The 66923-nt window shown below is 39.0% G+C and overlaps 4 protein-coding genes across 5 annotated transcripts in view; 2 read left to right on the top strand and 2 right to left on the bottom strand.

Annotated features, from left to right (window-relative positions):
- LOC102297368 (cilia- and flagella-associated protein 100) overlaps positions 1-6152 on the top strand; it is a 10460-nt gene extending 4308 nt beyond the window's left edge. For both annotated transcript variants that reach the window (XM_042220881.1, XM_042220880.1), the window contains exons 11-14: positions 115-244; positions 362-564; positions 782-875; positions 1181-6152. In XM_042220881.1, coding sequence (XP_042076815.1) covers positions 115-244; positions 362-564; positions 782-875; positions 1181-1300 — 547 coding nt within the window. In that variant the 3' untranslated portion in view covers positions 1301-6152. The remainder of the gene's footprint in view (positions 1-114; positions 245-361; positions 565-781; positions 876-1180) is intronic.
- Positions 6153-35869: 29717 nt separating this feature from the next.
- gsx1 (GS homeobox 1) lies at positions 35870-37520 on the top strand. Its single transcript, XM_005922223.2, has 2 exons — positions 35870-36517; positions 36624-37520. Exons 1-2 carry the CDS (start codon positions 36139-36141, stop codon positions 36974-36976), a joined length of 732 nt encoding a protein of 243 aa, XP_005922285.1. The 5' UTR covers positions 35870-36138; the 3' UTR covers positions 36977-37520.
- Positions 37521-41412: 3892 nt separating this feature from the next.
- arhgap31 (Rho GTPase activating protein 31) lies at positions 41413-56788 on the bottom strand. Its single transcript, XM_005922222.3, has 12 exons — positions 55946-56788; positions 52520-52622; positions 51999-52143; positions 50705-50787; positions 50472-50579; positions 50248-50384; positions 49951-50158; positions 49731-49852; positions 49462-49509; positions 48621-49253; positions 48373-48521; positions 41413-48064 (listed from the first exon to the last, which is right to left on the bottom strand). The coding sequence occupies exons 1-12, from the start codon at positions 56043-56045 to the stop codon at positions 46064-46066; spliced, it is 3837 nt and encodes a 1278-aa protein (XP_005922284.1). The 5' UTR covers positions 56046-56788; the 3' UTR covers positions 41413-46063.
- Positions 56789-63112: 6324 nt separating this feature from the next.
- b4galt4 (UDP-Gal:betaGlcNAc beta 1,4- galactosyltransferase, polypeptide 4) overlaps positions 63113-66923 on the bottom strand; it is a gene marked incomplete in the record, with an annotated part of 7175 nt that continues 3364 nt past the window's right edge. Inside the window, 4 exon segments of the mRNA XM_014333554.2 lie at positions 63113-64960; positions 65039-65143; positions 65234-65356; positions 65512-65699. Coding sequence (XP_014189040.1) covers positions 64825-64960; positions 65039-65143; positions 65234-65356; positions 65512-65699 — 552 coding nt within the window.

Below are 66923 nucleotides of genomic sequence, written 5' to 3'. Positions count from 1 at the left end.
ATAGATAGATAGATAGATAGATAGATAGATAGATAGATAGATAGATAGATAGATAGATAGATAGATAGATAGATAGATAGATAGATAGATAGATAAACTCTTCTTTGTGTCAAGGAAAGAGGAAGAAGAGCAGCTAAACATGCATGTAGAAGATATGAAGGAGAGAGTTGACATCAAAAAGAAGAGAGTGGCCATGCTTAAAAAGAGTGTTCATCTCCATGAATCAATAAAGACAGAGGACCAGGTAATGATGCAGAGTGTACTTTATGCTCGACTTTTTTAATATATCATCCTATTTGAAATCAAAGCAGCTTTGGGGAACCTTTTTTTCTCTCATCTTCTACAACTGTCTTACTTACAGGATATTATGTTGAATGATTTGGCGATTAAGGTGGCAAAGGTGTATTCCTCATGCGTCGATGAACGGCCGACCCAACTCACCACTTTGGAGATGCTGACTGGTTTTGAGCACCATATATCTCTGCTGTTCCAGCAAGTTGAGAGCATCCCAGAGGACGTGCTGAAAACACTGAGGAACATCAAGGACAGCGAGAAGAGGAGCAGGTTTGTCTCACTGAACGCAGATGTTTAGTAAACAGGGCTAACTTGTGAATAGTAAATTTTATCCACCTCCTTAATCTCCAGTTTTTATTTAACAGTCCAGAAAGATAAAAATGGGTTTTGTTTCTGTTTATATTTTAATTCCTGTCTTTGGTGCATTGACAAAAATCCAGTATACTGTATAACTACCTCTCTTATTACATGTTGTTACACACTCCAGACAGCGAGAGGAAAAACTTAAACTGGAGATGGAGCAACACAGAGAAAGGATGAAGGAGTGCATTCAGAGATCGCTGGATGAAGCCAAGAAAACAGTGAGTCATTTAACATAGATTCATACAACATTAAATACATTCTGTACTTGCATTAAGTCAGTGTGCCACATATATAAGTGATTGTTGTGTGATGTTAGGGGGAACATCTGTAAAAATGCAGCTCAACACAAACACACAGAATGCTCTTCTTACAATTGAGAAATGTTACCTCTAGCTTTGAGAAATAAAGACACTTAGCCTCTCAATGCTCTACCAACAAATCAATTTTAGTTAGCTTAGAAAAAAAATCTCATAGCAAGTTATATCCTACTGATGGTTAAGGCTCCACCTTTAAAATCTTATAGTATGGACGAAAGCTCATGCCCAGATGTTTCCCGGTCAAGAAGAAGATTGAAGTTGTTGATGAGGTCATCACCTTGATGGAGGACTTCCGTTCCCACCTCTTCGCCGAGGACTCAGATTAAAAATAAGTACAAATGCTCTACTTGTTACACCTGTCTGAGTCCATGTTTTCACAGGGATTGTGTGATAATCACAACTTCAGGTCTAAAAAACTGGGGAGGATGTGTAAAATGTAAATAAAAACAGAATGGAATGATTTGCAAGTCTCACAGACCAACATTTTATTTATGGTAAAACATAGAAAACATATTATATTTTAGTATTTAATGAAATTTTCAATTTGATGGCAACAAAACGTCTCGGAAAAGTTGGGATGATAATGACACGTAAGTGGTAATAAAAAGCAGCTGGAATCCTAAATCAGACAACGGGGCAACACTCCCGCCCTAAAAGTCCAACAACTGGTCTCCTCAGTTTGCAGACGATTGTTCTTAGAAGAAGAGGGGATTCTCCTCAGTGGTAAACGTGCCCCTTCCCAACTTTTTTGAGATATGTCACTACCATCAAATAAAAAAAATAGCCATTTCTTTTTTAAAATGGTACATTTTAACAGTTTGATGTTTTCTATATTCTACTGTAAATAAAATATGGGTGTATGACATTTCAAAATCCCTGCGTTCAGTTTTTATTTACACAGCCTTCCCAACATTTTTGGAATTAGGGTTGTAATAAAGCAGCAGTTACAGCTGATGTTCTAATTACAGCAGGGGTCATACTGACTCCTCAATAACCTGAATGTTGCCATCTAAAATCATTATTACTTAATGATCAGCCATTTGTGTCTGAATGTCAGCTCACTTACAGCTTGGTCATGGCTACAGTTTTTCATATTAATGTGTAGTTTGAAAACTGTCTTCTCTCTTTCTGACTTTCTTAGCGGTGTAAAATCGGTGAGGTCTTAAATATTTTTCACAATGGCATAATCTCTTAGCCAGCTCAGAAGTATTAACCTCAATAGAGTGCTTACCCTCCCCATTATCATCATCATTGACCCTACTGGTGTCCCCCAATGTAGCCAACCACCAGCTTACCCACTTATTGCACACTGCCCTAAACACTCACACCTCCATCATCCATTACACACAGACTGCCTCTCCTCTGATATTTGTCGCCCTATTATGGCTTTCTAGTCCTACTCTCTGCTGGTCACTGCCAATGCCTTGGCAGTTATTTCTCAGTAAATGAGTAACAGACACACACACAGACACATATACAAGCACACACAGACACAAACACAAACTGCATCAGAAGTATTGATATATAATTTACCACAATTAAATGATTTTTTTTGTAGTAATCCTTAATGTGTGAGTTTTCTTAAAGGAAAGCGAAGTTTCTTTCATATTCTGAATAAGATAAAAAGACATTGGTCAGTATGTGCTTTTTCCCATGTAGTTTGTACCTCTCAAACAGATATATTCAGTGCTCTGCACCATGTGAGTTTGGAGAATGAATTTGAAGAGGTAATACATGAAAAGTAATAGACAAGGCACTCACAGGTGAAGAAATAATTTCCTGGTGTGGCATAATATTGGAACATTTAAATGCATCATTTTTAGACGGAAAATGTAGTTTTTAGTCTTTACATAGTGGTGGGCTCAATGTCTTAATAAATATGACAGATAAAGATTAAGATACTTGTAAACAGTTTTGAGCTGCACTCATCAACTACTGTATTAGGTACACCTGGCTAGTACTGGGTTGGACCCCCTTTTGCCTTATCTGACTATAAAAAAAATATTTGCAATATTAATGTATTTTTCTTATGCTTTGCAATGGCGATGCTGAAGTTTAACAGCACTGCTTCTTTTGTGCTTAAAGAAATCATTACAATTTACCATACCTTATCATTATAAAGCTATCATTAAATTATCCAACTGTTTTCTTCTTATCCTGTTTACAATGGGCCTTCACAAAACACAAAAACTTCAATTTTCCCATAGCAGAGCACAGCACATCACACCGCAGTGGGAAAAATAATCAGCCAGAGCTTAAAGCTGTATCAAAAGCCTCACAGTTCCTGAACAGCCGCCTTCAGAGGGGGTGACTCTTAGAATGCCTCAGCTTGTTTGTCTCATGGTTTAAGTGGTGCACATAGCCATGGAAAGATCATTAAATCACTGTTTTACCACTTGGCTTAATCCCCACAACAAAGGGAGAAGATACAAAAAAAAAAAGGAGAAACTGGAGAGAAAAAAAAATGGTGGGTGAGATTAAGTAGAAACTTGATGGATCTAAACTGACGGCTCTGTTTCCCAGCGTTGCCAAGGGGAGTTAAGAATCTTGATTCCACATCTCCCAGTCTGAAGAGTGGCTGCTGAACGGACGTTCCCCGTTTACCCCTGCAGTGGCTACACCCTCCCTTGTAGTGTCCGCTGCTGTGGCCATCTGCCGGATTACCCAGCAGGATATATTTTTATAGAGAGCATCCTATTCATATCCTGCCTGCAAAGGTTTACATTAAGGTTGAACTCGGGTGCACTTACAATGGCAGATGAAATAGGCTCTATCCTTCTTACAGCACCCCTCCCCATCTTCTCACTGTTTGGCAGACAGATAGCAGTGGGTTGAAAGGGGGGGCTTCACTGTGGCATGAAAGAGGATCTCATGCGATGCCACTGTCTGCTGCTGATTTTTTTTCAGGCACTGACAATAAAGTGGTGCCCAGCATGAAAAAAAACATTTGTATGTGCCAAGTGCGATTGTTTCTTCTAATAGGCATCAACAGGCCAACTTCGCCGTGTTACCATACAGGTGAACTCATTCCTGGGAAAATGTTTTTCTCTTTCTCAGCCTCGTAGGCGCGATGGCGTCCCCCTTTTTCCTCGGCCTAACGGGATTAGTCGTGCCAGTGCTACCCCGGCTGTCACGGTACTGTCTACTTCCCATCTCTCTTCTGGGCCTCTAATGTGATTAACCCATTCCCTGTGGTCCAAATGGTTCTGGAGGGTGAGTAGAGGGAAGGGGGTGGAGTGGAGCGCCCCCTTGGCATGTTCCACCCCATGGCTAACGCACCATCATTGGTACTTTTGTCGGGCAGGAAGGACTGAGGTCGGAGGTCTGTTAGGGCGTGCAGATGACTACAAGTGTGTAAAGAAAGAACTCATAGTCGCTGACACCTACATGTTACAATGTAAGGATGTCGCTGAAATCATTTTAGCGGTCGTTTTATATCAATTTCTTTAAAATCACCATTATGGACCCTCGGGCTTTTAAGGCTTTCAAAATCTGGTTCTTGCCTGTTTAAGCCTGATCATATTCCATTCAGGCACCTCAATTAGTAATGAAAATCTGTTCAAGCTGATTTGTATTATGACTTTTGCTTTCAAAGACTGCAGCCCTGAATATTGACTGCTTTTTAAGCGGAGACAATAATAATTGCCTACGCCCATCATCTTGTCAAACGTCAGCGTTGCGGGGCTTCGCCTGTTTAACACATGTCACGCTCATTTTCAACTCATCTGCTGCAAGTCTTCTTCAGGGCATCTGCTGCACGCCGAGGATCACATGCCCTTTGCCACTGCTCAGAGGGAGAAGCCTCAGACCCAAGAGCGACATACAAAACCCAGAGCTGAAATCACCTTTACAGTGGCAAGCACTTGTCACTACACATTATATATCTGTGCGGTGACATACGGCATACTGTAGCCTCTCAGTATAATGAGGAAAATTCATTAACATGTGCGTGTTAACTGTTATGTTAACAAATTAGATTCCTGATGAAAAGGCCAGACTCTAGACAAGTTTGTTGTTTACAGGAAAAACGACACTATTAAAAAACATGAAAACTTTTCTTTTATTATAATCATGTTTATTCAATTTACACCTTACCTCAAAAATGAAAAACTACTTGCTATTAGGTCTTTTGAATTTTTTTTGCTACATAGTAGTGTTTTTATATTGAAAGTTTGCAACAAGCTACACAATTATATTATTATGAGAACTTTATTAAATTGATTTTAATAAGTATCTGTTAATCCTGGTTGAAGTTTGAAGAGTACAGATGATAGAACAAAACTGCCAACCTGGTCCAACGACGTCTATCCTCACGCTGCGCGCAGAAGGGTTCACGTGAGTCCACAGCCGTGGTCGGGCGACAGCACGGAGAATTAGGAGTCTTAATTAAGATTTTCTTACACCTCTACATGTGCTGTTCGAAAGCGAGACAACAGGCTTGAACAGGGTGGGGGCACGGTGGATTTTTAAACAGCTGCCTGCACTGAAACAAACCCCAAAGTTGATGTGAGGATCCACACAATGCAAGAATGTGTGTCAGTTTAGCCACTCCTTCAAAGAGCATCCATGAGATGGTGTGTGTGTCGGAGAAAGGTGTCAGTATGTGCACTTATCTACATTAAGTGTATATGTTTACACTTAAGACACTGGTTAAAGAGAAAAGAGACAACAATCTGACATTGTGGTTGAAAGACAATGCCATGCTTGAGGGGGTAGCACCGCTTGTGTGGAGATTTGGTGGGTTTCCAATCCTGATATCCAGCCGAGCACCATGTAATGGAAGGTGACGCTTATTGTATTAGTAAGAGCTAATGAGTGTCTAAAAGCCTGTGTGACTGTGTGCGCCAAGGAATCTCATCGTGTGTGGGGGGGTGGTAGGAAGAACAATATATCTGCTAAGTAGAGGAGGCCATGAAGTGCAGCATGGAGAAAAAAACAGGTCCACCATCAATGCAGAACTCACGAGGCACGCGAGGCCTCAGAGTTCTGTGCATTTAGGTTGTAATAAAGATATAAAGAGGAGAAAGTGACGAAGAAGTTTTAATTGATGATAAGTTTAGACAGGTAAACTTTAGTTACAGTTGGGTGCGTTTGCAGTGAAGCTTGAAGTGAAGTGTCAAGTAGACACGTAAAACACCCACTTCTCTTTCAGACTGAGTGAAAAAAATATTGAGGTATGTTGGCATGTTTAGATGATTTCATTTGATTTATTTTTGAATGCATCTTTAGATTTAAAGACCAAAATATGTTGCAAGGTGACAGTCTTGCATCATATCACACAATGGTTAGGTAACAGTTCCAACTCTATGGCTTTTTGTGGCTATAAAGTTGAGCAAAATACGCGCGACCTGTAAAATGGTGCAGTACCACCTATTTACCACAAGGTGGATACCTAACTAAATGAATTGAGCTTCATTAGGTGGAGTGGTATCCTTATGCTTCAGCCAATTTTTAGGTTTCTTTTTAAACTCTGGTGTTCTGTTGTTTTTTGGAAACATGCATAATTTGAAGTAAGAGTCTTTTTCTTATTTCATCACATCAAAATGATTTTACATAATCCATTACAGTAAGTCTCTTAATTCTTTGTCCACACTTTTTTTATGTAAACTTCTGATACTGGTAATATAGGTGTACAATGTATGTGCACTAAACAGCTACAGTGTATCGCTTTTGGTTTCAGTACATAGGTCCAAAAGCTGTTTGGTTTTCATATTGGCACAACTTATAGAAAGATTATGGGCATTGAAAGTACCCACATAGGCCCTTTACACATGATTTATTTTCTAATGTTGCATTTACTGGGTTACTGAACCCATAATGCAAAAACCCGAATATGAGCCGTGAGTTTAAACTACACACAAAGGAAAGATGCTGAAGTCCCCTGTGGGGGCTTTTCGTTTCACACTGTGTGCCTTTTCATACTTAAAATATATGCTAAATTTTTTCATTCACCATGATTATGTATCATGCATTATTGCTGTGGCATTTCTAAATCCCTTTTTTATGTCCAGTATTATCTGCTGTTTTAGAAAGCTACAATAACACAGCACCAGTACTGTTTAATTTATAAGGCCCAGGTTTGTTAGCTCCTGACTTGATTAGCTATTGTTGAAGTCATGAAGTTGAAGTAGACTCAGTTCATTTCAGTGCCATTTATATAGCGCCACATCACAACAGTAGTAACCTTAAGACAGTGGTTAGCATACAGTACTTGCTGTAACCTACAGCATATTGGTTTGAATTATGTAGTCAAGATAAAAAAACACCTCACATTTACACATAAATGCAAATAATTACAGAAGTCACTTATACATGTACATTCCTTGCAGCCCCCCACCCCGGTTTTTAGTCTTTGCCCAGGCTAATTTTCAGGCTAGCTTAGCAATGCAGCCGGCAAATTGGGAGCTGCACTCCTACTAAATTTGTGCTCAGTTAGAGCTGTGCTTTATTGTCACTGAAACTCCTGCCAGGCATTTAAGCAAACAGCCCTCACCTAGGCCAAGATGGCAGTGAAGCAGCTGAAAGTGGACCCTTTGTTAATAACCATCACATTAATCAGGTATGGGCAGTTAAATTGTTACAATCCCTGAGTGAAAATTGTTTCGACATTCTGCATATGTTTCCTTATTTATATTACAACTGAATATACTTTCTGGCAGACATCCTATTGTAGCAACACACCAACGCCTTGTTGAATAACATTGTGATGAGCTGCAAGATTCACTGCTTCAGTAATCTGTTAACTGAGCGAACAGACCGGAGGTTTGCAGTTAACTATGTACCATAACTGAAAATAAATGAGGATTTAAATGATGATGATTTATTGCATATGAAACCAACAGTGGTTATTATTTTTATGTTAAAAGTAACCAGCATTCCAGCATTTCATTTAATCATATTATCTGCTGTTTTTCATTCCCTGCTGATTGGGATGGTTTACACTGCCAGGAAATAACTCTGAGCTAGAGCTTTACTTGCAATACTCATTTCAGCGGTGAAAAAACATATAACACTTTAAAATAATATATATAAGAAAGGCTAATTTTTACATAACATGAACAACTTTTACAGAAACATTATTCTAAAAGCTATCTCCTTCAGTGTGCTACCTATAGCACTGTTCTTCACCATCACAGACCAGTGTGAATACTGGAATTCTTGTCATTGTTCAGGATTTATGAATGCCCTAATTTGTTGCCAGATCACAAATTTGCCATTGCACATTGCTGCAAATGCTTTCACCGATGGGCGGCTGTGAAAAATAATGTCGTCAAACCAGGAGGCTGTCAAGTGAAGGCACATGGCCCACTGGAGATATACTGACATCAAGGAGCTGAAATGCAAGCGGGCTTTTTCAACCGGCCGGTGGAGTCTAATACTTGGCACACAGGTCAGCTTCAGTGCAGTCATCTGAACGTAACTCAGGTTGACACAATTTGACCTCAGCCGATACCCCCTCTGCCTGCCTTTGTTTTCACATTCTCCCCAGGGAATTGCATTTAATACTATCCTTAGACATTCTATAAAAAATTCAAGTCTTCTAAGCTCTCATTTCTCAACATTTGCTTTTCTATTATTTCCCAGAACTCCTCGTCCTTTCAGAAACGGCCTTTTATAGACCTTCTGACAGAATTGTTTCTCTTGGCTTGCCCTTCAAAGAAACGGCTCCTTTAGTGGATTGAATGAAGAGGCTATTGTTGCTAGCTTAACTCCAATGTTTTTAATACTTAACATTTTAAAACTATATGTTTTTTACTCATTTAAAAATATCTCCAAATCACTGAGTTGTACTTTTATCTTATGAGTAGAAGTCTAAATGTTGCTAAACTTTCCGTAAGGCATGTTAAACAATTTGGAACCAGTGATTCCGAAGGTTTCGCAGTCAAACGAAGGGCAAAAGAGCAATATGTTTAAAGAAGCTCAACCCAAAAAGAAGTTGATGTTTCTTCTTTGGCTTTGAGCTTAGCATCAGGCTATGCAGCGACTAAACATTTGGTTTTTTAAAGCAGTGATCACCTGTTCACACAGGTCTGCACATTTAGTTTTGGGGGAAGTGTTTGGTTTGATGTTGAAACTGACTTCTGATGTTGTCTTTTTGCACAGTAAAGCTGTAAACGTTAAGATGCCATATGTAGCATCCTTTCATTCAGTTTATTTTCATTTTAAAAATGCTCTTTATTCAGTAACAGGGGAAGCAAAGATGAGTTTCTTAGTGTAAGTCTTAAAGCAAAATGTACATTTTCTTTCTTTTCAGTTAGTGAAATGACTTTTATTTATGAAAGAACACATTGCCAAACACAATTCCCCTCCCTAGCGGCTTAGTGGTGTTTTCCATGTTGTTGGGAACACAGTGCAAATATTTGAAAGCTCATTTAAATTCTTTTAGGGTGAATCCAAACAAAAATAATAAAAAAAAGGACCCATCATTTAGAAGTAGCAGGTGGATGATTGTGCATGGTTGACCGATCAGAAATAAAAAGATCCCAGAAAGAGCATTCAAGAAGGGAAGGACGATGTTCCTCATTTCCTAATTAGTGTTTGGATTCTCCTTCCTTATCCCACGTCATTGCAACAAACCAACAAAAAAGTTGAGTTAAGCCACAAAACCCTGTGTGTCTTTTCAGAGGAAATGGCTCCCTTGCGGGGCCCGGTGCAGCCGTGTTTATTTTCTAACTCTGAATGGTTGTGAGGTGTGAGGTCAACCCACCGTGATGCTGTAAATACTAACAGGGCCTGCTGGTAATGAGCGAGGCCACGGGTGAGCTCTCTATTCAACCCTTTAACCAAAAGAAACTGAACAGGGATGTGTACCTTTGTTTTCTTGAACAAAGGTACACATAAAAAGAGATACATTTAAAACAGACAAAAAAGAGAAACTAATTGCCATTGATCTCACATTAATCTTGTCTGTAACTTCAGCTGCTGGCATTTTGTTGAATGTAATGCTTTAATATAGACCGGCAAAAGTAAATTCCCTCATAGAAATAAATGTTTAAAAGGCCCATAGCTAGCAATGATACACTGATCCTCGTCAAGAGATTTTGTGATGTGAAAAATGTGCTGGTCTATGCTCAAAAAGTTAACAAAAAAGAAAAGAAAATGTGATTTTTGAGGTTGTTTTTTTTTTTTTTTTTTTTTTTTTAATATTTTGACTAAATAAAAACCTCTCTAATTTTCTTCTTAGCAGAATTAACCTTACTATGATGGCAACTGGAGATTAAAAGCTAAGGGAAAGGAGAATAACACAGTTGTGCTTTATTTCAATAGTAAAGCACTAACCTGGGGATTTATGGACCTTTGTCTTGAGTTTATTTTTATGTCATTTTCTTGTCTACAGTATTTCATAGATAGCTATTGTGGGATATGACTGTGCAGTTTGCCTAGAGTTGGAGCTCCTATGGCAGCCTGTGGAGATCTGCCAAGCTGATGTTAAATGAAGCATGAGGATCATTATATACAACTACCTTCATATGATAATGAAGGAGACTTGATTTTTATCTGGATTTAAATAAACTTGCTTTATATATTTGGCCACGGGCATGGTTCATTACTGGGTTTTTAAAGAAAATTTATCTTAAATTAATCCCCATGTCCCAGCTGAACCTGGCAGAGAGCATACATGTCAATGCAGACAACCCGAGGACATGCAGCTTGGTCTTTTCAAGACAATTGTAGAACCTAGTACTCTATTAGAAGACTTGTCCCGCATCCTTTTCTGTAAAACCGGACTCATGGCCGACCAGCAGATTTATCTGTCTATATAGTACTATATTTATCTGTATAGTAGATTGGTCAGAACTTGTTGTGACGTTTTCTCCCCTGACAATCAGTCAGTGAGGAGTTAGTAGGTTAATACTAAAACATGCTGGCTGCACCTTTTTGTCAGATTTCTCACTGACTAACTGCAGTTGCACTGTTTCCCCATAGGATGTCACTATATATATGATTATCTTAAATCATCTGTTGGCATAGAGTACTTGTGCCTGGCAACTTATTGTAGTGCTAATGAAACTTGCTTGTTTCTCACTACTGTGAAGTTATTCATTTACATTATTGGGAAATATTTGGGATGAAAATAATTGTAAAGAAAGGACGGTACACCGATGCAATGCTACAGAATTTCCAGGATGCTATTAATCATTTGACTCAACTCAGAGTAAATGTAAATAGAGTAGCACTAAAGTAAAATAATTAATAAGAAAAGCACCATGGTTCTGCGTAATGTAACAGGCCATTTAGCTGTGGTGCAGATATTAAACTGAACACACAAAGAAGTTACTCCAACAGCAGCAGTCTCACAGCCTATGATAATGTGCATCGCTGTCAAAATAAAGAACGAAATAAAAGGGGCCGATATCACTTGTTGCACTTATTATTGCTAAATAATTCAATAAAATATCTGGAGTTTCTGAGATTTAATCTCCAGTATACTGAGCCTTGTTATAGTTTTTGCTGATGTAAGTGAATGTCAAACTAGGTCAGCAATTTGGCAGTGATGGTCTGTAAAAGGTACTATCTCAACAGTAACAACATATGAGGTGTTGTGCTGCATGTCAGGTCTAAGTAAAAAACACTCTGTTAATGGAATGCACAAAACCATGGAGTCCCAGAGGATGTTTTTATTGTTTTTATCTTATGTGAATAAAACTGATTGTTTATTATGTTCCTGCATGGGACATAATACATTAACTGTAGTAATGAGGACTGTATTGCACATGAACTATGTCGCAGTATGGTGGCAGTGTGGATTGTAGAAATGTTAAGGAGCGAAAAAGTAATACAGATCCAACAAAACAAAATTCATAAAGTTAATCAAAATATTATTCAAGAAATCAGGGAACGACAGGAAGCAAAACCAATGCAAGACATGAAAACTTTAAATTAAAATAAGAAAAAACCAAAGGAGACTAATAGCAGAAGGAAACACAGAGGGATGAGGTATACACAGAATGAGACAGAGGGAGTACGGTGACAACAGCTACAAGTACTAAACACAAATTCAGACACCAGAAAACACCCAAAAGGCTGAACTCATCCCAAGCATAAACATAAAGTAAACAGAAACCAGAGAGATGATTATATAACAAGGAAACAAAGTCACAATAGAATAACAAAAAATCCCTAACTGAATTCCCAAAACTTCACACAGAAGAACGGAAAGCCTAAACAGAAAGTCAAACTTGAATATGTGAACTAAGAATTCAAAACAGGAAACAGGGATCAAAGCAGGAAACCGAGTCAGTCTGCCCAGCGCAAGATTCCTGCTGGTAACAATCTAAACTTGTATGTATCATGCATGTATCATAACAATGAGAGGTATAACTAAAACTGTCTTTGCTGTGCTCTTTTTATTTGGGGTGCAAGATAAATACATTGTGTGCAAAAGATAACTTTTGAGCTAAAGATTAAGGGAAAAAAAAGCCTACATCTGCACGTGTTCCTCATGTACTACCCCTGACTGCTGCTGCTGCTGTTTATCCTCCCAAGAAGGAGTTAGGAGGTCATATCTAACAGAGATAGGACTAATTTCATGTTTTTATGCAGGGTGCAGTTAAATGGCATGTCCTCCACGTGTCAGCGGACATAAACAAGATTTTTGCATTGAATCGCACCAGCATGTTAGAGTTGAGTTTGGGGACTTTTAATATTTGTGCTAAAACCTCAGGTTGTCTATTTCTTTGTTAAAGAGAGATTTGATTTAAAAAAAGACAACTTTCTCCTCTGATATTGTTTTAGCAGACACTGTAACCTTTAAATACCTATAGCTGTTTTTAATCCAAATAAAATCAAGGCTAATGCTTCATTACTGGGTATTTTTACATAATGATCCTCATGCTGCTGCTGTTAATTTTTTTATTAACGCAATTACCGGGCTCTTAGTGGACTGGGTCAGAGAGGTCTAATTACCCTGCGTCATGCTGGTAAATAGTTGGAGGTGTCTCTGAGCAGGTGGCCCTGGAGGTAAGAGGGAGACATGGGGCATACCGAGGCGGGCAATTACTGGATGAATTTCACTTTAATAAATGTTGAGCTACATTTGGAAATTCAGATAACAGAGCTTTCTGCCTAATGGGTGCTGCACTGAGGCCACTTGAGCAAGAAAATGATCTGAAAGAGGGTTTAATTAACACAAGCTACATGATCCAGGGAGCGCATGACAGAATGTTAAAGTGAGGGGGAGAGCACGCAGCACAGGGATAGTATGAAAATTAGTGAGGGGGAGAGTGAGGTGGGGAGGAGTGGTCGGTATGCCAACTTTTATTTCACAGGTTTAAAGGCTGAAATGTGCTCCTGGTTTCTCACATTACTACAGGAATGAGAGTGAGTCACAAAATAACACATGTATACACTAATATAAAAGACACGAGTGCAGAGCCTTTGGGCAAACACCTCAAAATATAGCTCGGTTTGATCAACTCATGCTGCATATTCATGCTACGTAAAATATTTGGCATTATAAGGAAATCAGATCAAGCTACCATCGCTGGCTAAAGATTTTTCATAACTTGATAATGATGATATTTAGTCAGACTTTTTGTTCATGTTGGAACTAGTAATATTTGCTATCAGGGAAATGAACATCAAAGAGTATGCACATTCTTTGATGTTGGCTGTAGTTCAGGTGGTAGAGAAGGTCACCTACTAACTGGAAGGTTGGTAGTTCAATCCTAGTCTGCTCCAGTCTGCATGCCAAGTATCCTTGGGCAAGATATTAACCCCATGTTGCGCTCCGGTGCATCCATCGGAATATGAATGTGTGTGGATGTTAGTTAGAAAGCACTTGCTGGTGTGAATGGGTGAATGCACAAGTTGTGTAAAGCGCCTTGAGTGCTCAAGATAGAGTAGAAAAGCGCTATATAAGATACAGTCTATTTACCATTGTATTTGCTCACTATGGTAAATGTTTACACTATATGCGGTATAGTGTAAGCAACCACGATTGTAACATAGTGAAATTTCTATCCCTCCTAGATCTTGAACAATGAACGATAAGTAGTATTATTACAAGTTTGAACCATTTAAGAACCACAGCAAATTTACTGCAGCAACATCAGCACAAAAACTGTGTGCCGAGAGCTTCATGGTATGGGTTTCTATGGCCAACTAGCTCCTTTAGGTCTAATGCGTAGGTGGCCCAATACTTTAGTCTGCATACTTTATTTTAAAATGGCAAAATTGACGTCAGCATATGTGCAAAAAGATGAGACTTTAGAGAGCTCTAAACACTCTGTTTCAGACAGTGTTCTGTACTCTTGGCTCTCTATGATGTAGACGAGAGCAGGTGTCTCTAACATGCTAATCTTAGGCCCACAGCTCTGGCTATGAGCAGAGATGACTCGCTACCCACCCACCAACTTATACAGACCTTCTGTTTACAAGGGGCAACCAGTCAGAAGCCAGTCAGAAGAAAGCTAAGAATTGTGGAACTTGAAATGATCGTAATAATTAATAATATTTATTACAGACTGAAGATATGAATGGTTGTCCATCTCGCTGTGTTAGCCCTGCAACAGACAACAGGGTAGACAACTTTTTTGCCCTGCGACAGGGCAAAAAAGTTGTCTACCCCGCTTTTTTGTCTAACCCACTTTTCGCCCTATGGCATTTGGGATAGGCTCCGGTCCCCAGACGACCCTATATTTTATAAGCTGAAGAATTTGGATGGATGGCTGTGTTGATAGTGTTACACATGTTACAGATTGCTTAAATATTCCATAGGTGTTCAAATATAATTCAGCAAACCATTAAGTGACCCGCTTATACTCACTCATTTAATAAAGTTTTTCTTCAAGGCTGTCGCTCCTCTGTACTTTATTTTCCTGCCATGTTGAACAAATACAGTGACCGAGGAATCCATTGCAAACTTTCTTGACTTTTTACCTCTACCTGAAATGACTGCAAATAGCAAAAGTATTGCTGCAACCTGATTGTGCAGCATCGAAATGAATCTCCTAGTTTCCAGCTTTTTGATGATGCACAACACTTCTAAGTGGTACCTACTGTTGACCCTGGAGTTACTATACAACAGCCCTGCTACCTCAACCCCCTCCCCCCCAACTCAGCAATGTTATACAATGAGTGCTCTCAGCTATTTATAGTTGGTGGTTACTTAGAGGAAATGTTCTTTAAAGGGAAATCGGGAAGAATGCATATCTACATGACATAGCTTAGCATGCGGTGACATAATCATATGTTTGAAAAGTTTTTGTACATGTAATTCAGTGTTGCACCTGCATTACGTGTTACAGAGAGGACTGTATTTTGGCCTGTAGCTCATGTCACTTTTGATGTTTTTAGTGTTTGTTGCACTAAAGCCTCACCGTATAGGTCTGTGCTGTGTGTATAGAAAGAGGACGCAGGGTTTTGTTTTTGTTTAAACAGTGTATATGTGTGGTTTTGTGCATGTAAGGTCCTCATGGTTTTACACACCGCGGTCTCCCTCCACTCTCCACAGGAGCTAAAAGCCCCGAAACAGAACGGTAATTGCCCAATTAGGGCCCTCGCTCTGTGGGCTGCAGAGCACTATGCGCCTCCACATGCTCACAGAGTCAGATAATTGAGCTGAAAGCAAATGAACGGATGGCAGACAAACAAGCTACTAGAAAATAATTACTTGGAGTGTTTCTTTTCAGTACCTGTACAGCGAATTTCATTATTGTCAATAGCCTCTAAAGCTGCTCGAAACTGTGGTATTTGTCATTTTCATAGAGACTTGATAATGACATTAATTTGTCTTAATGGGTTGGTTCTATTGTTAAAAATAGTAAAATGAGCAGAAATTGTCTTTCCTCAGCAGGTAGAGAGGACTTCACCACACTCCTGTCAGGCATGAGGAGATAATTTGGTGTGCTTGTCAAATTTCCAATAATTTGTTATATGGAACATGAGTAATGCTAATACCATTAATGTCCATTTTCCTCTAAATTCATTACTGCCCTTTTTCCCTTTTATGTTTTTAATGCCTCTGCCATTTTTCTGTGCTTCAAGAGGTTATACCAGGACTGATTAAAAACATGCACATTTATACTTTCGCCTCATACACACACGTGCATACAGACATAAACACGTCATTTGAAATCTGTAAGATATGCCTCACATCAGCACTCCTTCTAAACAAGTAAAGTGTCTCTTAAGCCTGAAATATCATTTCTGTTTGCTAGAGTGATGTTAGACCACAAACAAAAACAATAATAGTATCAGCTATAAATTATAAAATGGTAAATAATCTAAATTGGCCACTTGTTTTCATTTAACATTGCTACGACTGCTACTAGAAGATGAATTTTATAGCGCTATTTATTGTAATTTGCACATTTTAATTTTGTTTAATATTGTACTGTATTTTTCTACACACCTGTATCATCCGTATTTCACAGCCATCATGTGAAAATACTTTTTAAATTTAGCTTTGAAAGACTAAAGTATAATTTTTCACATACATTTTTTAAAAAAGATTTCATGTATGTGTAGAAATAATACAAAAAATGTAAAATCAATTATTATAAATTGAAATTTTAATAAATAAAAAATGAATTTCCAAAAGTGATATTTTTTTAGTATATGCAAACTAAAAGATTACATTTTCCTTAAATACAAAAGAGCAGTGCATGAATTAATTATCCACAAAATAATGACTGTACTTTGAAATAAAAACCTAGTCTTTCTAGTAATAATTTTCATCCAAACCAGTCAATTATTTTTTCATTTTTATCTATATGATTTTTTAAAATTAGAATTTAAAAAGTCATTTTACAGTAAAGTCTATTTGTTTAAAAAGTGTGCTTAAAGTCATTACTGGAACGTCATCAGAGAGTACTATAAAACAAATGTAAGAACTTAACATTTTTTTATTTGAATGTATGTATCCAGTTTTATTTCTAAAACCAGAAGCAACATACAAATATATATAAAAGCATAATGTACTAATTTATTTTCCAGCTATTTCACAGAATTAATAAAATCTTGCTAAAGATCACTAAAAATTGCCAGAAATAATAAAATTAAAGGTAAAAAAAAAGTGTTTACATTTTGAGCAATGGGGCTCTGTTACAGTCGGATATAAACGAGGCAGCGGCTTGGAGTTGATTCTAAATTTACCTCAGTTGATGGCTCATTGTCCGCATGTTGACAAAACATCTCAGTTCTATTCACAATTAGTCTTTATGGCCAAAATCGAGATGTCAAGTTGAGCAATTTCTCGTTTCATTCCTTCACTGTGCTGTCAATAATGAGTGAAGTACAAGGAAGAAGAAAAGGGCAGCAATATTAAATACAAAATCTAATCTGCTGGGGTTTTTTGTTTTTAAAGCAGACACTCTAACAAGCAGTTATTTGATAATTAAATTACTGAAAAGGGACTGTTCTAGCAATTTTTGATCTAATCCTTAATTTATTGTCTCCCAAATGATCTTACACACTTTTACAATACTAGATTATAGAAAAATGTTTTATAATATTTTAAACTTATAGCATATTGCATTTTCAATAGAAATGAAATTTATACAGCTGTTGCTCATTGTGTTCTACTGTGTTTTAGTTGAAAGGGCTCTCCTCATTGACTGTTGCCTCAGTGAATATAACAGCCTGCAGAGGGCGCTAGTAAATAAAATGAGGTGTCTATGGCAGTTGCATACAGTAACAAATATTGTTTTAAAATGGGTTGCATCAAACATATGTGACTTTATTATTCATTTACACTTGATGTTGTAGTCTAGGAACTTTGCAGTTTCCATTTTGTACACGTTGTAATATTCCCCACACCTCCTTTTTTATTTTAATAAACTCAAGACATAATTCAGTATAGGACTTTTATAGTGCTCAGTAATAAAAATGAAATATAAATCACATTTTTATGTTGTTAAACTCAAAATCTTGTCAATTATCATCAAGCTTTTATAGTAAGTAGATAAATAAGATGACTAAAAGCATTTAAGAGCACTTTTAATAAATTGAAGAATTCAACAACGACCACAGGTGTGCAGGAAAAATGCTTCACATAAGATTGTTAATATGATAAAAGAAATGTATGCTGTGTGTCTAGGATTCATTTGCTCTTTGCTCTGCATTTTTGTGCAGTATACAAATGTCACATCGCTGTTTTCATTGCTGTCTAAATCTAATAACAGTAACATCAATTATGGTTAATCCTCTGTCATTTTTTATCTCCCGTTTATATTATGGGTGTCTTTTGATGACAACAATACAGGAAATCGGGACTGTTTTTGTAGATTGTACTGAAATAAAATGAAGATCATAATTTAACCCATTTCATCTGGCAACAAATATGATTTTATAACACGCACATTTTAGTCAGTCTTCTGACTTGAGACAGTTTGCAGTGTTTAGTCAGAGGGTGCTTCCATTCACATTTACCAATTATTCAAATATTTTTAGTTGTGTGTGACTCAGATTTAATGACACTCTTTTCACAATCTCAGCTGAACTTCATGTCTTCATCATTTTATAATTTTAATTTGCGCCCGCAGTGTTCTGTCATTGTCATGTGTAGAAATGATTGTGCATACAACTTTACAAGCTTGTTTTAAAACCAGTGGTAAATAAGTTCATTCAAAACTGTAGAAACATTTAAACAAACACTGAAAAATGTGTCTTTATCAAAGGCAGGATTTTTTTCACTCCTATGTTGAATTGCACAATAATTCAATGGAACTGCAAAACCCATTTTGCCGAACCTTGTTTTCAGAGGGGAAAAACAATCAAAATGTAGCTTTGCTAGTACAATGAATGCAAGTCTGTTGTTTGAAAATAAGATCAGCATATATTGAAATTTGGTTTTATCTGTAAATAAGACTTATGCAAGAGTAATCCGTAAATCTCTTTTTAAAACTTGCCGGTGAGTCATTTTGAAACCATCGTATTATTACAGAAGCATTAATGTAAGCCCAAGTGATACTTCTGTCTGTATTTAGTTGTCTGTGAGTCTTTTTATATAGCTTGAAACGTCACAAAGTGGTTTAAGTGCCAGTGGATCACTGTTTGACATGATGACTGAGCTCGTGATTCATTTGCGAGGCCTGTTTGGAGATTCTTATGTAACACTCGGTTGAATAATACTTTTTAAATAGAGACACTCTTACTTTCCACAACCACTGATAGGATGTTATGTCTGAATGTGAGATTTTACAGTGAAAAAAAAAAAACAGCATAAAGAGCAAAAAACAAAATGGGATGCAAAATACATACAGTTAGGTCCATATATATTTGGACGGGGACAACTAATTTTGCTTCTGTACGTTACCACAATGAATTTTAAATGAAACAACTCAGATGCAGTTAAAGAGCAGACTTTCAGCTTTAATTCAGTGGGTTGAACAAAAAGACTGCATAAAAATGTGAGGAATTCAAGCATTTTCTTTTAACACAAACCCTTTGTTTCAGGAGCTCAAAAGAAATTAGTTAAAATATAATAACTGAAAATAAAATGTTCATTTCTAGTACATAGTTGAAAACCCTTTGCTGAAGTCTGGAACTCATGAATATCAACAGATGCTGGGTTTCCTCCTTTTTAATGCTCTGTCAGGCCTTTACTGCAGCAGCTTTCAGTTGCTGTTTGTTTGTGGACCTTTCTGTCCAAAGTTTAGTCTTCAACAAGTAAAATGCATGCTCAACTGGCCATTCAAGAATATTCCACTTCTTTGCTTTAGTAAACTGCCAGGTTGCTTTGCCTACAGATGGACAATGTTTTGTGCCATTGTCCATCTGTATTATGAAATGCCGTCCAATCAATTTGACTGCATTTAGCTGGATTTGAGCAGACAGTATGTCTCTGAATGGCTTAGAATTCAGAAGCCATGCACGCCCAAACCATCACACTGCCTCTGCCGTGTTTTACAGATGATGTGGTACGCTTTGGATCATGAGCCGTTCCACACCTTCTGTATACTTTTTTCTTGCTGGTGGAGGTTGGTAGAGGTTGATCTTGGTTTCATTTGTCCAGTGAATATTTTTCCAGAACTGTGCTGGGTTTTTTTTAGGGTGGCTGTAGCTCAGGTGGTAGAGCAGGTAGAGCACCTACTGATCGGAAGGTCAGTGGTTCGATCCCTGGCTCCTCCAGTCTGCATGCCAAGTATCCTTGGGCAACATGCTAACCCCAACTTGCTCTCCGATGCATCCATCGGAGTATGAATGTCGTTAGAAAGCACTAAGTGTAGTTAAGGTGCTTGTGACAATGGGTGTGATTGGGTGAATGAGGCATGTTGTATAGAGCGCTTTGAGTTCTCCGTGAGAGTAGAAAAGCACTATATAAGAATAAGTGCATTTACCATTTAGATGTTTTTAGCAAAGTCCAATCTTGCCTTTCTATTCTTGAGGCTTATGAGTGGCTTGCACCTTGCAGTGAACCCTTATTTACTTTTATGCAGCCTTCTCTTTATGGTAGACTTGGATATCGATACGCCTATGTCCTGGAGAGTGTTGTTCACTTGGTTGGCTGTTGTGGATGAGTTTCGCATCACCATGGAAATGATTCTGCAGTCAACCACCACTGTGATCTTTCGTGGACATCCAGGTCTTTTTGCATTGCATCAGTGCTGTCTTTCTTTCTCAGGACTACCAAACTGTAGATTTTGCTGCTCCTAATATTGTAGTAATTTCTTAAATGGGTTTTTTCTGTTTTTGCAGCTTAAGGATGGATTTTTTCACCTGCATGGAGAGCTCCTTTGACCACATGTTGTTTGTTCACAGCAAAATCTTGCAAATGCAAGCACCACACCTCAAATAAACTCCAGCCCTTTTATCTGCTTAATTGATGACATACGAAAGAATTGTCCACACCTCCCCATAAAATAGCCTTTGAGTCAAATGCCCAATTACTTTTGGACACCCTCTCTTTAAAAAGAGGGTGGCACATGTTAAGAAGCTGAAACTCCTAAACCCATCCAATTCATCCAGTTTCAATGTGGATAGCCTCAAGTGAAAGCTGAGAGTCTACACATTATGTCCATGTTTATGATAGAACTATAATTGGAATAGATTTCAGTAAACAGGTAAAAAAACAAAACTTGTGACAGTGTCCAAATATATATGGACATAACTGTAATGAAATACAACTTTGCTTCCAGTTGGAAGTGTGGAACTGTTCGATGGTTTTCAGTACATATATTATACAGAAAAAAAGATGGGGGTGGAGGGGACTTCAAGAGCTCTCTGAAAATTGTTTCATGTCCCAGATAATTATGTATGTGTTTTATTTACACTGTGCAGTCTTGGTCATGTGTTCTTTTCAGATCACCTGCGAAATAGTTTTCATGAAGGTGTTAACTAAGGTTGGCCGATATGTAAAAAATATCTGTTTATACCAGCCACAAGCACACGTTCAGAATCCGTCTTCAGCAGTGCTGGTAATATTGTTAACCACCTGCGCACACTGCTAAAACATGATACAGTAAACATGCTTGTTTTCCTGTCAAAGAATTTATAAGTTTGGTTTGGAGGGAATATTTTACCTTCTTTTCTTGTTTGTTTTGGTATTAATATAGCTACTTTTTGGATTATTAATTAATTAATTAATTTATTTGAGATGCGCCAAATCGTGCAAAAGACTTAACTTCACGTCGGAGATTTTCTTTTTGTTCGCTGGAAGAGACATTTTGATTTTTAACTTTTTTGTTTAATTTTGTATTTGTTGTTTGGTCGAGTATGTAAGATGAATAAACATGAGAACGGCCTGTAAACACGGTTATAGTGGAAAAAAGAAGCCAGTTTCTCTTCATTTCCCTCCCCACCAGTGTTTTTTTATTTAAATAACATGTTTTTGTTTTTTTCTGAACATAGGCTACTGCCGTTCTTTCTTTCTGTTATGAGTTTGAGTAAATGATTTGCTGCTGCATCTGGGTGCACTCTGAGTAGGGTGCATTTGCTTGCAGCTGAACCAGGGTGCTGTTAAAACAGCGCTATTATTTATTTCTGTTGACTGCTTCTATTAGCTTCCACCAACATGATCAGCAAACTTACTCATGGGCAAATAAATAAATAAATGCTTCAAAACCATTGCATTGCAAAGCGTAAGCCTTGTGACATTTCTATTGGAAAGGTCAATAAGAACGTACTCCAGAGTTTAGAGTAGCATTCTCTTCTGACCTCTGGCATCAAGATGGCATTTTCACTCAGAGAACTTCCACTCGCTGGATATTTTGGTCTTTTCAGACCATTCTTTCTTAACACCTGTGTGAGAAATATATGAGGACATTCCAGTAGATCAGCAGTTCATGAAATACTCAGATCAGCTCGTTTGGCATCAACAACCATGCCACACTCAAAGTCACTTAAATCATATTTGTTCCCTATTCTGATGCTCAGTTTGAACTTCAGCAGGTTTTCTATATGGTCAAGATGATGTGAATGCATTGAATTGCTGCAAAGTGGTTGGTTTATTAGGTATATGCTTTAATAAACAGATGCACCTAGTAAAGTGGCCAGTAAGTATATGTAGCCTCGACATGCCACATCCATGTAGTTTTCATTGATTAAAAAAAATTGTGATTATTTTTTCTACTTTTTATTTTGATAGTGAAATTTGTATTAATGTTTTCAAATGATCTTAATTATGTACTAGTGTGAAAGGTCCCGTTTTTCTTGATGCCTTCAAAAATATGCTATAAAAGATTTTGTAGCGTCCCTATTGATTTTTAATAATGCTATTTTATTCTAACTCGCTAAGGATAAAATGGTATGTCACGACAATAGAGACCCACTAAACAATATTATCCCAGTATTTAAATTTAATTTAAAGGATATGCCCTGTGTCTCATTTGAATAATTCATTGATGGTGTATCTCCACCTGCTTCTGCCTCCGTGCCAATGTCTGAATTTGTGTGACGGAGCGGCTGAATGGTGATGTGTGACACACTCCAGATGAAAAATAACAGCGGCCCTCAGATCTGCACAACAGCTGATGAAGAATCACTGACTTTTATTGGTGCTGAATAAAAGGATGTGATGAAAGAGTCAAAGGCTGAGGGAGAGAAAGAGGGATTCAGAGGGAGGGGCGGAGGAGTGCAAAACAAGGCCCCATCCATCACATGAGTTGAGAAGACACATTCCAGTGCCCTTAGCAAGAGGATACATTCACTCAAAGTCACAATAGAGGGGGATTCTGGGAGAAGCTGGGAGGGGCACCCATCAATACACAACCTCACCCTTGGGCTCTCTGTGCGCACAAACTCAATGGCCCTTCCAGTCCAATTCATTTCTCTCTATGGGCATGACAAATGTACATTTTGCTGCTGATAAAAGTTTCCATACTAAAACAACAAAACAGATAAAACAAAAAAAATGAGGGCATAGTTACAGCTGAAACTTTAACTGCTCAGCTCTTCCCCAGTCACTTTTTCGCCATCTCTCTGTCCATCTCTTTCTCCCTGGCTCTGTCATTAACTAGATTCTGAGAAATTTGAGCTGGGGTTGTAGGATATCTGTCTGGCAGAGTTAGTGGGGATTTGAGGGTGGAGGGAGCAGGTGATGGCTTTCTGGAGTGCACTCATTTACACTCCTCCTTTTCTCTTGCTGAGCAGCGTGAAGAGGTGGGAGAGATGAGGGGCCGGCTCCTCTCACTCCTGTGAGCTGCACCTGCCAGGGGTGAGAGGATCAATTGTGAACTCTGACCTTATACCTTCCACAGTCCTATATTATTACCCACACCGTGCAATATATACATTAAGAATGGACAAAAATGTATATTCACTGGCATGAAGTCCACATTGTTGCGCGGCTCTAGATTTCACTTTCATGAATGGACAGCATGTAAGAAAGAAAAAAAAAAAAATAATTAAATGCAAAATCTTTAGGTTTATAAGGTTATATCAGAAATGGTAAATTGAGCTGTATCTGATTTGTATATTTTAGCACAGTTATAATAAACATTTTAGGTGAAAATAAATAAATAAATGAGTTTCCCTTGAGGAACAATCAACATGCACCAATAAATACCAGAAGAAAAGTATTTGGACAAATGATGATCAGCAGGTCCATCATTAATGTTACACCTTTCTCCAGTTTAATTGATCACAGAACTCATTTGTTAAAAGCAAAGACAAAGATGAGTGAAACAAGCTCAGCAAAAAGGTCAAGTAATGTTTGTTTGCATGCCAGTTGAATCGTTGAATAAGCAAAAAAAAAAAAAAGTTCTATCCTCCACAGGTTGGCTTACTGTTAAAAGTAAAAATAGAAAATAAAATAGAACACCTGAAGCATATCCAGCCTGATAGTTGTATGGAAACAAATTAAAGATATGTGGGAGAAAAACAGCTTTAAAAATGAGCGTCACCCAATATGGCATTGTTCGTAGACCACTTTAAAATATTATCAACAAGTATGGGTACACAGGGAGAGTGAAAAGCATTGATGGGTTCAAAGGCAGGTAGGATTACGCTTTCACAGGAATATACACAGAAACACGCAGCTTTTGAGATGGATTTTGAGAGTTCAAAATCAACCTAAATGGATCTGATGGTTGAAAGCTTGGGCGGAGAAAGTGGCACAACCCACCCCAGCTGCATTAAGGGTGTGTCAGGAACAGCAAAGTCTGAAGCTGTTTTCCTTCAATAGCAGGTGAACTTTTGTATCGTTAGAATGATCCAAGTCAGGGATGCACTGAACTGAACTGAATCAGCAGATGTCAGTGTGTTTTTAATTCAATTCATTTCAGTTCAGTTTTATTTATATAGCGCCAAATAACAACAGCAGACGCTTCAGTGAACTTTATATTATAAGGTAAAGACCCCACAATAATAGAGAGAAAACCCAACAATGACCAATTTTGAGCAATCACTTGGTGACAGTGGAAAGGAAAAACCTCCTTTTGAGAGGAAGAAGTCTCCGGCAGAACCAAGGTCAGGGTGGGGCATCCATCCGCCGCTTTCAGTTGGAGGTGAGCGGAGGAAGAGAAGATAAAAGACACACTGTGGAAGAGAGATTAATAATTACTGATAATTAAATGCATAAACACATAGTGAGTGTAAAAGATGAGTGAAGAAGCAACACTGCCCCACCAACTTTAGCCTATTGCAATGTAAGTAAGGGAGATCAGAGCGGGTTGGGGAGATACAGGGTTACCTGATACAGCCTTTATCTAAAAGGAAAGTTTTAAGACTAATCTTGAAAGTAGAGGATGTCTGTCTACCGAATCCTGTTCTACTTTTAAAAACTCTTAGACCTGATTATTCAAAGCCTTGTGTGTGAGAAGAAGGATTTTAAATTACATTCTGGATTTAACCGGGAGCTGATGGAAGAGAAGCCAGTTTGTTAGAATATGCTCTCTCTTTCTAGTCCCTGCCAGTACTCTTGCCACAGCATTTTGGATCAGTTGAAAGCTTTTCAGGGAGTTTTAGGACAGCCTGGTTATAATGAATTACAGTAGTCCAGTCTGGAAGTAATAAATGCATGAACTAGTTGTTAAGCATCACTCTGAGACAGGATGTTTCTCATTTTAGAGATCTTGCACAAATGTAAGAAAGCTGGCCAACATATTTGTTAAATATGAGCATTAAAGGACATATCCTGGTCAAAAATGACTCCGAGATGCCTCACAGTCTTACTTGAGGCCAAGATTTGGCCTCATGTAAGGGCCGATCATGGCTCAAGAGTTAGCAATTCGTCTTGTAATTGGAAGGTTGCTGGTTCATGCCCTGGCTCCGATAGTCTCGGTTGTTGTGTCCTTGGGCAAGACACTTCACGCGTTGCCTACTGGTGGTGGTCAGAGGGCTCTGTGTCGCCAGTGTCCAGCAGCCTCGCCTCTGTCAGTGCGCCCCAGGGCAGCCGTGGCTACAATGTAGCTTGCCATCACCAGTGTGTGAATGTGTGGACGACTGAATGTAGTGTAAAGCGCTTTGGGGTCCATAGGGACTAAGTAAAGCACTATACAAATACAGGCCGTTTATTACTTGTTATTTCTGTTTGTTAAAAAAAAAAAAAACACCAACTATTTATTTATTACTTAAAAAAAAATCTGTTTCTTCATTGTTTTGTTTCTTTTCGCTCCAGGACCGTGTGTACATAATTTCGTTCCACCTCATATTAACGTGATGCGAATGACAATAGAATCCTTGAAATACTGACTAAAAGTACACCCAACTTCCTGCAGTAGCTTTTTAACGACCACAGAAACATTGAAGTGGCATTATTTTTCCCTTATACAAGAAAATAAATTAGCTTATTGAAAATTATTCCATTAAGGCTGAACAAAACTGCAAATCTTTTCATTGTATCACATTTTTTAGTGGGAGGAGATAACATTGCATTCATCTAGATACTGTAGATACATTCGTTCATACATTCATCTATAACTTGTTGCTTGCATCTTGGCTTATACGCAAACATGTAACAGTGCACATATTTTCCTAAATGTGTGTTCATCCAAAAATGGGGCCACTTTATTTTTTGTTGTTATAGCATTTTTCTGGCAGCTCATTTTGTGTGTGAGCTGGGTACAAATGGGTATTATTCTGTGTGATGAGATCCATTTGGGGTTTTGTCAAGACTTCGAGTGGTGTGAAAGTTGGTGTCAGTGGACCCCTGGCCTAGACCAGCTGAAAGCCAGTGTGTTAGTTTCTATGGTAATGGAGAAATAGTAACTAACTCCCAGCAGCGTCCCGCCGCGTGTCGCCTCCTCAATAGAGCGCATCTGCAGAAAACTGGGGGACCCCATGAGATGGGCAGTGACCCGTCATCACACTAGCGCTCACATATATGGTTATATTATGGACATTGAATTAGCCTAAATCTCTTTTTCACACTGCTTACGTCATAACTCTTGAGAGACGTTAAGACGGAGCCATATATTCCCAGTTTTTGTCAAAAGCAGAGTGTCAGACTGAGTTAAAAGCCATTGCAGAGGTCATTAGAATGAGGTGGGGGGTGAGGGGTAAGACTAGCGCAACCACAACAACCACGAAGTGGGACAGAAAGAAAAATGAAACAAAAGCTGACTCCAAATCACAATGTTTACAATGGAAATTTTAAAAAAATAGGGGGGGGGTACTCAGTTATGAAAATCACGCAGACGTCTACTCTCATTCATGCAAATGTTCTTCACTTTCTCGCTCTTTGCCCCGAAAGTATGCCTGCCACTCAGGAAACTCAAACAGTTAAAGTGTAGTTACAGTTGAAAAATCTATTTTTCCTTAAGGTTTTAAACAGAATCATTAAAACCTTTTCCCTCTGTTTTCATTACACGTCTAAAACATCATGTGCATAAAAAGTTGTACCATCAGAGTTTGAAAAAAAGAAAAAGTAATTGAAAGTGTCGACACTCAAACCTTTGTATCCTAAAAAATGAAAACAATTCCAAAAACAATAGTGACTCTTGAATGGAGGCTAATGTGAGATGAATGGAGAGGAAATGGGCCAAGCTACAGGAGGTCATTAATGAAAAAAAAACAAAGTTTAAAGAATCACAGTGGCTTTAGTCTCTGCTTCCTCATCTTGCTCCTTTAGAGGAAAACGCTGAGATGGGGGTAATTATAAACTGCTGAGCTAAAACTGAGTACTTAATGGTAACATGGGTAGTTTTGGTGGGTGTCTATTCCCCCTCTTTTTGCTGCTCTAAGTCTCTGACCTCCCTCCACCCAAACACTTACCCCCCTCTGTGATTTCCCATGGGTTTCCAATTGATTCAATTAAGTGAACACTCCAACACCGTATGATTGCAAGATTGTTTTTTTTTCTACCAAGCGAAAACCAGCCAGGCAGCTGCATCAAGAAAATGCCCATCAATACACGGACATTTTTAAAAAGTTAAACACAAAATGTAAAATAGTTGTTAATTCAGCTGAAAATCTTCATCTCTAAGCTGTAGAAGAAATCCCACTGGAAACATCAAAGGATCAAAAATCAAATCTTAGAGAAAAAAAAGTGAATGAGGGGAGAGAAAGAGGGGAGGATCAGAAAAGTAAAGTGGTGAAAAGGAGGGAGGAGCAGCCCGTCACCATCAGAAGTTGTTCTGCGCCGTAATTCAGCTTTGTTTTCTGTACAAAAAAGTCTCCAACATGCGCGCCTACAGCATAACATTCGGCGAAGAGAAATGAGGCAAACACAACATCGCAAAAGACGCTTTGCATTCTTTGGCTTTTGTACTTGTGGGACTTGTGAAAGCGCAACGGACACAAAATAGGGAACAAAGGGAGCAGTGTGGATGAAGGCACTATCTCTGACATCCCCAGCACTTTGAACAACTTGTCAGCGCAGACACTGAAGCAACTGCATTCTGTCACATTTGTGTACAAACCCCTTGAAAGGGCTTGCTGACCTGCCCATATCCCTTTATTGGGGTTCAAATGGCAAGAGGCATTCATTGTGTCTGGGAGAGTTCATTAAATTCATTGGTTTGACCTGTTATTTCTAGGCCAAAAGTCTGCTGATTTGGAAAAATGTGAGTCAGCCATACGTAATAGCCTACTGACCTCCGCAGGGTAACAAACCCTTTTGAAGAACATTTCAAGGCCTTCACATGAATAGGGTCAAAGGGAACGTTTGAGACATAACTATAGCAGAACCAATGGATTCACATCAAAAGGAAATTTGAAATCATCCAAAGATATTTAGACCTCTAATGGTTTGTCTAATAATAATTCTGAGCACAGCACGATTTCTAATTATTTTTCATTTATGAGGAGTGAGTGCAAGGACTGGGGCAACTTTGACGTTAAACAGCACAATTTGAAAATTCATTAGCGAACAAATGCTTTGTATACTGGAACGAACGGCAAAGTCGGTAGAAGTCAAAAAGTTCAGGGAAAAGTGCGCTTGACCATTTTAGTTCCCATAGCGTCGTCACATTTAGATGTAAATGGGCTCATTACTGAGGCCAGGCTGCCAAGTTAGCATCTATTTCTCATTTGTTTTTTGTCAAAATAGGCAAAGGCCCCTTTTTCCTTTTAGCTATATATGACATTGAGTGAGAAAAATGCCAAAAGCCCCAGGCTCGTGATTAAATTATATGATCTGTACAAGTCTTCAATATGAAACAATAATATTTAATATTCACTGGAGGAAACTGTAAATTCTTATGGATTTTTCTCATTGTTTTTCCAGTGATGCGTCAGCATTAGTATACAAAACTAATCACAATGCTAAAAATAAAAGCTACACAAACCAGGGATTTTTGGATTGAACGGTATCAAAATTTGCAACCTCTAGTTAGTAAAGGGCAAAAGATGATGTACAGTAATTTTCAGAGGCTCTATGATAACATTTAGGTATATTGAATTTTTACCTGTATGTAAATTTGTTCATCATTTCATTCACACACACTCATACAAGCTTATTGTTGACAGGGAGGTTGAGCATGTCTTAGTCTTATGGGGTTTTTGGCACTTCTATATCTTCCTCTGTTTGATTTTTGGTCCACGTGTATTTCTTTCTACCTTTAACTGCCACGTTCTCAGCCAGGACAGAAAATGCATCATAGCTCACTTCATCCACACATTCATGCAAAAGATAAATCTAAATAACCACTTATTTTCATTTTTAATATTTTATAAATAAATATGTTATTCATCGCTGATTATTCATCCATTCAAAACATTCCAAGGATCTGTTTTTGTCATAATTAGCAGTAATTCATAACTGCACCAGTCGCTGGCACTCACAGTGTGGCTGTCAGCGAGACGCTCTGTGTGGCCAGCTGTGTAGAGACAGACATAGCTTTGACGATGCACCTAGCAACAGCACTTGACCTGGACTCAACCAGATCAGAGAGGCTCTACATGTCTGACTGAGGGATGGATGCAGCAAGCAGATTCACCATCAGGGAAGAGCCAAACTTTTTAACATGTCATCAACACATCCGCTGGTTTGCTGCTCATTCTAGAAACACTTTAGATTTGCATTTTTAGACCTATGTGTTCATACCTTCTGTATATTTTGTATGTTCATCCCAATATTGATTCACTGTGAGGTTTTCAATTTGCTGGATGCACCTCTGTAAGTTAGTTTTTCCTGTGCCCCCTATGTGTTTCTGTGTCATCTCCTGTGTTAAGTCACTTTTTTCTTTGTGGTTTACTTTTTCCTGTCAAGTTCCTGTATCTTAGTTTCTGTATCAGTGTGCTTGTCACTTCCTGCTTTACTTTGACAGTCATTTGTCCTGTGATCTTCATGTTCAGCCTTGTTCCTGTCTCGTTAGTTAGATTACGTTCAGCTGTGTTCCCTCCTGTGGTGTGTTACCTCGTTTGTCAATAGCTGTGTCCCAAAACGTAGGCCGCATCCTCGCACTTCCGGCCTTCTCTGTCTTCGAAGGACCTGGCCTTCGCGGTCTACGTGGGCCGGGTCCTTCGAAGACCGAGAAGGACAGAAGTGCGAGGCTGTGAAATGGGACAGTCTAGCCTTCAGATTTGCGTCACCGCTGTCTCGGTGAAGTTTAATAAACTCAGCCGTCTGCTCCTTGCTATCTAAAATATAACAGGACACTGGCGTAAATTCTCGACCGTCTCAAACTTCTGTTTATTCAGTTTTCTGTTTGACGTTTATTCAGCTGTGTGAAAATCCTGGAGAAACCCCCCCAGAGGATTAATAAAGTTTTATTTAATCCAATCTAATAAGTTTGATCTCAGCCAAACCGATTTATTCCGGAACAAGTAAAACACCGAAAAAAGCCAAACAAGTTATCCGAGTGACTTATATATCATGTTTAACCTGAGTAGCGAAAGAGCGGGGGTCTGAAAATGACGAAGCCGGGAGTCCGCTGCTCTCGCCGGTTTGAGTGACCATTGAACCCCCCGGCTAGCTATCGAGCAGGTGGGTAACAGACGTCTCCGAAAACGTCGGAGCACTTTTGCAAATATGCGTGTCTTGATAAACCAAGCAGATATTTGAAGTTTACACGGCTACTTTCTCGCCTGAAAATATTATTTTGTGACCCGGCTGCCATTGTTGGAAACTGGAATTGGCTGGGCCGCGCTATGAATTCTGGGATATGGTGGGACACGAAGGAAACACCCGACCCATCCTTCAAATTCGGGGAAATGAAGGACGCATTTGTCGGCCGCATTTGAAGGAGTTGACGAATTGGGACAGCCTTCGTCGCCTGGCTGTGACGTAATCGGCCTTCAAATGCGGCCTCCGAAGGATGCAGCCTACGCTTTGGGACACAGCTCTTTTGTGTATTAATGTCTGCGTCTTCCTCTGTCCTGTGTTGCAATCTCCATCATTCCCGTGCTGTGTGTGCTGCCTGTTTGTCTAGTTTTCCTGTGCCTCATAGTTTAGTTTTGTATTTTTGGCATTCCAGCAATAAAGCTGCTTTTAAGTTAAGTTTTCTGAGAGTCTGCACTTTTGGGTCCAATTGACTCTTCCCTTTTCACACCGCCTCATTTGACACAAATATATATTTTAAAATTCTCAGCAGATTTAATTGTGAATATTAAATATATTAGCGAGCAACCCAGACATTCAGGCTCAGCTTGTGGTCAAATGTCAGACATTTATCCTGCAATTTGTGAACCTAGTTACAGTAATAAAAAATAACTAAGTGACAAAGATTCTGCTCATGTTACTGATGATTAGAGAGTGTAGTTGAGTATTTCAAGCAATCAGAAAACATTTGAAAATTACAGAAAAATGAATTAAGAAGGGAGGGACAACAAGTTATACACGATTTTAAAGGTTTTATTAAAACATTAAAAATGCTATATATTTACTTGGGACTTTGCTAACAGCTAGGACAGCAAGATAAGAAGGCAATGCTTCATATCAGGATGCAGTGATTTCTGATCAGTTATCAGCCAATAATGAGGTTACATTTAGACCACAAATGCCACAGTCTACTCCAAATACATCTTCACCGCTTGGCTGATCTCATCATCATTTGACTTGTTTATATTTTTTACTTCACTTGCCTTAATCATCAGTCCTCTTCATCTTTAGAGAGATCTGAAGCTACAATAAAAAGTGTTGTGCATGGTTTACACAAATCTAAGCTTTGATTTTTGCTGAAACAAAAGGGTTGTGTACTTGTACTTGTTTACAGATGAAAACTGATTGAGAGGGAATATTGTGGCAGAGCATTTGGATTGAATGTTTCTGGAAATGTTACATTCATATCAATAAAAGTGGTCCAAGTTATACATATCAGTGTTGGGCCAAAGACGAAACTCCAAAGAAAACCTGACGTATTCCACTATTTTCAGAATGGAAACAAGAATGGAATAATCAGTTTTAATCACATTTCAACACATTTCTGATCTTCTGAATATGATTCCTTTAAAAATCAGTTTTACAAAAAGGCAAACCATAATGCATATGTTTTGTAATGTACTGATTTGTAAAATGTTGCTGGTTTGCCTGATCTCCTCTCCTGATGCAGCAACATTGAAACAGGGAATGTAAAAAAAGTTCATAGACATGGTATTTTGAGTTTTTCTCATCAGTAAAAAGGCAACCAGATGTCAACAAATGTACAAACCCGACTCAAGGACAAAACATTCATTTTTGAGACTATAAAAATTTCAACAAAAAAAACAACATTTTTTAAGAACTGTAGATCAGAAGTGTTGAAAATGTAAGTCTCACTTAGCAGTTTCTTGAAACTGTTAAAGCTTAAATTTGATCTGTTTAATTGTGAGGCCAAGCTGAGTTAAGTTGTGATTATACATTTTCGAATTTTTCCTCAAATCAAAATAATCTCTGACATGCCCCTAAAAAAAGGTATGTATGTATGTATCTATCTATCTATCTATCTATCTATCTATCTATCTATCTATCTATCTATCTATCTATCTATCTATCTATCTGAAATTTTCATTGCAGATCTGTTTGAATGTTGAAAACCCATAAAAACATGACACTTACATTTTCAACAGAATATTTAACACAAAACTTCTCTGGTCTGCTCAAGTCCCAATTCACCTGTAGAGCCTTATATCTGTCACATTATGGTACCTTGACTGACAGCTTCTCTTTGTCCGTCTCCCTCTCTCTTAAGGATTCATTAGTCCCTATAGACTCCAGCAGCCTAAACATATTGCACCATTCAGCTGGTACTTACGTGTCATCTGTTATCTATTGGACTGGTGTTTCTGGTGAGCATATGAATGATAATCAGGCCTTTGTGCGTCCATAGAGGTGCAGCAGGATCTGCAGCCTGTGATGTTGCCTCAGGGGGAGATTAGGAGGGGCAGCCGGCCCTCTGTGTCACGTCGACAGTCACAGCGCCCATCCGCGGCTGGGCCAAACCCCACTGGGACCTTAAATCCTGTTACACTGTCAGCTAAAACCATCATTTGTATTAGAGATGTGTGGGTGTTTAAGTGTGTGTACATATTAAGTGAGGGAGGGATAGTGTCTTAAACTATGAATTATTCATACCAAAAAGAAAAGGAGATATTGACTACATCTCCATAAACAGACTGCTCTCTTTATGTCATCAGGCACGAGATCTTTGGGTATAATTGCGTAAAAGCCCCTGAAAATGTGCTTCTCCAACAGCACAGCAGGCACTGGTCAGTGTTATCATCAGGGATGAATTTGAGTGATGGCAATTGTTCCAACTTAATATCTTATAAATAATTTACTATTTCAGGGGTATGGCTTCCCCTCCCCATCAAACATTAATGTTAAGAAGCTTTACCAACCCACAGCTGCTAGTTAGCATGAAGCTATGCTGAATAAGTCCGGCTCACTGGTTTGTTACAAAACATTAAATAAATTAACAGAAAAAGAAAAGTGCATGTGGATGTGGAGGTGATGATGCATAAACCTTATAAGTGCCTACAGGTGTATTTTTGTAGCTTGGAACTAGTGCAAAAATGAGCCGTTATAATGTGAGCAGGCTATTTTCCCTCGATTACTTATCTCAGTAACAAGTGATTATGGAGGATGAGATTCTTTGCACTTCTGGCCCGCGCCTCCAGAGGGAGGTCAAAACTATTTGTCAGTCTCCAGTTGGGATTGCAAATTAGGATAAGCCTCCCCTGCGAGAGGACCCATGAAACCTCTATTCCTATCCACGGGATGACTGCTGCACATAATTTGAAAATTAGGGCCTCTGATAACATCTTTATGTTGAGCAATGCGTCAAGCTGCCACCGCGTAGGCTGCATATCTGAGAAAGCTTGATATGAGGCATAATTCTTTTCAAATCCGAAGCGATTAGAGGCCTGAATTGAAAAAGAGAGAGACGCGTTTTACCCCTCCTTTTTCATCATCATCATCATCATTATTATTATTATTATTGTTATTATTATTACTATTATTATTTTATTTTAGGGGGGCTTTAGCGCACAAGCTGGCAAGCTCTCGGTGAGTGTTTTGAGGTATGATGAAAACAAGTCATTAACGTATTAACTAATTAGGAATCGTAATAAAAGCGGCAGATTCGTATTTACAGGTTTCAGAGATTGCAGCAAGATTGACAGACTAGTTAATGGCTCATTCCTGGCAGGAAATGAAAGGATGGACTAATGCAAAAAATAAATAAATCTGAAAATGGCTCTCGCGCATATAACAGGTTTTTGTCCTAATGACGAGATCTCGTTAAAGGGTTTAACTGCTCCTAATTTGTAACTACTTTAATGGCGCCACCTAATTACAGGTCTTGTTTTTTTATTTTTTATGGAAGATTAGCGGTGTGAAGCTGAGCGCATTAAGCCTCTTTTATGAGGAGAGAACAGATAGCATCACACCGTCATGTGGCTGTGTTGTGTGGAGCTGAAGGACTAATTCCCTGGACGTGACAATTTATGGCAAATGATGCTTAAAGCATAACACGTAAACAATAAAGCGACAACGAGGAGCCTTTCTTACATTAAAAAAAAAGATGGCCTACGTGTCAAGTATAGGAACATCAGAAGGAAAGAAAAAGAGGGGAAAACAAGCGTCGAGTTTCGCCTTTTATGTCACGTCTAGTCGTACTTTAACGTTGTGTGCTTAGGAAAGAAGCAGCTCTGCAGAAGAAGAATCGCATTCCACTATTTACTCACATATTACGGCTCCAAGTCTCTTTGAAGGTCTTGTTCAGAAAGCCTTAAAGTGAAAGAAAATGTTTTCCTATTACTTAATTCAATCAGAGCGCCAGGCGGGGGCTTCACGCACCGCGCACTGGGCTCCTCTATGACAGAGTCGCCTTTGTTGGGTCTATCCGCCGCTGTCACACACTTTAATTCGACTCTCTTTCTCTCTCATTGAAAACCCTCCACAATGACATTCAATAAGGGCCGCGGAGTGAAAACCTGGTTATTTTTACATATTCTTTCCCCCGACTCGGCAGGGGCCCGAGCAAAGGAATTAATCACTGCTCTTTAACAGCACTGGCTTCAGGCAATGACTTGTCCCTTTTTTTGTGCCCAGAAATGACACATTAACCCTAAAATGGATATGCATAAACTTTACATTCAGCTGTTGCGTTTATGTTTTTTTCTTCTTCTTTCTGCACTGTCAGTAAAGTAGACACACGGACCTGCCGGGATGCAGACGCAAATAATGAGGAAAAAAGAAAGAAATAAAAGACGTAGGTTTTGGAATCATGGGTGTTTTCTGGTGTTAATTTAAAAAAAGAAAAACTTTAACAATACTTGGCGGCTTTGCCTTGACAGCTCCACCAAATATAGACGCGATTAACTTTTGATTTTTAAAAGCAACTGCGGGGAAATCGCTCTCTAATTTACCTGCTGGATTGAAATATTTGAATAAATGTAAATCTGTGCCAGCGACTCTCCACCTCTACCTCTCGCCCCGGGACACGCAGACCTACTTTAGACTTTAACTCAGACACACTGGTTAATGTCTAAGACAAAACTTGAATGCACGCCGGCTCTCCAAATGTGACAGAAACGTTTTCTCTCGCAAATTTAAGCTCGTCTCTATGATAAAATGAGAATGATGATAAAAGGGAGAATGGGCTGTGCCGCCTCTTGCGGCGTGGGTGGGGCTGACAAGAATAGACTACATTATGCAGTTCATTTAGTTAACAAGTGAAATAATGGGGAAGCGTGCAGTGGGAATGCCGAGAGAAAGGCACAAAACCCTATTGAGGGCTCTTGGCCGCTTACAGCGTAACCGTCACATGGCCGAACCGAGTCCACGGCAGCTATTTAAGGAGAGGCTGTGCGCCTTCAGCACCACTTCGCTGTCCACAGTCCCGGAGAGAGCACGCTGACGCAACCAAACGAGCACGAACGACTTCAACTTTCGAGCACGCCGAGCAACAAGTTTGCAAACATGCCGAGATCTTTTCTCGTGGATTCCTTGATTTTAAGGGAGGCCAACGACAAAGGGAACGAGAACAACCCACCTTTATTCCCGTACGCTGTGCACTCGCCGCATCACGCGCACGGGCTGCCAGGCTCCTGCCACTCGAGGAAAGCCGGGCTTTTGTGCTTCTGCCCGCTGTGCATGACCGCCTCCCAGCTCCATCCATCTCCACCGACGCTGCCGCTTCTCAAAGCATCGTTTCCTCCCTTCAGCTCACAGTACTGCCACTCGGCTCTGTCGAGGCAACACTCTTCATCCAACAGCGTCAACCTCAGCCACGGACCGGGGATATACCAGGCTGCCTACTCGGTCCCAGACCCTCGACAGTTCCACTGCATCTCCATCGGTGAGTAGAGGCTGTTTTAACTACTGATCGAGTTCAGAAAACGCTTTATTAAATTTGTTTCCACAATTTCCCCCCCGTGGCTCACAGTTTATATTTGTTTTCTCAGAAAACAGTAATGGCAAACTTCAGAGCAGCAAGCGCATGCGCACCGCCTTCACCAGCACGCAACTTTTGGAGCTGGAGCGAGAGTTCACTTCCAACATGTACCTCTCCAGACTGAGGCGCATTGAGATCGCCACGTACCTGAACTTGTCCGAGAAGCAGGTGAAAATCTGGTTCCAGAACCGCAGAGTGAAGCACAAAAAGGAGGGAAAGAGCAGCGGCCAAAGGACTGGATCACATAACTGCAAATGCTCGTCCCTGTCAACCGCTAGATGCTCGGAGGAAGAGGATGATGACATTCCCATATCTCCTTCCTCGTCCGAAAAGGAAGATGTGGACCTGTCCGTCTCCCCCTGAACGCCCCCCTCTTTGATCCCCCCTTTCTGAAAGATTTTGCTCCTAATGATTTTGAATACAGCCAAAAACAAACAGACTGTTCCACTTGTGTTCAGTCGACTGTACATAGACAGAGAATATTTTAAAATCAGGGGACTGCCCTGAATTATTGTATAGCTGTATACATGTTGTACGTTTTGTATGTAGTTTTTTCTGAAAACAGTCACTTGTTGTTGCCAATCCGATGAATATGGTAGGCATATTTGTAAAGATACCCCCCCCCCCCCCAAAAAAAAAAAAAAAAAAAAAAAACCCAAACAAACAATAGCAACATTGTTAATGAGTATTTTGGGGAAGACAGTATTTTGTACTATACTTGGTAAATACTGATTAGATTCATTCTATGTGGATGGAACTGTGACTTAAAATATGGAAAGCTGGAGAGAAATCCGCCGACACCACTCTGAAATTATATCCTCAGTGTAATTGAAAAAAAAATATTTATTTATTTAAAAATGTTCATACTTAAATAAAATATTTCTGAGCGGTAGATTGCGTTGTCTTGTGGGTTATTATTTTATGTTTTTTTGCGCACCACTGAATGCGCACGGGGACAAACATTCTGTATTCTGTTTTCCGGCTGAAAATATTAGTTTGGGTATTAATTTAAAAGGAAAAAGCCAAAAAGGTACAATTACAAATATTCGAAATTGTATCTAGTATCCTTTATTTAAACTAAGAAATAAGATATAGGGACTTTCACATATTAAAACTTTGGATAGCTGCGCTTACGTGAAAACGTTCGCTTTGCTCGGCTTTTCAGAACTTAGACTGTTTCTGTGCAAATTAAACACGCATATTTTAAAATTCCCTCACGAAACGTTAAAGCTGCTGGTTGCAGGGTGTGTTGGTGCTTTGGGGAGATTTTAAAGGTGCTTAACAGAGTTCATTTTCTCCCCACAGAAACCCAAAACAAATTTGGTGTTACTATTTCCCCCCGTGAGATTCCCAGACTGCCCTGCGTCGTACACACAAATAAAATGTTCTTGTGCATCGAAGAAGCGCGTTGGATATTACGTGCCTAAGAAGGAGTAAATTAAGTACTTCATAATCTTTATCACTCAGAAGCGATAAATGCATTATCGTGGACACCTCTTACGCGCTTTCCCTGGGGGGCACTCGACCCAGCTATAGCTGCCTGGCCCTTCTGAGCTTTTCCCCCCCAAAGTTTCATCCCAGCTGAAACGATCTGTCTCGTGTGACCGAGTAAATAATCACTGTGGGTGTATAATGGTGCATCAGGAATGCGCATAACTTAAGATATCGATCTAACATGAAAATAAATGAGAAAAGAACGCAGTTTAGTGTCCGTGACCCAGATTGTTCTAATTGTTAACGGAGCACTGTGCACAAGATTGTTGTCGGTTTTATAAACTCTGTGTGCTTTAGCCCCATACAAACCTATTAAAACTCGACACGTGTAACTTGATAACATAAAAAAATATTAATTAGCATAGCATTTTTTTAAAAAATTGTTAATGATTTAAACCAGCCAAATGAATTATTTGTCAAATAATACGCGGCAGCCCTTAAAAAAAAGAAACCCAGTCTTCTAGGAAAAAACTAAAATGCTCTCCTGGTGAAAAACGAGTGTAAAATCAGTGTATGTGTAATTTTCTTTTTATTTCAGTTTAAAATAAATATTATGTTATAAATAAAAAACGTCCCAAAAATCAAACTATGAGTTAGGTGTATAGTTCCATATTTCTTTGCCCGTTTTACGCACCGCAACAGCGGCTGTTCTTTAGAGCCTTTGACTGCCCAAGTCATATTTATTAGGCTGAATAGGCTTTAAATTATATTTACTCCGTATAAACGTACTGCTAGAGTTTTCTAAAGAGACTAAAAACTGTTCCTAAATTGCGTACAGCACGTTATCTGCATCAGCGTGCCTTATTTGGATGTGAAGTTCCACTTGTAAACTTTCATTTAATTGTTCACTTAACCATTTTAACAAAACTCTAATATTTGCATTTGTTAAGATATGGGATTAGACCATTTTGTTAATTGCACCATAGAGCTCCATTTTGCTCACAACGTCCTCTGCAAAGCGCCCTTTATCCATTCAATAGCCCGGGGGTATGCGCCCTGGGGGAGCTTATACGCTCGGTGCTTCAAATGCTCAATTTATTTATTCTTAATTTTGTGCCGATCAATTCATTGAAGCAAAAAGGACTACGGTGTCTTTTTAAAAAGAAGAAAAGGGAATTGTGGACGTAACCTTGACGGAGCTGAGGAGAGGGCTCCCCTGACGCTGGAGAGCCGCTTGAGTCAACAGGCGCCCATCTAGCAGACTCGCCCTTGTCTTTATTCTGGCTAATTTTTTATTTACGGCTTTTCTTTGACATGTCTCTTATCTATCAGATTAAAAGAACAGCTTGTAACAAATCAGTCTGCACGATTTACAACAGCATTAAAAGGGGACAAAGGGAGCAGGCAGTCAGTACCTGAGAGTCTGGTAGACGGCGCGGCGCTGCAGCTGATTCGATGGTTTGAAAATACGCACGAAACAAAATACTTGAATCCTGAAAAAGAGCCTTTGTACGTTTCTTTAGAAATCAAGCAATTCTGCATGACAAAGGACAATTAATAAGCCGTCTTTTCACGACCAGCAGCTGGTTTCCCCGTCAAGGAAAGTTGGAAAAAATTCAGACTGAATGCGCGCAAAAGCCCTTTGCGCGCAGACAGCAACCCAAGGTGACCCATTTGGCACAGTTAAAATAACCAAGCCGAGGTAAAAGCGAGGGAACTGTCAAAAACATTTAAGCTGAAATATCTTGAAATTGCAAATCCCTTTATGTGGAGGGACGCTGCCGATGTGGGTTAGTCGTACAAAGGAGGTGGTTAAGTTGGAGAGGCTTTGGAAACGGACACGTGGCTTCTCAATGAGAGCTCTTTTGGACCCGCGTGGCTTGCTGTGGCACTGCACATTCAACTACTTTAAACTTATCCAGCTTAGTAAAAAGTGTGTAGTAAATCTTAACAAGTTAACTCACTAAAGTTTTACAAAACAATTTGTAAACTTTTACACACTTTAAGGTGTTTATTTACTCTCGCCTTAAGAAACAAATACAAGCTGTTCCACACTTCCAACTTGGTTTATAAATGCAGAGTCCAGACTTACTGCTGGAAGGGGGGAAATGACTTCCAGTAGATAATTTTCAATCAGGACTTTAGTGATTTTAATACACTTTTAGCTTAACATTTCATCACTTGAGGATGTGAGGCGTTTTTAAAAGACTTGTAACAGTTTTTGTCAGTAAGCCTAAGGAACGCGTTTACTGATAAAACTATAGTGGGTTTGTTTGTGTGGTTATAAATGAAAAAAAAGGTTTAATTTTGCTTTAACATTTAGAAGGCAGAAAAATATTATCTCCCCAGTCTGCAGTCTATCACGGTTATCATTTTATATTTCGCTGCAGCTTCAACTAACATCTCGACCTGCACTGATGGACTGGAAATGGGTTCAGCTGCTCACGCTGTGTTATAAAATGAATGTTATTAAAAAAAAAAAAGACAGAAAAAAAACCCCGCAAAAGCAACACGTTTCATTACGGAGCTGTTGTTGGTGACAAAGTGTGTTGAGCTTGCTGAAGTGGCGAGGAAGAAAACCGCTCGTCATTGCCTTGAACTCCGGCTGCATTCTGCTGCAACATTTGAACCCATTCAACTGTATATAATCTGTTTAACAGCTAATCAGCAGTGTAAGATGAAGGACTGGCACGCAGCTTCACTTTTCCTCAGTCGCCCCTCGCTAATTGAATATTCAATGCGCGCACTGTGCTCTGCTTGCCTTTTTCAGTGTGCTCAGAATACGCCTTTTTAATTCTCGGCCCATACACAAGCAGTGTCAAAGGTTGAGAAATAATGAACTGCTCAGACATGGAAGAGACCTCTGCGAGCGCCACCACTGACGCAACCTGAATGCCTCCGAGGATGATTTGTCTTTTTTTCTGTCTAAATAGGTATGAGATTTGACATTTGGACAAAGAAACTTATTTGTTTTCTGTCGGCGTTTGACTGTGGCACCTGCACACAGGCCACTGATGTAAATATCAGACTTAGACATAAAAACTGGGGATAACAGAACTGTGCCGTGCGCACTGAGATGCGAAAAAGAAACATGTTGGTGTTGGTGGTGGCCTATTTATTGTGTCTAGGTTAGAAAGAAGAAAAAAATCAATTACAGAGTTTTCATTTGCTTTTGATGGTGTTAAAAAAGACTTGTGTGTCATTGCGTTTTAAAGCATTCTGTCAGTTTCTGTATAGTAGCAGAATTGTTGCTGAGATGCTGCTGCAGTACGTAGACCTTATGCTGTTACTGTGTGGGCATGCAGAAGGAAACCCTTTTTTAATAATAGTTAAAAAAAAAGGGGGGGTCAGGAGAAAGTACAAGCGGTTGTCTTTCCCCTAAAGACGCACAAACACGCGCAAAGTACACGCACTAAAAACACTCTGGAACCAAAGTGACAGACAACCCGAGTGATTCTCTCGGCCGACAGATAAAGGGCACCACACCTCTACCATCTCCATCGCCTTGTATGCCAAGCAGCTGAAACACTTTCACGTGCCTGGAGCGCACACTTTCTCCGTTTTCAGCGCGTTTGTCTGTTTGTTTGTTCCGCAGCTGGGTGGCTTGCGCGGATGTGCACTGTGAAGCAGGAGCGTCACCTGGTGGCAAAGCACAGAGCCAGGAGATTAAAATGGAAGCGTGTGTTCCACCAGGCTTACAGAGTTTTGACATGAAAAATCTCGGGGGGGGCCCTTACAGGAATACTTCTTATTCAGGCCGCAGCACCGGTCAGCTCTGTTATTCTCCTTTCAGGGAGCTGCTTTGAAAAGGAGAGGAAAACAGAGAATTCCTATCTAACCATCTACTTGTGAAGATTGGCACTAAGATCCAGATACATTTTTTAAGAAGGGCAGAAAAACAGTCAGGAGGGCACTCTTTAAAAACCTATTAAACTGTATTCAGCCTGCATGTACCTTTCAAAGTGATAGAGAAGCAATGGTGGTCTCTTACTGTAAAGTAGAAGATGAAGTTATCACCAAAAAGTTACAAAGTTAAAGATGAAGCGTTTGTTTCAATATTTAAAGTGAACTTGGTGTACTGATCCTTTGTGCCATGTCAAAGTGGTGAAAAGGAGCGTTACACAAAATATGTGCAGCACTCATGACTTTTACCAAAATCTCAGACTTGAATCAGCTTTGTATGGGTGGGCCTTGTTACAGTCATCACCGAAAACTTTGATGATGAAATAAAATAAACAACAAGCATCTGAAAATGTTTGGTGGGTTTTTTGTGGAGTCTGTGAAGTTTTGAAATGAAAACAGAATTTGCTGGTGTTGCAGCCACTGGGTCAGGGGACAGTTTACTGGATGAGAGAAGAACAGACTTATATTGGATATCAGCAAATTCTTGAGTATGTAAAAAAAGAGAAAACACCAAAGACAGAAAGGGGATCATTTCCAAATGTTTACCAATATAAAACAGCAGTGGTGAAAGATCACAGAGCTAGAAGCCTTTTGAAATAACAAAGAAGAGCTGAAAGCTGTGATTCTGAGGGGAATTATGACTAAGAACTTAAGGAACCCAAACTTTTTCTTTGGAAAATATAGCCAAATGAAAAGTTTTCTTCCTTAAAATATTTAGAAGTATTTCTTTCTTTTGCATTTTTGGGATTGGTTGCTTTCATTGTCAGGGGGTACCAAAACACTTCATGCTGTCAAAGTGGAAACATCAGTAAACTAATAATTAACAAATAATTAAACTCTAGCTCTGAAGTGGTGAGCTGGACATGCCGTGATTTAATAACAGTCATTGACACGCTGATTTATGTAATTTTTTTTTTTTGAACATTTTATTTTCATAGCTTTCTGTTGTAACAAAACTCATCTTATGTACATTACTTTAGGTGCCATAATCAGATAATTAAGGCAAAGCTCATCTCGAAGGCTCCCCCCACTCCATGATTACACGCAATTCAATCAATAATTTTCAGTATCAACAAGTATACATGAGTTACAAAGTAATTAAACACTATGACACGAATCACACATCCAGGCTGTCCAAACTACAGTATAAAAACACCGCAACTTTTAATTACATGAAGGACATCTTAAATACAATTTAACATACAAAGTGATTTAAAAAAAATTTCTTCTTTTTTTGGGCTGTTCACTCAAAAATAGCAGAAAATGTAAAACGGAGATGGTGTTATTCGACTTTTACACAAAGCACCATTAAGATCCAAGCACAGTGAATACAGTCAGCACGCACAAACTCAAGCTCCAGTTTACTGTCTGACGAGCAGCGCTGATCACATCATCAGATGACCAAATAAAACCCTCTCATTAAATCCAAAGTGAAATCCATTCAATCATATTACAGAAAAAAGTGGCACAGGAATTAAAGCTCTTAATTCATGTGCTGATAGAAATTTCCTTTTAAATACTTCTTTAAAAAAAACAAACAGCCACCAGCTCTTCACTAAGCCTGTCGTTGCATGTGTAATATACAGTATCGGGTTTACGTAAAGTCACGTGAAACTTCATAAAGGAATAAATAAAGTCATTTTCCTGTAAAGGATCAGGCTTGAGATCTGTATTCAGGCTATTGAGAACAAACTAGGTTGACACAAGTATGTAAAAAGGTCATAATCTCATGCGGTGCCATCACATCGCTCACGAGTATGGGACAGGTTTCTTTCCAGTGTCTGTATTCTGACATTTTTAGAAATGAGTGTACCAGAATCCAGACAGCGCTCCTGCAGACTCAGCTCTCTCCATAACAAATGACTAACCATCAGTGGTTAGTCAATGCAACCCGTGGAGCTTGCTTACAGACCGCATAGAGGAGCAGAAATTGTAAAGGTATGCTCATCTGCTGTGGGTCAATTTTTCTTCAACCTTCAGCACATTTCTGCCTTAGAGTTAAATCAGCAAACTATTCGAACAATTTGGCCTCAATAAAAATCTTGTGGGCTGGATTCTTGACTTGCAAATTGACTGGATGCAACTAACGGATAACTGAAATGTGCATATTATTATCTCACTGTTATTGTTTATCCCATGCAAAAACATGTGACAGGGCGGGTATGAACACAGGACAAGTTAACGTATCCAGATGACTGTGGTGTTGTTGGATGACTCCAGGATAATGAGACCGATCACAAGCTGGTACATTGATGATTTCATTATATTCTACTATTTTTAAAAATTGAAGATAATTATTATGATCCATGATTTTAGAAAATGTACTCATACACAGATGTTTACATCCAACATCCATTTAAATCCTGAAAAATGAAATGATACTAAAATATTCAACTTTATGGGGGGGAAAAGTGTTTATTGACTTAACTAAACAAAAATGAAATATGATTTTGCATAAATGAGCTCTCATTTGTTTTAATTTGCTTTTTTTGTATTGTGCAATGTATTTTTCTTTAATTTTACAATTCCCCAAAACTCATGCATCAAATATCCATTCACTAGGGGTTAAGAGGGAATATCTTCAGTTTTATACATTTCTTGGAATAATTATTGATTTAAAGCTGATCTTAATAAACTGTAAAAAGCTGCGTGTAAAAAATAACAAACCCATATTCTATCATCTGTCATATTTGCACATTGATAAAGCCACTTTGAGTTTATTGTATCATGCTTTTGTTGGGGCTGCTTTGCCCTTTTCCTCAGTGTCATATTTATCTATAAAGAACAGAAACTCACTGAATCAAATGGTCTAACGGGCTGACGGGTGAGCCGTGTCTACGGCACCGCTTTGATCGTGAGTTTCAGTTTTTTTCTTCTGGAGAAAGGCTCCGAGTCCCAAAGTGCAGAACAGCATTGTTTTAAAAAACCCAGCTTTGTTCCTGCAGCGATAACTCATGTACGCAAATCATAGTATAGTTATTTTAAAATCCTACATGCTGCTGTGTGGATCCTCTAGTTTATTATTTATGTCTTCACTATGGCACATTGTGCTTATCTGCTGTCCATGTATTTCTTTAAATATGCGTGTGAGGATGGATTACCTACTTACTCCATACCAAACCTTCCTAACCTGACCATTTTGAACTAAGTGTGCCTGACTTGAATATTTCCATTTCATATCTTTAAACTTCTCCATACTTCTACTTTACTGAACTACATTTCTGTTATATCAGACAGGTACAGCTACTAACCCTTTTATGCACAAAAACATCTACTAATCAGTGCAACAGATATTCCCTTAGCTTTCTTTCCTACTTCGTTAATCATCTCCAGACCCCTCGGGTTTCACTTCTAACTGTGGTAGTAAAATGTGGTTTAGACACTGCTACACCAAATGACTCCATACAAGTTTAAAAGGGACATTTTTTTCAGAGGTCTGTGTTGCTGGTAACATTTTACTTTCATGTATAACTTGGATTTTGAAGCTGTGTATGGTTAAAATGGTACTTCAAGCCTCTGGATAAACAACCAGTTTTTCAACCCTGAGTTAAGATTTTGTTTTCCTTTTTTTACGGTTTAAAAGGTCAATAGTGATTTTTCATTCATCAGAAAATATTTAGCACAGCTCACTATTCCATCTATGACAAAAGCTGCCCGGCAGCCAGTTTGCAAGTTGCAGTTTTAATAGCAAAAGGATGCTTTTCATACTTTCCAGTCTGGCAGTGATTCTCTTTGACAGGGTAGGATATATATCATCACAAGCCTTGGGAATGAGACAGAATGTCTGTTATCCTAAAATGAATTTTACATAAATTTCCTAAATGAGCTAAAAACAATTAGATGACAGCAAATCAATCTCTAACACAATAGAGACCAAAATAATAGACTAATGGAGACTTAAAAAAAACATTGGTTGCAGATGTCACTCAAGGATAAATGGCACTCAGGCACATCGTGGCTTCCTTTTCCTCTTTCCCACTTACTTCCTGTTTTTAAACCGCCTTTCAAGGAATGTGTGAGTCATACAATTTACAACAGGTTATCATATCATCTTCCTTGGGATCTTGATGTATCGTATCTATTTACATACATGGTCGCTGAGTGGATCTCCAGTCACTCAATCTGCCTGTGGCTCCTGCTGTCAAATATCATCGACCTTCTCTGTGGCTGGTAGAAGCAGCTGGTTGACGTTTCCAGTCTCTGTCCGCTTTTTGGGATAGTCATTTTATTCTGAAGAGCGATCCCCTCTGTTGTCCTGAAATTTTCGGCCATCTCTTTAGAAAAGACATTCGCTGCTGACGCGTCATTCAGGCTCTTGATGGGTGAAAGGAGCTTGCCGTCATCCCCCGACGTCGGATAGTCCATGATGGGAAACGGAGGGCTGAGCAGGATAAGACTTTGAGGTCTCTGTCTGTTCCTAAAGGACGGTCTTTGTAAGAGGTTCCCTCTGCTGGGTCTGGGACAATCCACAAACACTTCCAGGCTGGGTGTGTGCCTCCTGGTTATCACAGGCAATTCTGGAGTGGATGAGATCTTCAAAGACTCGGCAGATTTCTCAACACTTGGCTGTTTTTGGAGTATGGGGGCTGGCTCTTTATTCTCCAGCTCCTCCTTTAGGTCTGACACGCTCGGAGGAGGTGCAGCATTGCTTTTCTCCGTGCTCACTTTAGGATTCTCCTTTTCTTGTTCCTTCACCCTGTCAAATTCATTCTCGGGTCTGCAGTGAGGTATCTGGCTGTACTGCACCTTTGGGGGGATGACAGGGACAGCTTTGGCCTGGCACGTTTTTATCATGAAGGCTGTCCGCACAGAAGACACGCTGACCGGGGCCGAGTTTCGCCGGAGAGGCGCCTGCCGATCGTTCAGAAACAGCTCCAACTCTGAGGGCAGCCCGTTGTTCACAGCTCCAGATGAGGCCATTAGCCCCCTCTGACAGGAGGAAAACTCTGATGAAGTACGGTTTTGCTGATTAGAAATGTCTCTGATATACCTATGTCCCAGATCCAAGTTAAGCGAACACGGCCTGTGTTTAGAAAAGCATTTCTCCTCTCTTTTCTCTGAAGCTGCTGCCTCATACGACATTTGTCTATTAAACCTCTGAGATGACGCTGTGTTCTTCGATTTTGTTGTGCTGCACTTTTCCGTTTGAGGTTGTGTTGTGCTATTGCTGTTCAAGCTCGACCGTGTAGGTGCTGAAGGAACGTACATCCACGTTGTTTCTGGTTTGCTGTTTGTAGTCTGAAGAAGGTTTCCTGGAGAGCATTCGGTGCTCCTGAAGAACTTGTTGTTATCAGCTTGAGGAGATGAGCTCTTCTCCACCTCTAAGCTCAAAGTTTCCCCGTGTGAGCTGAAGGGTGACAGGTGGTTAAATAAGTGCTCCAGATCAGGTGAGTGGAGTGGGCTTGTAACCCACTGCTTAGTGGAGCTAATATCCTCCCAGGGCTCCACCAGGTCCAGCTCCTCTGAAGTCCCTCCTTCATCATCGTCGAGGTTCGGCAGCTCCAGTGTGTTACGTTTCTCCTCCAAACACACTGGAAGCCTCTGAGGGATCTCCAACTCAGGAATCACAACTTTCTTCGCTCCATCACTGAAGGCATTTTGGTTCTCCTGAGGAATTTCGTGTTTGTGAGATTTGCTGTCTATATTATCTGCAACCACAAGAACATCCTCAATTCTTAAATGATTTATGACTTGGTCTGAACTGGCTTCCTTTGGACAAAGCTGGCTCTGCTTGGTGTAAACTGAGTTATCTTTGTTTAAGGGTGGGATTTTAAGATTCAGTTTCTTCTCTTTCTCATCCATCGTGTCAGTAGGCGGTGCAGTTTTGTGAAGAGACAGTAAGATGTCTGATTCTGAAGGCTGCTTCTTTGCGGCGACTTCACAATCACTCCGAGAGGTATTTGAAGACTGCTCTCTACATAGCAAAGACAGAGATGGAGAGCTGCGGCTGCGCTTCGCCTTAACATCCATTGTTAACTTAGTGTTCACGCAAGTGCTTGTTGAGACGTTAACTTGTTTAACATTCTCATCCAGCAGGTCAAATTCGGGTTCAGTTATTTTCAGTTCCTGGTTTAGGTCAGACCACAGGTCTTTGCCAGTAGAAGATCTCTTATCCTGGGAAGTTATAAGGGATAAGCAAGCAAAGATTAGCAAAGAGTAACAAATTACAGCAAATGTACATGAGCAAGAACAACTGGGTTACCACACTAAAACATTTCTGGTATTTTAAAGCAGTGTTATTGGGTCTGGTTAGTTCCTTTTTGTAACAAAGGCTAAGCCTGAGTAAATAACGTGACGCAAAATACTAATAATACTAGCAAATACAGTAATTATTCCTTAAAAAAAATTAATTTCACAAATTATTATGGAGTGTTACACCTGAACTATAATAAAAGACAACATCTGTAATCGGAGATGATTACCAGTTGCTTCTCTGTGGGCAGGTTGTGCAGTTCTTTCCCAGAAGATGGCGCTGCATCTTTGCCTTCTCTTGCATTTGCAAGGGACTGCAGTTCCAGTTGAGAAATATTCCTCTCTCCTTGACCGTCTTGGACCATTTCTTTCCTTATATCTGAATAAAACATGTTTTTTGTTTTCATTGCAACCGGTTACACAAGTATGACTTTAGATGTGAGCAACAATTCACACAAAAAAAGGAAGATGGCCTTACCTTGTGACGATACCCTGGACGTCACCTCCTCTACGTTATTCTTCTCTGCTCTTTCCTGCCTCTTCCGTTCCAGTTGGGGGAAAGTGTTGCTCTTTCCACTGTTGCCGCTCTGCTCTGAAGTCTCTTTGCAGGGTTTCAGAGTAGCTGCTTTTTCTTTGCCGTGCCCTCTGCATGGCGTGCTGTTAGAGCTGATAACTGCTGACACACGCAGAGGTACAGACACAGCAAAAGGCTCAGATATGTTGACGGCTCTGCGCTGATGCCTCGGCGACGACTCCAGTGGGAAGAAACTTCCTGGAAAGGAGGGTCGGGAGGAGCTGTTGTGTGAGGAAGCCGAGTACAACATCCTCCTGTTTTTTGGGGAGGTGGGCTTGTAGCCACCGAGGTCGTCACCTTTAAACACCTTGAGCTGCTCTGGCAGGTTTTTCTGAGGGGGCTCAGAGCCCTTCTGGTTCTCGCTGACATTCCAGCCACCCGTTGCCCCCCCAGTGTTCTTCCCTTTAAACTCCCAGTTTTGATCATGTTCGCTGATGTCACAGAGCGAGTCGGATCCCAGCGTTCTGGATTTTACATCCGGAATGAAAATACTGCCTGGTCCACCAGCTGGACTATTGCTTCCTGTTCTGTCATCATCTGCAATTCAAAGTCCAAAAGTGATAAATATTAGCATAAGAAAATGGCATGCCCTTTTACACACATGATTTCTGAGAACTACAGCATATGCAATGGTACTGTCTTATAACGAGGCAAAGAGAAAGTCTTTTGCTAAATTAAAACATCCAAAATTTATGCAGTTTGTTTCAGTTCTATGCAAATAGTTACAACAAGGTTTAAGCCCCACCTGTGTACAAGGACTCCATGCTCCTGGATGGACGGAGAGCAGCTTTTTCTGAAAACAAAAAAGAAATATTAAATTAACACTAACTAGCATGGGCTGGATATTCGCTTTAAGGCCTGCATAATTTTGAAACATCATTAAAGAAGGTCAAAGGTAAAGGCAAATCATGTTGTCCAACTGTTTCTAACTTGCTTGGCTGTTCATGTTGCCCGGTGGGGACGTATATTTAGCTAGTTTTCCTTTAAATAGTTCTCTCCTGTCGGAATCTTTACCTGTCATTCCCTGTGCTCTTATGAGCACACTGCCATTTCGGCTAAGTTTTCCCTTTGGGTCCAAAGACCTTCCGATGTTAAAGATAGACTTCCACTTCTTCGATTTCCCAGAAAACTTTCTCCTGACAAACGAAGAGAGAAGATTAAGCTCACTGGCATCTGTCACATGTCACAGCATCACAGCACTTTAAACACACGTGAGGCTGAGGCCAAATCTTACTTGTTGTCTGATATGTCTATGACGGTGTGATAGAGCGTGGCCGTGCTTGTATCAGGCAAACTGTTCTCTCGCTGGCGTTCTTTATGGAGAGGGTGGTCTGGACTTAAGGAGCGAGCCTGAGCTTCTTCCAAACTCATCAACTTCATTGGCCCACACTGGCCACTGATGGGGAGCGTGGCGTACTTTTCCCCACACTTCGAAACCGGTCCTGGAGAAATATAAAATGTTGTTTTTTGCGCTGGTAACTGAGAAAATGCTTCAGCTCAACATTTCTCCTCAGCAAAAGAAGTGTCATACCTTCTTTGACTTGAATTTGTTCACTGCTGAAGATCTGATCTGCGTGGTTTAAAATAAACTCAACCACCGACTGTTGTATCCGCACCTCCTGGAAAGCCATGTCTCCATTACCAGATGAAGCCTCAATGTCTTTAGATCTAAAATAGGAAATACAAAAACAAGTGTTGAAACCCAACAGTGACACTGGATGGCGTATAATGTGTCTCAACCACATCTAAACGCACCTCAGCAGATTTGGAGCCCACACCAAAGCCAGGTTACGTGTATGCATGTTTGTTTGGGTGCTCAGGGTAGCGAGGTGAGACAAGTGCTTTGCAAGGTACTCCAGAGTCCTAAGGATAGGTGAGAAAAAAATGTGTTTTCACACTCATTTAAACACGATTAGTCAAACACGGTAAAGAGTTTGTCAGCAGGACGACTGTCACATCCATTAAAGTTTAAGAAGTTAAAGGTTCACCTGAAGTGAGCAGTCGGCAGTTCTTTGATGACCTTCTGAATGTGTAAAAGTCTCTCATGATCGTCCTGGACTGAGACCACTTCCTGCATGCGAACCGCACAAAATAATTCACGTCAGCCTAATTTTGTTACTTTGAGATACATGAACGCCAGCATTCTTTTAAGTATATGTTAGAGGAAGTACATTAGAAGATTGTTTGAATTATAGAGTACCATTATATTTTTAAAAAAGCATTAGCGTTTTCTCTGCAGCTCTCTAATCATTAATCAGAGAAAACCTTAATATAGCTGCAGAATGACTAGATTGCCCTGCACTAAAACAACATTGAACTTTCTTTTTCTTTTCTTTTTTTTTATCTTAGATTACACTCGATATGATTAATGTTATAATTATCTGTAGGGTAAAAAAAAAATCTAGCTGTCAGGGCTGTTAGCCCTGTTAACAGACAAGCATAGGTTGGTATGTTTGCTGTAAAACTAATGCAGTGGAGCTTCAAACAGCTGAGCTTTTGTAAGTTGCATTTAACTCAAACAGTCAAAGTACAAACCGTCCACCTAAAAATAACGTTTTATGCAAAAAAAAAAAGGAGCAACGTTTGCAATCTGAAAGCAATTTAGCACCAACTTTGTTCTTTTAAAGAAAACAATAAAGTTTTCTAAACTGTTCTTATGATGTTTTTAGTGCACCGTGCGAAGGGCAGATTTTTCCTAAAACACTGGAGTCCTGCAGTTTTTCAGGAACCAGCGGCACGAAATGTATGAATGCCAAGGTATGCAAATGCCCCGTGAAAGTACACAGAACGCTGGGCAGAAAATATGATCCTGATCTTAGAGTTTGATATTCCTGTTTCCTTCTTTCCTACTTTCTTGCCTGCATTTTATCCAGAAAATTCACAAATGTTCGGTGCTAAAAATCTGAATTTATGAAAATGCAATTACACTTTAACTGTGTTTTTCTAACTTCGTTGTGCATCTTATGCAACAGTGAAACAGACAAGATGTTTTTCATCTTTAAATTAAGTTTTTTTCATGAGTAACACATTTTTTGGAAGTGGTTATTGTTGTCATTACTGTAAAATTACAGCTGTTATAAACATGAAAAACTCTTTATGAATAGTGTCATTAGGTCAAAAAATACCATTTAAATGCAAATTAGCCAATATGAAGCTGATATCTGCTAATTGTACCCTTGTGAGTGACATATGACCAGCTGAACGTGCAGTCAAACCACTTCTGTGTCACACAGGATCCCCCCTCCCCCATCACGACAGCAGATGTGACTTGAATGTACTCACGGTGAATTTGCTGTAAAGCTCATATGTGAGCAGAGGATTGGGTAGCTCCCTGAAGTACAGCTTACATAAGGAACCCACACAGTGGATGTCCTGGAGGTACACTTCCTTTGTAAGGTCAGGGCACGCCTCAGAACAAAATTCCTGCCTACACACAAACACACACACAGACTTAGCTGAATGCTTTGATTGTTTAACACCCCTGCTAACTACGGTTGCAGAATGTAGCTGGTAAGATTTAAGTCTATTCAGTTGACTTGTGTTATTTTGGGGGGGGGAAATCACCAGCAAAGATGCAAAAAAAGATGCAAAAAAGATCTAAGGAAACACTTGCATAACGCAGATGATTTATGTGTGTTGTTTCTTTCAAGAAGAATACATACACCAGTAACTGTTCAGAGAAGCTGCATATAAACAGAGGCGATACATACAGACCATCAGGATTAGTCTAAGATTTTAAATCGTAATTCTTAGCATGTCATGTCTAATTGTTGCAAATCTTCAAAAAAGTATGGTAGGAGTACCTGAGACGCTGGATATTTGAGGTAACCCCCGACAGTCTGTAGATCCCGTCCACAATCCCATGCTTCTCAATAAACTCTGCACATTTCTTCAGGACCTGAGGAACTTCATTAAAGAAACAATGTTAATCGTAGAGAAACCTGAACGATTATATTTCATCGTGTTTCACCTTTTTTTTTCCTTTACACATATCCACATTGCATTAATCGGAAAAGCAAGGGGAGGAAATTGCTCTACGTTTAACTTTCCACAGTAACAATGCATACGGTCGACTTCATGGTATGTGGTTTGTTCCACTATGACTGTTTTCGACTCCTTGGGGCTGGTGATTGTAGGTGGACAGGAAGTTAAAAATGGTTTGTTTGTTTCAGAGGAAAGTTGACACACCCAGTCCTTGTAGCTGGGATTACTTACGACATTTCCTCTAATAGAAAACGGCTTTTGAAATGTTACCACTGACCTGCACAGCTTTCTAAACGACGGCACATCACCTTCTGAACACAACTTTGTCTTGCTCCACTATTTTAAAACCTTATTAGAATGGACTGCAACCATACGATCCGATCGCAGCTTCCCTTTAACTAATTATGAAAATAACAATTGACTGCAAGTCACTTCCTGGGTCGGCTTACTCTTGCTTTAAAAACTTCTGAATGATAGAAATGACCTCCAACATTTAATCAGATTTTTCATCTTCCGAGTTTCACGCAGATCAGCAAACTGCTGTCATTAATTATTATCATTAATTAACTGTGCATTATGAAGGTTTATAGAATGTATTTGACATGTTTATTTGTCGTACTTAAAGATGAAAGAATTTAATTAAGGCATTATTATTTTAAATGAGTATTTAAGGTTCCTATAATGACTTACAAGTCTTAAAAGTATATTGCTACTTATGACTGAATGTCAGTCCCCAACTTATTCCATTTGTAGTTATATTGGCTGTACAGTAGTGTAAACGCTTGCTGATGTTAGCCTATCAGAAAACGTATGATAGTGGCAGGTGTTGAACTGTTTAACTGTGTCTTGTCAGTTTCATCCTGGCTAAATAGTCAAAGTGTGACAGGAAACTGAAAGCAGTGTCCGAAATCAACTTTTTGACTTATTGCCAAAGGAACTGGTAGCTTGGAAAAAAGCCATGCATATTTTTCAACACCACAGTTCCTGAAGAATTGCTTATTCATAGATACTTACATATACACACTTGCCATTGCTGCAAAACTACGTTATTAGGTTGAATACAAACTTAAAGAAGAGGCCATAATATACTTTATTACAATATTGTGACATTATTGTGTTATGTTGTAAAATAAACACACTGCCCCATAGAAGGACAGACTTCTTTAGTCTCTACAAAGTTTAGTCTTTATACTTATCTTTATACTCACTCATTAACTACTTCCATATAGCTTAGAGAAATTAGCATTGGAAAAAAAATGCAACTTAAACATAAACACAGGTCTCAGGAAGCTAAAGGTTACATTCCAAATTAAAAGTCTACTCATATCTGTTGATTGGAAGGTGTTCTTTTAGGACTCTGACTGATAAGGGCTAAAATAGTGAAAAAATAAAATAAAATAAGCATACCATGTTTTTGTTTGCCTGAAATAAAAGTTTGAATATAAAACAAATTAAAAGGTTTTAATCAACATTTAGCTTTTTTAGATATTGAATTTTATGTAATGTTTCAGTTTTTTTTCGTACAAAACGAATGATCTCGCAAACAAAACATAGACTGTGTCCTCAACAAAATGAATGCCTGAATATTACTTGCAGGAGTTAGTCTCTCATTCATCACCACAGACACCAACAATCTGCTATTTAAATTCTCTTCCTTCTGACTTAATTGGACTTTTAATAGCATGCTTGTGGTTAAATTCTGGACGATGAGGCACTCTGGAGTTTCCATTTTGTGCCTCCGCGTTTCCCGACTTAGAGAAGATTTCTGCCTCTCGCAGAAGGACAAAACGCAATTTGATTTTCATCTGTTTTACAAAGAAGCCTCGGAAACAGGATTTGACAGCATGTGGCAACAAATCAATACACGAAACTTTGTAAAAAACAGGTATTTGCACGTCTTGCTACTGTCATCTTAAATGTTTCATTAAACACTGAACATGTTACAGAAACAGTTGTACGTGGACCAAAGTATTTGATGCTGTTATTTTACACAGCCAACATCACATTCCTAATGTGAAAAACTGAAAAAAACCTTACTTCATCTAGACAGGAAGTGTATGTTTTAAACTTTCTTGGCATCAAATCAATATTTATTCATTAAATATTATCAACTATTATTTATCATTTGTTTTTTTTGATAGTTTAGATTAAAGTTAATCTTAAAAATGCAAAAGTTGAGAGTATTTTCTGTCAAATACCATTTATTGTAGATGTACAAGTGTGCTGAATACATTATTGTCACTTGTGCACAACGCTGTGCTTTTAAAGCTGTTTCAGCACTTAACCATACCAAGAAGAGCAATACAGAAAACACTTTCAAATGCGTCAAAATATATAGGTTTTTGAGCCTTTACTCAACGTATCATCTATGTTGTGTTGCTGTGAGTTTGCCGGTTGCTCTCAGGGGTGTTCAGCTACTTTCATGGAGAGTCACTAAGAGTACAAAAGCCCAATATGCTTCCATGACATAGGAGTACAACCTATACCTCCTCCCTCACTTCCTGTGTTGAATACCCCGCCTTGCAGTGTGTCCACTCTAACAGGTCATCTTTAAAGTTACCCTCTGCGTAGCTATTCATATCTGCACGTGGGAGGGTTTTTTCTTCACTCTTTTCATATTTAACATATGATGTCAAACCTCGCATATGACGGTGGTGATAAAAGAACGAGGATGACATAAACGGACACGAAAAACCCCAGAAAGCTAATGAAAACCCGGTTAGTTGAACAATCTGTTGAATGAGTCGGGAAGTCTTTGTTTCTGGTCTGTTTTTCTTGGCTCGTTATTTTCTCACAGAAGCAGGGAGCCGCAGTCCTAGCAAGTCTTTTGGTAGGCACAGAATTACTCATAGGAACTATAGTCACCATAGGAAACTGACACAAAAATGTAAGAGCCACACCCAACGTCGCAAATGACCATTTAATTTAGTCAGTGGGTGAATGAATGACCTTACTAAATGTAAAAAACTTGGATACATACAGTGTGTATATGTAACCGCTGAACAAAGACTGTGTTTATTACATGAAGGAATGTTTTGTCTTCTACTCATACAATTTTTCTGTTAAAATAGCTACAACAACATAAGAAACGACTAGTAAAGCCTATTACCCTCATTATCTTCATTAGCCTCTATCTGTATGGGAAATACTTATTAATAGGAATAGTTTGAAGTTTAGCAACAGCTCTGGTAAAGTAGAATTAGATTTCAAGGAAGCAATTTTTAAAAAGAAAGAAAAGAGTTTACCATCTTGTCCTGAATTCTGGAGATGTTCTATCAGGTCACAGCCGAACGCATTTTCACTTCCTTTCTTCTTGGTCTTCTGCTTCGTCCCTTTATTCTTCATGTGGATCCAGTTAGTAGTCCAGATGATTAAAGCAAAAGGTTCCTTGAGAGCACACCGAATGATCCATATGACCTCAAGAAAGTTGAGTTAGTAGATCAAAAAGCAGCCACATAGAAATCCCAGCAAACAGCTCCCAAAAAATCTGCATCCGCTCACATTCTGTCTGACCACACTGCTGGAAGAGGAGAGGAGAAGTGACGTCACTTTTTAAACTTGAAGTCCTTTAGAGTGTTGTCACTTTAACAGAAGACCAAACACAAAAAAGACACGGTGTGACTGTTGGTTCTCTAGAATGTGGCATTATCTCTGAAAGCTCTGCAGAAACTGCGTTAGGATCCGTCGGTTTCCTGTCGTTTTTCTTTAACCCCCAACCAGTCTCGCTCTGCTCCTTCTTTCTCCTCCTCTTTTCCTTCATTCCACACTGTCTCCTTTTCTTCACAGATTCTCTGTAGCTAAGACGAACATGCGTCAAGAGGGGCAAGAACCCCCCCAATGAAGAATGGCCCTAGTTTTACACAGATTTCTCTAATTTCACAAATAAATACATTCACGTAAACGTGTTGATTTGTGGCAGTGGTATGCCTGGGATTTTTTAAATGCTGAGACTATGCAAGGGGAGGGATGTGAAGTTAAGGGAGTGAGAACAGCTGACACTTGTGTTTCTCTCCTAGTTTAGTAATTACTCTCTTCTTCTCTGTATTTTTTTTTTGATGTGCCCAAACCTGGAGCTAACGGGAAAACTTCTCTCTGCCTTCCTGAATGCTCCCAATGTATACAGTTTCCTGTGCAAAGAGCCCCGGCTCGAAAACAAAAACAGACGGGTTCTGAAGGAAGAGGGAAGTGGGAGTTGACTGAAGTAAGGGCCTGAAGGGCACAGATGGGAAATGGGGGGAAATGGGGAGGGGTGGCGTGGCGAGATGGACAACACATGGTTCTTGTTACTAACTGCTACATATGTAATCTTTGTCTTTTTCAGTTCAGTTTCTATTCAAACAAATAATGAATTAATGGCTAAAACACTGAGTCGTGTTAGTTATAGAATGTAAATGATTTCTATGTAATATTTTCCATGTAATACAAACACAATTGCAGGGGGTCATTATGCCCAACTCCATAAATAGTGAGTCTATACATTCACCTGCCACAATATAAGGTACACCTTATATGTATTGGGTTGGGCCCTACTTTTGCCTTTAGAACTGCCTTAATTTTTCATGGAAACATTCCAGGGTTTTGTCCGTATAAATATGACAGCATCACACAGTTATTGCAGATTTGTCAGCTGTACATCCATGAGGTGAATCTCCTGCTTCTCTCCAGACATCAGAAGATGAGTACGCTGTAGCCCTAAAAGTATGGGCATGGTCAGCATAATATTCAGGTAGGCTGTGGTGTTTATGCTCAGTTGTTACTAAGAGGCCCATAGACCACTACACCACTGACATCATTACGAACTCTAAATCCACAATTTCTTGTTTTTCAGACTATTCTCTGTAACCCATAGAGGTGATTGTGTGGGACAAAATGCCAGATCAGCGATTTGTACAACAACCATTCTATGTTCAAAGTGACTGAAATCAGCTGCTAGCCCATTCTGATGCTCGGTGTGAACTACAGCAAATCATCTTGACCATGACTACATGCCTTAATGCGTTGAGTCACTGTGATATGATTATACCTAATAAAATGGCCAGTGAGTGCATTCTTGAGCGTTGTTGAACTCTGAAAATTACAGACCCCAAGAAACATATTCCGCAAATGAGGCTTGGAATTTTAAAGCCGTGAAAAACTGAATTTTCCATGAAGTGACATTTTTGGACATAATCGCCTATTCCCCCTGACAAACCACCGAGTGCAATGATTTATTAACTGTAGACATTTATCGAATTAAAACCATTTACTCCTGCCAGAAAAACATGCATATGCAGACACCAAAGAGCATGTTAAACCAGCCTTACGTAACTTGAAAAACTGATTTGGAGTAAAAGCAACTTTTTCCTATACAGAAATAAAAAGCTATAAAATAACAAGCTGCAAACCAAACATTAAAAACATAAGCCTGGTATCACTTTTTAATGGTAAACCAGATAGGGAGTAGTGCTGCCTTTTACACGTCTAGGAGATATGCAGTAACGTTAGCATTAATCTAGAGTTTTGCTTTTTGTCCACCCCATGACTTAAGCCTAATAAGTCTAATAATCATGCTTCTTTTAGCTGTGTTCTGGCCTCCTCCTGCTCCCTGGGGAAATATCTGGCTCCTTGGCTGTTAAATGCTCGGCTCTGTTTACCAGCTCATTGCTGACATTGTCTGCCTCCCGCCCAGTCGCTAACACGAGCAGTGTGAGTGAACCAAAGTAAAATAACAGGCCGGAAAACCAAAACAATGAGTTGACAGAAGCTCGAATTCTCAGTAGAGCAGAGAGAAAACGGCAGACTTGGGTGATGATTCTATGCGGATTCTTTACATACAAATAATCCTTTCTTTCTATAAAACATTAACCACCACTTTTTACTACAGCTGTCAAAAATGCCAGTTTCCATGTCTTTCTTTTTTTTCCCCCCTCTGAGAACATTTTGTTAATCCATCCATCTGTTCTCACTTCTACGTATTTATGAAAACAAGGAATCCTTTTCCCAGGATCTATTTGTTCTAAACAGACATGGCTGATACTGACATCCAGGCACAAACACACCTACACACACACACACACACACACACACACACAAAATTCAGATTCAACTCATCTGACCTGCGTAACTGAACAGTTTGAAACAACTGGAGCAAAAAGAGGAAACTTCCACATACTTAAATGACTGTTCTGCTACAAATAGAAATGAGAACATCTGACAAAGGAGCTCTTACACAAGCCATATAGTATTTAAAAGCAAGAACAACGAGGTACACACAGCAGGTAGCTGTGGACCTTTTCTTTAAAATATCTGCACTGTGGTGGTTTGTTGAGTAGATCACAGCTCGCAGAGTTGATATTTTTGTGAGTGTTTTGTGAATGTCACATGTGAGCTACATGACCAAGCTTGGCCTCAGCAAGACAAAGCTTTCATTCTGCACCATAGGAAGAGGAGATGACATCATGCTGTTCATACAAAGCCTCAGACATCCCGCTCTTTCTTTGCACTGGTTAATAATAAAAAAAGTGTCTATGCTAAGAGACCATTTCATTGTGTGTGCGACTAATAAGGAGTTATTCTTGTCCTTACTTTGAGTCTTTTAGAACAAGTTCTCCATGTTCTCAGAGTGATGCAATGCCTTGGTAGATCTGCAGCACAATTTGGCTCCAGCTAAATGTGGAAGAAGGGAAATGACACAACTAGGTAGAAAATGTTCTTTATATATACAAAAAACTGTTGATTTTGCATGAGGATATAAGGTTTTCAAGACAGAAGATTGATATTTCAGCTGTATTTGATGCGAGACAGGTGGCTATGTTGGCTTTAGTGATTTAAATAGGCGTGAGGTGCTATGTCAATTTGCTTAAACTATATCAACAGAGAGTCTAACTCTTTGTTTGCATAGCCTCTTCACGCCAAACCTGATTAGGCCATGTTTTCTAACTAAGCAGGAATATTAGAATCCTAGAAAATAAGATATAAGTTTACATTATTTGAACATCAAGAAAGATCATTTATTGTTTTATTTTCTTTTATTGTTCCATGTCTGAGCTGTGTGTCTCTGCACAGCCAAAATACTTAATCCTGTTATTATTATTATAATGAATTGAGGCCACTGTCCCAGTTGTTTGGCAATAAATGCAATTTTCTTAAATACCTTGAGATGTCCTCTTTAAACTGGAAGTTGTGCTCTCCACGCCCTCCTCTGGTCAAATCTTTGCACTACAGCAAGTTGCACAGTGAGGTTGTGCTTCTTATGTAATGCACAGTTACAACAAATATGCATAGATATGTACAAAATTGAATGCGTCACAAACAGCTGGACATTGCACGTCTTTACTGAACACATTCAGTGACCGTTCACTGTGTAGGGCAGTGATTCTGGCAACTCACAGACCTCTAGTAGCAATAACCTGCATTTTCTTTACCTTCTTATTAATTATGAACATTAAGTGCCTAATAGTACTTTGACTTGACCGTTCCCATTTTTTTTAACCAGTGCATAAGATCGGGGTCTTGTGGTAATCACAGGAGGCCCAAACAAGGACATTTTGGTATTTTGTGTTGATGTGCAGTGCACTTTTCCTCCAAATATGACGTTAGAAATCATTTCCAAAAAGCAAAGCTTCCTTCCTTCGTCCTTTGAGATGAGCTGCAGATCAACACTTGCTTTTGGTTAATTATTTTCCACAGTTGTTTTTCCTGTTATCCTCAGGTTCAGCTTTTCATTTCGCTCAGATGTGCATGGCGTGCACTGCATAAGATCTTTGCAGACTGTTGTTACTAAATAATTTAGAGCAGGCCCGAGTTCCCTTCATTTGTACATAATTTGTCTTATTGTGAAACTGATAAACACTCTGCTCTCCAGACGTGCCTTTGAAGTCTTTTCCAGCTTTGTGCATATTTATGGTGCGGGAAATAATTATTTGATCCCCTGGTGAATTTGTAAGTTTGCTCACTTAAAAAGAAATAAACTAATACAAAATTAGAGACTTTTTAATTTTAATGGCAAGAAAAATAAATAAACCAAATAAACTAAACCAACTAAAAATCCAGAAAAAAAAAAACCAATACATAGAAGTTATAAGTTGGTCACCAGGTCTGCACACATCTCAGGAAGGATTTTGGTGTACTTCTCTTTACAGAAACTTGAAGTCCTTTAGTTTTCTTAGCCAGGCTTCAGCTTCCTCCACAGATGTTCTATGGGACTGAGGTCTGCAGACTGGCCTGGCCACTCCATGATCTCATGACCTCTTTGGCCTTACCCATGAAGATTGAGTTTGGACTGGAATAAACTGATTCTATAGGAAGCTGTGCTTTATAAACATAAGTTAAGTTGAGATCAGAAGTATTGTGATTGATTGTATTCTGTGTGGCAATGTGGGGGAGCCATAATTCTAGCTAATAATCAGAATCATTCATTCCATGCACACAAATCAAGAGTATCTAATAAATACAACATAAAAATATAAATAAATGCATGCGTGTTTGAGTAATTGTTGATTGTCCCGGTTCGTGTAAGGTGTTCAAACGGATGTTCATTAATTGTTTACTTACTATTGTAACAACCCTGGCAAATGTACTTTTTTCCCCCAGTCTGTTTGTTTTAGTTTTTATTGTATTGTACTGCCTTCCTGGAATAGGTGCATGCTGGGGGATGTGTCCTTCTGGAAATCTTTTCATAACCTTGGAATTTTGGGGGAGGCATTTGATATTTTCTCTCTCTTCATTAAAATAGAATTACCATAAAAAATATTGACATAATTTCTAAGTTCTGATAAGTGAATCACTCTTTCCTTCTGGCTTTCCAAGCAGACAGTTTTGTTTTTTTTTTAAAATTGCTCCATTTAGAGTAACTTGTCTATAACCCATACCTCCACTCTCACACCCTTATTTGACACACCTCCTTTTTTGGAAATAAACAACTCATTAATCTAAAGGTTTTATAATTTTTCAGCCAGTAAATGATAAAAGAGTGTTTTTAGTAAAGATGAGAAAACTGGTTTTGTATTATTAGTTTAGCCAGACTGTATTTTTTATATTAAAACAGAGAAATACCTTTTCCCCATAAATTAAACAATACAGTATATTGTACAAGATGATCCCAAACTGTATTTTAAACACTGAAACAAAAATCATAAAACTGTTCATAAGAGAAAATATTTTTATTACGTTGTCTAAAGAGAAAATACCATTTCAAGTCAAATTGTATCCCTTTTCTTCTTCAGAAATCCCATAATCCAAAACAAAATTCTAAACACAAAAACTACACAATAAAACTACTTTGAATTTCAAAGTATAAACTGAATTCAAGAGAATTTAAGTTTAAGGTTCTTAATGCTACAATATCACAACATGATTTTGTCAGTCCTGATCAAGTTACAGTTGAAAATGTAACTACTTCAAATGTTTCAGTCATATAAAATAAAAGATTTTAAACCACAGTACATATAAAAACAAACAAACAAACAAACAAACAAACAAACAAACAAACATACATAACATTCATCAAGGAGTGGAAATAGAACTACAATAACAGACAGTATGGCCACCAACACAGAGAACTTGTATTCATAATGGCTACAACACACCGCAGATTTAAAGAGTAGTTGGTTCATCAGCAGTGCAAGAATTCACACACACACACACACACAAAATTCATTGCGACCTGTAACTCACAATCATGTAACAGCAGAAGTAATCTATATCCCAGTATAGTTACTAATATTGCTCATTGAAAAAGATACAAATAAGAACATATCTTAATAGCAAGTTCACAGCTATACTACCTTGCATTCAAATAAAAAACATGACAAATTTGTGTATCAAACAATGCAATGATCAAAGCACGTATGCAATTTGCTCCAGTTTGAGATGCCAGTAAATAATAATAATAATAATAATAATAATAATAATAATAATAAATAATCCACCACCCAACATTTTCTACTAGATAAAAATCATGTTAGTCGTTATAAGAACCATGCTGCATCACTAAACATGGCTCATGGGACTAATTTTGTAGTTGTGTGTATTAATGCTGCAAATCTGTTTTTCATAGCAATTTTAATGTAGGATGATTTACTGTGATCCTAGAGGAGCTTACAGTGTGCACTAAAAACACAACTTAAGCATAGTTGACATAATACTGTGACCAATATTCACAGTATTATGGTGTGAAAATGCACAGGTTTCATCAATAGCAATCGTGATAATAAGGCAGCTTACTGTCCTATACTTGTTTTCAGAATGACTGGTATAATTAACTCTTTGAATTCCTTTATTACACCACCCTGTTTTTTTCCTAACTCCTAACTCTTAAGTCCTTTCATTTTCAAAATGACATATCTGAATGGAATCCTTTATATATTATTATTGCATGAGATTTTAATCTTTCTGCTTAATCTGATGTAGTAGTGGTGAAAAAGACGATTATCATGCTGAACTTAAAGTTGTTGTTTACCACTCACTGAACAAAGCAAGCATAAAAAGCATACAAACGCTAGAATACTGCTGCCAAATTTAGAATAAGGAAGACCTTAGATAGCATCATTACTATGATTACTGTGATTTTACTAACATTCCAAACATGTCCTTGTTTTTGCTAGAAAAGTGAGAAACCAAGTGTTGAATCCCATAAATACAGGTGTAATTTATCTATAAACAACTAAATGATGATTTAAATGTGTGCTGTTTATTAGGCACTTTGTGCTTTTGTATTTAAATGACTTTTTAAGTAGTAATTTAAGCTAGTTTGTAATTTGGGGATGTATCAAAATTAATAATACAGCTTTAGTGCACATTACATTCATAATCCAATAATCAACCGCTATCAGACTTGAACACTAACTGTGTCAGATGTCTTCTCAGTTATCTGACTCATGAGCCAGTTGCTCAAGTTAAAGTTAAAGCTGGGGGGAAATATACTGTGACGTGCTGGGTTAGTGGAGTGGAAAAACGGAAGCAAACATCTAAGAGGTGTTAGATTGAGATGCATGTCAAAAAAAAAAAATCATAACAATCGTAACTGCCAAACTGTAACTGTAGGAAGAGTTATATGATATTGCACTCATAATAAAAACACAAGATACACTCTGTTAACAAATGTTAAGGCAGGAGCGTAAATTAATCAATGTTTGGCAGCTGAAGCCCTATCAAAATATTTGAAATTGCCAGGTAGGGTGAGGCAGAGCTGCAGATAAGAAGAGGTTTATCCAGCAGTAGCAGCACATTATAAGCCATCAGTTTGTTTTCTGTGGTTTACTTTACTTGCACTCCTCCTCTCCACTGCTGCACTGTGTATGTGTCTCTGCTGAGCTCGGCTTGTATTACAGAGACACGGATAAAGCAGAGGGTAGGCCAGACAGGTGAAGACAGTGTTCCTCGAATTGATGGGAACTTATTACATGTAATAAATGTGTAATAAATATCAATGACTGTAAATCCATCTACACAGTTTAGTTTTACCAGAACCAAGCAGTTATCCAGTGTGCTCCTGGCACTGTCAATACTGATGTCCGCCATGATATTTTCTCTCCCCTAAGCATTTGTTTTTACTCTGCTTCTTAACTTGACAGACTGTAGAGGTGTGGACCCGAGTCGGGTCTCTCACAAGAGCAGAGTTGAGGAATGCTCATAAATCAAGAGTTAGCCAACTGCCAACCTAGCAGCCAACTGTGAAATGCCGGGGTCGGGACTAAGTTGCATATTTATAGTAGATAAGCTCATAAAGGTTGATGAGGAAAATGTGTAGTTAGCCATTGTAAGGCACAAAGATTATTTAAATGGAGAAAGAAAAATGGGCACTGATTTTAACTATCATATATGACTTTTTAATGCTTTAGACAATTTCAAATGAGGGATTTGGATACTTTTCTGACAAAAGCTAAACTTTCCTTGTCAGAAAAATCTTTTGGTTTTTTTGCATGCTGGTAACACCATGAAGATTGGACGTAACTCAAATGTTTCAGCTAACTCTGAATGCAGCTGCTGGTTTAATTTGATTCTAGTATTTAAACTAAATCAAAACAATGTGCATTTTGCATGCTCAACATATTGTCTTCTGCATGTGTAGCAGTTTTCCTGCACTCTGGTATCTGTAAATATAGCAAAGTATTTTTGGTCACAGGAAGGCTTTCTATTTAAGACTTCAACTTAATGGCTTGCCAATGTCCACAGTAACATTCACATAGAGAGGCATCCTCTCAACTGATAAAGTCTTATATGAGCAGCTGTTGAGTCCATCTTTCCTCCATGACTGTGGTGTTCGACCCAACAACCTCATCCTGAAAAGCACAAATCCATACTATGAAATGACCTGTAACATGCTACACACACGTTATTGCCATCTCTACACTACTGACCTGTCCCGGTTTACTTCATTGCCACTGTCTCGTTTGTGAAACACCATCGTGTAGCGAGCTACGTCAGCGGGCGGCCGAACGATCTTCATTTTCTGTAGCTCAACCCTGCATGAGACAAAAACATGCATGCTGAATGAATACGTACTACCAGCAATGTTTAAAATGTAGTCATGTTTTCACTTATTCATGCCTCACCTGATGCGAAGGTCATCATCTTCTCCACCCCAGCCCCAGTATGCATTTGAAAACCCATTCACTTTAAAAAACTGGTCTCTGCTTAAGGCAGTGACTCCTCCAAAGTAGCCTTTATAACGCAGCCTGAAAGTGAACAAACATGAGAAAAAAATTAAAGACAATAAAACCTCTGAATGTATCATCATAGGAAAGAGAATGGCACATGTGGAAAAACAAAGCATTGCTTTTTTCCATGACTCTTCATGACTTACAGTAAATTTCCTCTTAGTCATTCTTACCTGTATCCCGTTACATTGCGGCCAACCACCAAGTGTTTGGGCTGCGTGTCACAAACATATAAATTATGATCATTTTCAGGTACCAGGTCCACATCATGGAAGATGAAGCAATCCCAGTTGTAGTCTTTTAGTGCCTCCAGGTATCCAATATTTAGTAACTTGGCACGATTAAAAGTTACATCACCAGCCTTTAAAAAAGAAAAGAAAAAGAAAGTACAAAGATTACAACATGCAAGACACTGTGGAAAGTTCAGAGCTTGTTGCAGATGTCTGTGTTCTCCTGGTGTATGTGATGGGCTGCATTACTCACTGCAAAGAAAAAAAAAGGCTTTTACATGTAAAAGTGATTAGGGACAAAGTATGATTTAATGCTGCATATCTTTCTTTATCAAGAATAAAGCTATTCATTACTGAAAGCCTATTATAGCTATAAGTAATGAATAATCAGCCTATTTTGGGAAAACCTCTGAGACTTAAAAAAAAAAAAAAAAAAGCAGACACCCTGAAAGTGCCAAAAAAAAAAAAAAATGTGTTCCTCTATTCCAGTTGTGGGTTCCTCCTGTACAGAAGCCATAAGGTGGGTGAATTCATTTCATATCTAGGGCTACAATAATTCACTGACTAACTCAAATAACTCCATCCATCCACTTTCCTCCGCATATCAAATACAGTGATCCAGGGGGGCTGGAGTCTATTCCCAGCTACCATAGAGCAAGAGGCAGGGTACATTACTGGACAGCTCGGCAGTCTGATGCAGAGCTATCATAGAGAGACAGATGACCAGTCCCACCCACATTCAAATCTGTGGTTAAATTAGAAACACCAATTCACCTAACCCCACTAACTGTGGAGTGTAAGAGGAAGCTGGAACACAGAGGGTTAGTGTTAGGCTGAACAACAGAAACTTTGCTCATAAAGCCCCCGGCCAGATGGTGGTTTGAATTGAGGGCCTTCATGTTGTGAGGAAACAGTGTTAACCACTGTGCTGTCCAACTCCAGCTCGAACTTAATCATATAAAAAAAATAAAAAGAAAGAAAAACCCCATACATAGGCCATAAAATTTTAATCCACTGAGTGGGACTATTAAGTTGGACAGCGAACTATTATTAGCATTGATAAGATTAACATCTTTACTTATTCTTAACTTCTCCGCAAGAAACTTTGGAGACATGAGAGAACAGATCAAATCTGACATACTTGCTTTTCCTGTTTGCAGTCACTACATACATGCAGACACACCCACCAAATCTATGTCAAGATGCCAGTCCCTTTTGGAGGACTTTTAATGGAATCAGTTAACAAACACTACAGCTTGCTGTGTGGTACTGACTGTCCAAGAGGTTTGTGCTTCAGTCTTAGTGATTGAAATTCTAGTACTTTACTAACAGGGGTGCCTGTAGTATTTTTTTTT

This window comes from Haplochromis burtoni, unplaced genomic scaffold (genome assembly GCF_018398535.1).
Source record: "Haplochromis burtoni strain Fernald_Lab_line unplaced genomic scaffold, NCSU_Asbu1 Contig_56, whole genome shotgun sequence".
Taxonomy (NCBI): Eukaryota; Metazoa; Chordata; class Actinopteri; order Cichliformes; family Cichlidae; genus Haplochromis; species Haplochromis burtoni.
Note: the sequence above shows the minus strand (reverse complement) of the source record. Positions and strands in the feature narration are given on the sequence as shown.

What these genes read in the sequence shown, in the direction of transcription:
- gsx1 (XM_005922223.2), top strand. Translation starts at nt 36,139, where the DNA reads ATGCCGAGATCTTTTCTCGTGGATTCCTTGATTTTAAGGGAGGCCAAC. An exon ending in GTTCCACTGCATCTCCATCG is followed by an intron (nt 36,518 to 36,623) that starts GTGAGTAGAGGC and finishes TTGTTTTCTCAG; the next exon opens with AAAACAGTAATGGCAAACTT.
- arhgap31 (XM_005922222.3), bottom strand. Translation starts at nt 56,045, where the DNA reads ATGAAGAATAAAGGGACGAAGCAGAAGACCAAGAAGAAAGGAAGTGAA. An exon ending in TCAAATATCCAGCGTCTCAG is followed by an intron (nt 52,144 to 52,519) that starts GTACTCCTACCA and finishes GTTTGTGTGTAG; the next exon opens with GCAGGAATTTTGTTCTGAGG. An exon ending in TGCCCACAGAGAAGCAACTG is followed by an intron (nt 48,065 to 48,372) that starts GTAATCATCTCC and finishes ATAACTTCCCAG; the next exon opens with GATAAGAGATCTTCTACTGG.